This window comes from Dendrobates tinctorius, unplaced genomic scaffold (assembly GCF_039654945.1).
Source record: "Dendrobates tinctorius isolate UK_male_01 unplaced genomic scaffold, ASM3965494v1 ptg000019l, whole genome shotgun sequence".
NCBI lineage: Eukaryota > Metazoa > Chordata > Amphibia > Anura > Dendrobatidae > Dendrobates > Dendrobates tinctorius.
This window is the reverse complement of record NW_027361687.1, coordinates 17,503,419-17,575,507: the sequence shown is the minus strand read 5'-3', so window position 1 is coordinate 17,575,507 and position 72,089 is coordinate 17,503,419.

The following is a 72,089-nucleotide window of genomic DNA, read 5'->3' as shown; positions in this document are numbered from 1 at the left end:
CATTAGATGATGTCATAATCATTTTGTTGATGTCATAATGATTTGATGATGTCATAATCATTGTATGATGTCATAATCATTGGATGATGTCATCATCATTTTGTTGATGTCATAATCATTTGATGATGTCATAATCATTTGATGATGTCATAATCATTTTGTTGATGTCATAATCATTTTGTTGATGTCATAATCATTTTGTTGATGTCATAATGATTTGATGATGTCAAAATCATTGGATGATGTCATAATCATTTTGTTGATGTCATAATCATTTGATGTCATAATCATTGGATGATGTCATAATCATTTTGTTGATGTCATAATCATTTGATGATGTCATAATCATTTGATATCATAATCATTGGATGATGTCATAATCATTTTGCTGATGTCATAATCATTTGATGATGTCATAATCATTAGATGATGTCATAATCATTTTGTTGATGTCATAATCATTTGATGATGTCATAATCATTAGATGATGTCATAATCATTTTGTGATGTCATAATCATTTGATGATGTCATAATCATTTGATGTCATAATCATTGGATGATGTCATAATCATTTTGTTGATGTCATAATCATTTGATAATGTCATAATCATTAGATGATGTCATAATCATTTTGTTGATGTCATAATCATTTTGTTGATGTCATAATCATTTGATGATGTCATAATCATTTTGGTGATGTCATAATCATTTGATGATGTCATAATCATTAGATGATGTCATAATCATTTTGTTGATGCCATAATGATTTGATGATGTCATAATCATTGGATGATGTCATAATCATTTTGTTGATGTCATAATCATTTTGTTGATGTCATAATCATTTGATGATGTCATAATCATTTTGGTGATGTCATAATCATTTGATGATGTCATAATCATTAGATGATGTCATAATCATTTTGTTGATGCCATAATGATTTGATGATGTCATAATCATTTGATGATGTCATAATCATTTCGTTGATGTCATAATCATTTTGTTGATGTCATAATGATTTGATGATGTCAAAATCATTGGATGATGTCATAATCATTTTGTTGATGTCATAATCATTTGATGTCATAATCATTGGATGATGTCATAATCATTTTGTTGATGTCATAATCATTTGATGATGTCATAATCATTTGATGTCATAATCATTGGATGATGTCATAATCATTTTGTTGATGTCATAATCATTTGATGATGTCATAATCATTAGATGATGTCATAATCATTTTGTTGATGTCATAATGATTTGATGATGTCATAATCATTGGATGATGTCATAATCATTTGATGATGTCATAATCATTAGATGATGTCATAATCATTTTGTTGATGTCATAATCATTTGATGATGTCATAATCATTAGATGATGTCATAATCATTTTGTTGATGTCATAATCATTTGATGATGTCATAATCATTTGATGTCATAATCATCGGATGATGTCATAATCATTTTGTTGATGTCATAATCATTTGATAATGTCATAATCATTAGATGATGTCATAATCATTTTGTTGATGTCATAATCATTGGATGATGTCATAATCATTTTGTTGATGTCATAATCATTTGATGATGTCATAATCATTAGATGATGTCATAATCATTTTGTTGATGTCATAATCATTTGATGATGTCATAATCATTAGATGATGTCATAATCATTTTGTTGATGTCATAATCATTTGATGATGTCATAATCATTTGATGTCATAATCATCGGATGATGTCATAATCATTTTGTTGATGTCATAATCATTTGATAATGTCATAATCATTAGATGATATCATAATCATTTTGTTGATGTCATAATCATTTTGTTGATGTCATAATCATTTGATGATGTCATAATCATTTTGGTGATGTCATAATCATTTGATGATGTCATAATCATTGGATGATGTCATAATCATTTTGTTGATGTCATAATCATTTGATGATGTCATAATCATTAGATGATGTCATAATCATTTTGTTGATGTCATAATGATTTGATGATGTCATAATCATTGGATGATGTCATAATCATTGGATGATGTCATCATCTTTTTATTGATGTCATAATCATTTGATGATGTCATAATCATTTGATGTCATAATCATTTGATGATGTCATAATCATTTTGTTGATGTCATAATCATTTTGTTGATGTCATAATGATTTGATGATGTCAAAATCATTGGATGATGTCATAATCATTTTGTTGATGTCATAATCATTTGATGTCATAATCATTGGATGATGTCATAATCATTTTGTTGATGTCATAATCATTTGATGATGTCATAATCATTTGATGTCATAATCATTGGATGATGTCATAATCATTTTGTTGATGTCATAATCATTTGATGATGTCATAATCATTAGATGATGTCATAATCATTTTGTTGATGTCATAATGATTTGATGATGTCATAATCATTGTATGATGTCATAATCATTGGATGATGTCATCATCATTTTGTTGATGTCATAATCATTTGATGATGTCATAATCATTTGATGATGTCATAATCATTTTGTTGATGTCATAATCATTTTGTTGATGTCATAATCATTTTGTTGATGTCATAATGATTTGATGATGTCAAAATCATTGGATGATGTCATAATCATTTTGTTGATGTCATAATCATTTGATGTCATAATCATTGGATGATGTCATAATCATTTTGTTGATGTCATAATCATTTGATGATGTCATAATCATTTGATATCATAATCATTGGATGATGTCATAATCATTTTGCTGATGTCATAATCATTTGATGATGTCATAATCATTAGATGATGTCATAATCATTTTGTTGATGTCATAATCATTTGATGATGTCATAATCATTAGATGATGTCATAATCATTTTGTGATGTCATAATCATTTGATGATGTCATAATCATTTGATGTCATAATCATTGGATGATGTCATAATCATTTTGTTGATGTCATAATCATTTGATAATGTCATAATCATTAGATGATGTCATAATCATTTTGTTGATGTCATAATCATTTTGTTGATGTCATAATCATTTGATGATGTCATAATCATTTTGGTGATGTCATAATCATTTGATGATGTCATAATCATTAGATGATGTCATAATCATTTTGTTGATGCCATAATGATTTGATGATGTCATAATCATTGGATGATGTCATAATCATTTTGTTGATGTCATAATGATTTGATGATGTCATAATCATTGGATGATGTCATAATCATTGGATGATGTCATCATAATTTTGTTGATTTCATAATCATTTGATGATGTCATAATCATTTGATGTCATAATCATTGGATGATGTCATAATCATTTTGTTGATGTCATAATGATTTGATGATGTCAAAATCATTGGATGATGTCATAATCATTTTGTTGATGTCATAATCATTTGATGTCATAATCATTGGATGATGTCATAATCATTTTGTTGATGTCATAATCATTTGATGATGTCATAATCATTTGATGTCATAATCATTGGATGATGTCATAATCATTTTGTTGATGTCATAATCATTTGATATCATAATCATTAGATGATGTCATAATCATTTTGTTGATGTCATAATCATTTGATGATGTCATAATCATTAGATGATGTCATAATCATTTTGTTGATGTCATAATCATTTGATGATGTCATAATCATTAGATGATGTCATAATCATTTTGTTGATGTCATAATGATTTGATGATGTCATAATCATTGGATGATGTCATAATCATTGGATGATGTCATAATCATTTTGTTGATGTCATAATCATTAGATGATGTCATAATCATTTTGTGATGTCATAATCATTTTGTGATGTCATAATCATTAGATGATGTCATAATCATTTTGTTGATGTCATAATGATTTGATGATGTCATAATCATTTGATGATGTCATAATCATTGGATGATGTCATAATCATTGGATGATGTCATCATAATTTTGTTGATGTCATAATCATTTGATGTCATAATCATTTCATGTCATAATCATTTGATGATGTCATAATCATTTTGTTGATGTCATAATCATTTTGTTGATGTCATAATGATTTGATGATGTCATAATCATTGGATGATGTCATAATCATTTTGTTGATGTCATAATCATTTGATGTCATAATCATTGGATGATGTCATAATCATTTTGTTGATGTCATAATCATTTGATGATGTCATAATCATTTGATGTCATAATCATTGGATGATGTCATAATCATTTTGTTGATGTCATAATCATTTGATAATGTCATAATCATTAGATGATGTCATAATCATTTTGTTGATGTCATAATCATTTTGTTGATGTCATAATCATTTGATGATGTCATAATCATTTTGGTGATGTCATAATCATTTGATGATGTCATAATCATTTGATGTCATAATCATTGGATGATGTCATAATCATTTTGTTGATGTCATAATCATTTGATGATGTCATAATCATTAGATGATGTCATAATCATTTGATGATGTCATAATCATTTTGTTGATGTCATAATCATTTTGTTGATGTCATAATCATTTGATGATGCCATTATCATTTTGTTGATGTCATAATCATTTTATGATGTCATAATCATTTTGTTGATGTCATAATGATTTGATGATGTCATAATCATTTGATGTCATAATCATTGGATGATGTCATAATCATTTTGTTGATGTCATAATCATTTGATGATGCCATAATCATTTTGTTGATGTCGTAATCATTTGATGATGTCATAATCATTTGATGTCATAATCATTGGATGATGTCATAATCATTTTGTTGATGTCATAATCATTTGATGATGTCATAATCATTAGATGATGTCATAATCATTTTGTTGATGTCATAATGATTTGATGATGTCATAATCATTTGATGTCATAATCATTGGATGATGTCATAATCATTTTGTTGATGTCATAATCATTTGATGATGTCATAAACATTTGATGTCATAATCATTGGATGATGTCATAATCATTTTGTTGATGTCATAATCATTGGATGATGTCATAATCATTTTGTTGATGTCATAATCATTTGATGATGTCATAATCATTAGATGATGTCATAATCATTTTGTTGATGTCATAATCATTTGATGATGTCATAATAATTAGATGATGTCATAATCATTTTGTTGATGTCATAATCATTTGATGATGTCATAATCATTTGATGTCATAATCATCGGATGATGTCATAATCATTTTGTTGATGTCATAATCATTTGATAATGTCATAATCATTAGATGATGTCATAATCATTTTGTTGATGTCATAACCATTTTTTTGATGTCATAATCATTTGATGATGTCATAATCATTTGATGTCATAATCATTGGATGATGTCATAATCATTTTGTTGATGTCATAATCATTTGATGATGCCATAATCATTTTGTTGATGTCATAATGATTTGATGATGTCATAATCATTGGATGATGTCATAATCATTGGATGATGTCATCATCATTTTGTTGATGTCATAATCATTTGATGATGTCATAATCATTAGATGATGTCATAATCATTTTGTGATGTCATAATCATTTGATGATGTCATAATCATTTGATGTCATAATCATTGGATGATGTCATAATCATTTTGTTGATGTCATAATCATTTGATAATGTCATAATCATTAGATGATGTCATAATCATTTTGTTGATGTCATAATCATTTTGTTGATGTCATAATCATTTGATGATGTCATAATCATTTTGGTGATGTCATAATCATTTGATGATGTCATAATCATTAGATGATGTCATAATCATTTTGTTGATGCCATAATGATTTGATGATGTCATAATCATTGGATGATGTCATAATCATTTTGTTGATGTCATAATGATTTGATGATGTCATAATCATTGGATGATGTCATAATCATTGGATGATGTCATCATAATTTTGTTGATTTCATAATCATTTGATGATGTCATAATCATTTGATGTCATAATCATTGGATGATGTCATAATCATTTTGTTGATGTCATAATGATTTGATGATGTCAAAATCATTGGATGATGTCATAATCATTTTGTTGATGTCATAATCATTTGATGTCATAATCATTGGATGATGTCATAATCATTTTGTTGATGTCATAATCATTTGATGATGTCATAATCATTTGATGTCATAATCATTGGATGATGTCATAATCATTTTGTTGATGTCATAATCATTTGATGATGTCATAATCATTAGATGATGTCATAATCATTTTGTTGATGTCATAATCATTTGATGATGTCATAATCATTAGATGATGTCATAATCATTTTGTTGATGTCATAATCATTTGATGATGTCATAATCATTAGATGATGTCATAATCATTTTGTTGATGTCATAATGATTTGATGATGTCATAATCATTGGATGATGTCATAATCATTGGATGATGTCATAATCATTTTGTTGATGTCATAATCATTTGATGATGTCATAATCATTAGATGATGTCATAATCATTTTGTGATGTCATAATCATTTGATGATGTCATAATCATTAGATGATGTCATAATCATTTTGTTGATGTCATAATGATTTGATGATGTCATAATCATTGGATGATGTCATAATCATTGGATGATGTCATCATAATTTTGTTGATGTCATAATCATTTGATGTCATAATCATTTCATGTCATAATCATTTGATGATGTCATAATCATTTTGTTGATGTCATAATCATTTTGTTGATGTCATAATGATTTGATGATGTCATAATCATTGGATGATGTCATAATCATTTTGTTGATGTCATAATCATTTGATGTCATAATCATTGGATGATGTCATAATCATTTTGTTGATGTCATAATCATTTGATGATGTCATAATCATTTGATGTCATAATCATTGGATGATGTCATAATCATTTTGTTGATGTCATAATCATTTGATAATGTCATAATCATTAGATGATGTCATAATCATTTTGTTGATGTCATAATCATTTTGTTGATGTCATAATCATTTGATGATGTCATAATCATTTTGGTGATGTCATAATCATTTGATGATGTGATAATCATTTGATGTCATAATCATTGGATGATGTCATAATCATTTTGTTGATGTCATAATCATTTGATGATGTCATAATCATTAGATGATGTCATAATCATTTGATGATGTCATAATCATTTTGTTGATGTCATAATCATTTTGTTGATGTCATAATCATTTGATGATGCCATTATCATTTTGTTGATGTCATAATCATTTTATGATGTCATAATCATTTTGTTGATGTCATAATGATTTGATGATGTCATAATCATTTGATGTCATAATCATTGGATGATGTCATAATCATTTTGTTGATGTCATAATCATTTGATGATGCCATAATCATTTTGTTGATGTCGTAATCATTTGATGATGTCATAATCATTTGATGTCATAATCATTGGATGATGTCATAATCATTTTGTTGATGTCATAATCATTTGATGATGTCATAATCATTAGATGATGTCATAATCATTTTGTTGATGTCATAATGATTTGATGATGTCATAATCATTTGATGTCATAATCATTGGATGATGTCATAATCATTTTGTTGATGTCATAATCATTTGATGATGTCATAAACATTTGATGTCATAATCATTGGATGATGTCATAATCATTTTGTTGATGTCATAATCATTGGATGATGTCATAATCATTTTGTTGATGTCATAATCATTTGATGATGTCATAATCATTAGATGATGTCATAATCATTTTGTTGATGTCATAATCATTTGATGATGTCATAATCATTAGATGATGTCATAATCATTTTGTTGATGTCATAATCATTTGATGATGTCATAATCATTTGATGTCATAATCATCGGATGATGTCATAATCATTTTGTTGATGTCATAATCATTTGATAATGTCATAATCATTAGATGATGTCATAATCATTTTGTTGATGTCATAACCATTTTTTTGATGTCATAATCATTTGATGATGTCATAATCATTTGATGTCATAATCATTGGATGATGTCATAATCATTTTGTTGATGTCATAATCATTTGATGATGCCATAATCATTTTGTTGATGTCATAATGATTTGATGATGTCATAATCATTGGATGATGTCATAATCATTGGATGATGTCATCATCATTTTGTTGATGTCATAATCATTTGATGATGTCATAATCATTTGATGTCATAATCATTTGATGATGTCATAATAATTTTGTTGATGTCATAATCATTTTGTTGATGTCATAATGATTTGATGATGTCAAAATCATTGGATGATGTCATAATCATTTTGTTGATGTCATAATCATTTTTTTGATGTCATAATCATTTGATGATGTCATAATCATTTGATGTCATAATCATTTCATGTCATAATCTTTTGATGATGTCATAATCATTTTGTTGATGTCATAATCATTTTGTTGATGTCATAATGATTTGATGATGTCATAATCATTGGATGATGTCATAATCATTTTGTTGATGTCATAATCATTTGATGTCATAATCATTGGATGATGTCATAATCATTTTGTTGATGTCATAATCATTTGATGATGTCATAATCATTTGATGTCATAATCATTGGATGATGTCATAATCATTTTGTTGATGTCATAATCATTTGATAATGTCATAATCATTAGATGATGTCATAATCATTTTGTTGATGTCATAATCATTTTGTTGATGTCATAATCATTTGATGATGTCATAATCATTTTGGTGATGTCATAATCATTTGATGATGTCATAATCATTTGATGTCATAATCATTGGATGATGTCATAATCATTTTGTTGATGTCATAATCATTTGATGATGTCATAATCATTAGATGATGTCATAATCATTTGATGATGTCATAATCATTTTGTTGATGTCATAATCATTTGATGATGCCATTATCATTTTGTTGATGTCATAATCATTTTATGATGTCATAATCATTTTGTTGATGTCATAATGATTTGATGATGTCATAATCATTTGATGTCATAATCATTGGATGATGTCATAATCATTTTGTTGATGTCATAATCATTTGATGATGCCATAATCATTTTGTTGATGTCGTAATCATTTGATGATGTCATAATCATTTGATGTCATAATCATTGGATGATGTCATAATCATTTTGTTGATGTCATAATCATTTGATGATGTCATAATCATTAGATGATGTCATAATCATTTTGTTGATGTCATAATGATTTGATGATGTCATAATCATTTGATGTCATAATCATTGGATGATGTCATAATCATTTTGTTGATGTCATAATCATTTGATGATGTCATAAACATTTGATGTCATAATCATTGGATGATGTCATAATCATTTTGTTGATGTCATAATCATTGGATGATGTCATAATCATTTTGTTGATGTCATAATCATTTGATGATGTCATAATCATTAGATGATGTCATAATCATTTTGTTGATGTCATAATCATTTGATGATGTCATAATCATTAGATGATGTCATAATCATTTTGTTGATGTCATAATCATTTGATGATGTCATAATCATTTGATGTCATAATCATCGGATGATGTCATAATCATTTTGTTGATGTCATAATCATTTGATAATGTCATAATCATTAGATGATGTCATAATCATTTTGTTGATGTCATAACCATTTTTTTGATGTCATAATCATTTGATGATGTCATAATCATTTGATGTCATAATCATTGGATGATGTCATAATCATTTTGTTGATGTCATAATCATTTGATGATGCCATAATCATTTTGTTGATGTCATAATGATTTGATGATGTCATAATCATTGGATGATGTCATAATCATTGGATGATGTCATCATCATTTTGTTGATGTCATAATCATTTGATGATGTCATAATCATTTGATGTCATAATCATTTGATGATGTCATAATAATTTTGTTGATGTCATAATCATTTTGTTGATGTCATAATGATTTGATGATGTCAAAATCATTGGATGATGTCATAATCATTTTGTTGATGTCATAATCATTTTTTTGATGTCATAATCATTTGATGATGTCATAATCATTTGATGTCATAATCATTGGATGATGTCATAATCATTTTGTTGATGTCATAATCATTTGATGATGTCATAATCATTTTGTTGATGTCATAATGATTTGATGATGTCATAATCATTGGATGATGTCATAATCATTGGATGATGTCATCATCATTTTGTTGATGTCATAATCATTTGATGATGTCATAATCATTTGATGTCATAATCATTTGATGATGTCATAATAATTTTGTTGATGTCATAATCATTTTGTTGATGTCATAATGATTTGATGATGTCAAAATCATTGGATGATGTCATAATCATTTTGTTGATGTCATAATCATTTGATGTCATAATCATTGGATGATGTCATAATCATTTTGTTGATGTCATAATCATTTGATGATGTCATAATCATTTGATGTCATAATCATTTGATGATGTCATAATCATTTTGTTGATGTCATAATCATTTTGTTGATGTCATAATGATTTGATGATGTCAAAATCATTGGATGATGTCATAATCATTTTGTTGATGTCATAATCATTTGATGTCATAATCATTGGATGATGTCATAATCATTTTGTTGATGTCATAATCATTTGTTGATGTCATAATCATTAGATGATGTCATAATCATTTAGTTGATGTCATAATCATTTGATGATGTCATAATCATTATATGATGTCATAATCATTTTGTGATGTCATAATCATTTGATGATGTCATAATCATTAGATGATGTCATAATCATTTTGTTGATGTCATAATGATTTGATGATGTCATAATCATTGGATGATGTCATCATCATTTTGTTGATGTCATAATCATTTGATGTCATAATCATTTGATGATGTCATAATCATTTTGTTGATGTCATAATCATTTTGTTGATGTCATAATGATTTGATGATGTCAAAATCATTGGATGATGTCATAATCATTTTGTTGATGTCATAATCATTTGATGTCATAATCATTGGATGATGTCATAATCATTTTGTTGATGTCATAATCATTTGATGATGTCATAATCATTTGATGTCATAATCATTGGATGATGTCATAATCATTTTGTTGATGTCATAATCATTTGATAATGTCATAATCATTAGATGATGTCATAATCATTTTGTTGATGTCATAATCATTTTGTTGATGTCATAATCATTTGATGATGTCATAATCATTTTGGTGATGTCATAATCATTTGATGATGTCATAATCATTTGATGTCATAATCATTGGATGATGTCATAATCATTTTGTTGATGTCATAATCATTTGATGATGTCATAATCATTTGTTGTCATAATCATTGGATGATGTCATAATCATTTTGTTGATGTCATAATCATTTGATGATGTCATAAACATTTGATGTCATAATCATTGGATGATGTCATAATCATTTTGTTGATGTCATAATCATTTGATGATGTCATAATCATTTTACGTCATAATCATTGGATGATGTCATAATCATTTTGTTGATGTCATAATCATTTGATGATGTCATAATCATTAGATGATGTCATAATCATTTTGTTGATGTCATAATGATTTGATGATGTCATAATCATTGGATGATGTCATCATCATTTTGTTGATGTCATCATCATTTTGTTGATGTCATAATCATTTGATGATGTCATAATCATTTGATGTCATAATCATTTGATGATGTCATAATCATTTTGTTGATGTCATAATCATTTTGTTGATGTCATAATGATTTGATGATGTCATAATCATTTTGTTGATGTCATAATCATTGGATGATGTCATAATCATTTTGTTGATGTCATAATCATTTTGTTGATGTCATAATCATTTGATGATGTCATAATCATTTGATGTCATAATCATTGGATGATGTCATAATCATTTTGTTGATGTCATAATCATTTGTTGATGTCATAATCATTAGATGATGTCATAATCATTTTGTTGATGTCATAATCATTTGATGATGTCATAATCATTAGATGATGTCATAATCATTTTGTGATGTCATAATCATTTGATGATGTCATAATCATTAGATGATGTCATAATCATTTTGTTGATGTCATAATGATTTGATGATGTCATAATCATTGGATGATGTCATCATCATTTTGTTGATGTCATAATCATTTGATGATGTCATAATCATTTGATGTCATAATCATTTGATGATGTCATAATCATTTTGTTGATGTCATAATCATTTTGTTGATGTCATAATGATTTGATGATGTCAAAATCATTGGATGATGTCATAATCATTTTGTTGATGTCATAATCATTTGATGTCATAATCATTGGATGATGTCATAATCATTTTGTTGATGTCATAATCATTTGATGATGTCATAATCATTTGATGTCATAATCATTGGATGATGTCATAATCATTTTGTTGATGTCATAATCATTTGATAATGTCATAATCATTAGATGATGTCATAATCATTTTGTTGATGTCATAATCATTTTGTTGATGTCATAATCATTTGATGATGTCATAATCATTTTGGTGATGTCATAATCATTTGATGATGTCATAATCATTTGATGTCATAATCATTGGATGATGTCATAATCATTTTGTTGATGTCATAATCATTTGATGATGTCATAATCATTAGATGATGTCATAATCATTTGATGATGTCATAATCATTTTGTTGATGTCATAATCATTTTGTTGATGTCATAATCATTTGATGATGCCATTATCATTTTGTTGATGTCATAATCATTTTGTTGATGTCATAATGATTTGATGATGTCATAATCATTTCATGTCATAATCATTGGATGATGTCATAATCATTTTGTTGATGTCATAATCATTTGATGATGCCATAATCATTTTGTTGATATCGTAATCATTTGATGATGTCATAATCATTTGATGTCATAATCATTGGATGATGTCATAATCATTTTGTTGATGTCATAATCATTTGATGATGTCATAATCATTAGATGATGTCATAATCATTTTGTTGATGTCATAATGATTTGATGATGTCATAATCATTTGATGTCATAATCATTGGATGATGTCATAATCATTTTGTTGATGTCATAATCATTTGATGATGTCATAAACATTTGATGTCATAATCATTGGATGATGTCATAATCATTTTGTTGATGTCATAATCATTGGATGATGTCATAATCATTTTGTTGATGTCATAATCATTTTGTTGATGTCATAATCATTAGATGATGTCATAATCATTTTGTTGATGTCATAATCATTTGATGATGTCATAATCATTAGATGATGTCATAATCATTTTGTTGATGTCATAATCATTTGATGATGTCATAATCATTTGATGTCATAATCATCGGATGATGTCATAATCATTTTGTTGATGTCATAATCATTTGATAATGTCATAATCATTAGATGATGTCATAATCATTTTTTTGATGTCATAATCATTTGATGATGTCATAATCATTTTGTTGATGTCATAATCATTTGATGATGTCATAATCATTTGATGTCATAATCATTGGATGATGTCATAATCATTTTGTTGATGTCATAATCATTTGATGATGTCATAATCATTTTGTTGATGTCATAATGATTTGATGATGTCATAATCATTGAATGATGTCATAATCATTTGATGATGTCATAATCATTTGATGTCATAATCATTTGATGATGTCATAATCATTTTGTTGATGTCATAATCATTTTGTTGATGTCATAATGATTTGATGATGTCAAAATCATTGGATGATGTCATAATCATTTTGTTGATGTCATAATCATTTGATGTCATAATCATTGGATGATGTCATAATCATTTTGTTGATGTCATAATCATTTGATGATGTCATAATCATTTGATGTCATAATCATTGGATGATGTCATAATCATTTTGTTGATGTCATAATCATTTGATGATGTCATAATCATTAGATGATGTCATAATCATTTTGTTGATGTCATAATCATTTGATGATGTCATAATCATTAGATGATGTCATAATCATTTTGTGATGTCATAATCATTTGATGATGTCATAATCATTAGATGATGTCATAATCTTTTGTTGATGTCATAATGATTTGATGATGTCATAATCATTGGATGATGTCATAATCATTGGATGATGTCATCATCATTTTGTTGATGTCATAATCATTTGATGATGTCATAATCATTTGATGTCATAATCATTTGATGATGTCATAATCATTTTGTTGATGTCATAATCATTTTGTTGATGTCATAATGATTTGATGATGTCAAATTCATTGGATGATGTCATAATCATTTTGTTGATGTCATAATCATTTGATGTCATAATCATTGGATGATGTCATAATCATTTGATGTCATAATCATTGGATGATGTCATAATCATTTTGTTGATGTCATAATCATTTGATGATGTCATAATCATTTGATGTCATAATCATTGGATGATGTCATAATCATTTTGTTGATGTCATAATCATTTGATGATGTCATAATCATTAGATGATGTCATAATCATTTTGTTGATGTCATAATCATTGGATGATGTCATAATCATTGGATGATGTCATAATCATTGGATGATGTCATCATCATTTTGTTGATGTCATAATCATTTGATGATGTCATAATCATTTGATGTCATAATCATTGGATGATGTCATAATCATTTTGTTGATGTCTTAAAGATTTGATGATGTCAAAATCATTGGATGATGTCATAATCATTTTGTTGATGTCATAATCATTTGATGTCATAATCATTGGATGATGTCATAATCATTTTGTTGATGTCATAATCATTTGATAATGTCATAATCATTAGATGATGTCATAATCATTTTGTTGATGTCATAATCATTTTGTTGATGTCATAATCATTTGATGATGTCATAATCATTTTGGTGATGTCATAATCATTTGATGATGTCATAATCATTTGATGTCATAATCATTGGATGATGTCATAATCATTTTGTTGATGTCATAATCATTTGATGATGTCATAATCATTAGATGATGTCATAATAATTTTGTTGATGTCATAATGATTTGATGATGTCATAATCATTGGATGATGTCATAATCATTGGATGATGTCATAATCATTTTGTTGATGTCATAATCATTTGATGATGTCATAATCATTAGATGATGTCATAATCATTTTGTAATGTCATAATCATTTGATGATGTCATAATCATTAGATGATGTCATAATCATTTTGTTGATGTCATAATGATTTGATGATGTCATAATCATTGGATGATGTCATAATCATTGGATGATGTCATCATCATTTTGTTGATGTCATAATCATTTGATGATGTCATAATCATTTGATGATGTCATAATCATTTGATGATGTCATAATCATTTTGTTGATGTCATAATCATTTTGTTGATGGCATAATGATTTGATGATGTCAAAATCATTGGATGATGTCATAATCATTTTGTTGATGTCATAATCATTTGATGATGTCATAATCATTTGATGTCATAATCATCGGATGATGTCATAATCATTTTGTTGATGTCATAATCATTTGATAATGTCATGATCATTAGATGATGTCATAATCATTTTGTTGATGTCATAATCATTTTTTTGATGTCATAATCATTTGATGATGTCATAATCATTTTGTTGATGTCATAATCATTTGATGATGTCATAATCATTTGATGTCATAATCATTGGATGATGTCATAATCATTTTGTTGATGTCATAATCATTTGATGATGTCATAATCATTAGATGATGTCATAATCATTTTGTTGATGTCATAATGATTTGATGATGTCATAATCATTGGATGATGTCATAATCATTGGATGATGTCATCATCATTTTGTTGATGTCATACTCATTTGATGATGTCATAATCATTTGATGTCATAATCATTTGATGATGTCATAATCATTTTGCTGATGTCATAATCATTTTGTTGATGTCATAATCATTTGATGTCATAATCATTGGATGATGTCATAATCATTTTGTTGATGTCATAATCATTTGATGATGTCATAATCATTTGAAGTCATAATCATTGGATGATGTCATAATCATTTTGTTGATGTCATAATCATTTGATGATGTCATAATCATTAGTTGATGTCATAATCATTTTGTTGATGTCATAATCATTTGATGATGTCATAATCATTAGATGATGTCATAATCATTTTGTGATGTCATAATCATTTGATGATGTCATAATCATTTGATGTCATAATCATTGGATGATGTCATAATCATTTTGTTGATGTCATATTCATTTGATAATGTCATAATCATTAGATGATGTCATAATCATTTTGTTGATGTCATAATCATTTTGTTGATGTCATAATCATTTGATGATGCCATAATCATTTTGTTGATGTCGTAATCATTTGATGATGTCATAATCATTTGATGTCATAATCATTGGATGATGTCATAATCATTTTGTTGATGTCATAATCATTTGATGATGTCATAATCATTAGATGATGTCATAATCATTTTGTTGATGTCATAGTGATTTGATGATGTCATAATCATTTGATGTCATAATCATTGGATGATGTCATAATCATTTTGTTGATGTCATAATCATTTGATGATGTCATAAACATTTGATGTCATAATCATTGGATGATGTCACAATCATTTTGTTGATGTCATAATCATTGGATGATGTCATAATCATTTTGTTGATGTCATAATCATTTGATGATGTCATAATCATTAGATGATGTCATAATCATTTTGTTGATGTCATAATCATTTGATGATGTCATAATCATTTTGTTGATGTCATAATCATTTGATGTCATAATCATTGGATGATGTCATAATCATTTGATGATGTCATAATCATTTGATGTCATAATCATTGGATGATGTCATAATCATTTTGTTGATGTCATAATCATTTGATGATGTCATAATCATTAGATGATGTCATAATCATTTTGTTGATGTCATAATGACTTGATGATGTCATAATCATTGGATGATGTCATAATCATTGGATGATGTCATAATCATTTTGTTGATGTCATAATCATTGGATGATGTCATAATCATTTTGTTGATGTCATAATCATTTGATGATGTCATAATCACTTGATGTCATAATCATTGGATGATGTCATAATCATTTTGTTGATGTCATAATCATTAGATGATGTCATAATCATTTTGTTGATGTCATAATCATTTGATGATATCATAATCATTAGATGATGTCATAATCATTTTGTGATGTCATAATCATTTGATGATGTCATAATCATTTGATGTCATAATCATTGGATGATGTCATAATCATTTTGTTGATGTCATAATCATTTGATAATGTCATAATCATTAGATGATGTCATAATCATTTTGTTGATGTCATAATCATTAGATGATGTCGTAATCATTTTGTTGATGTCATAATGATTTGATGATGTCATAATCATTGGATGATGTCATCATCATTTTGTTGATGTCATAATCATTTGATGATGTCATAATCATTTGATGTCATAATCATTTGATGATGTCATAATCATTTTGTTGATGTCATAATCATTTTGTTGATGTCATAATGATTTGATGATGTCAAAATCATTGGATGATGTCATATTCATTTTGTTGATGTCATAATCATTTGATGTCATAATCATTGGATGATGTCATAATCATTTTGTTGATGTCATAATCATTTGATGATGTCATAATCATTTGATGTCATAATCATTGGATGATGTCATAATCATTTTGTTGATGTCATAATCATTTGATGATGTCATAATCATTTGATGTCATAATCATTGGATGATGTCATAATCATTTGATGATGTCATAATCATTAGATGATGTCATAATCATTTTGTTGATGTCATAATCATTTGATGATGTCATAATCATTAGATGATGTCATAATCATTTTGTTGATGTCATAATCATTTTGTTGATGTCATAATCATTTGATAATGTCATAATCATTAGATGATGTCATAATCATTTTGTTAATGTCATAATCATTGGATGATGTCATAATCATTTTGTTGATGTCATAATCATTTAATGATGTCATAATCATTAGATGATGTCATAATCATTTTGTTGATGTCATAATCATTTGATGATGTCATAATCATTAGATGATGTCATAATCATTTTGTTGATGTCATAATCATTTTTTGATGTCATAATCATTTGATGATGTCATAATCATTTTGTTGATGTCATAATCATTTGATGATGTCATAATCATTTGATGTCATAATCATTGGATGATGTCATAATCATTTTGTTGATGTCATAATCATTTGATGATGTCATAATCATTTTGTTGATGTCATAATGATTTGATGATGTCATAATCATTGGATGATGTCATAATCATTGGATGATGTCATCATCATTTTATTGATGTCATAATCATTTGATGATGTCATAATCATTTGATGTCATAATCATTTGATGATGTCATAATCATTTTGTTGATGTCATAATCATTTTGTTGATGTCATAATGATTTGATGATGTCAAAATCATTGGATGATGTCATAATCATTTTGTTGATGTCATAATCATTTGATGTCATAATCATTGGATGATGTCATAATCATTTTGTTGATGTCATAATCATTTGATGATGTCATAATCATTTGATGTCATAATCATTGGATGATGTCATAATCATTTTGTTGATGTCATAATCATTTGATGATGTCATAATCATTAGATGATGTCATAATCATTTTGTTGATGTCATAATGATTTGATGATGTCATAATCATTGGATGATGTCATAATCATTTGATGATGTCATAATCATTAGATGATGTCATAATCATTTTGTTGATGTCATAATCATTTGATGATGTCATAATCATTAGATGATGTCATAATCATTTTGTTGATGTCATAATCATTTGATGATGTCATAATCATTTGATGTCATAATCATCGGATGATGTCATAATCATTTTGTTGATGTCATAATCATTTGATAATGTCATAATCATTAGATGATGTCATAATCATTTTGTTGATGTCATAATCATTGGATGATGTCATAATCATTTTGTTGATGTCATAATCATTTGATGATGTCATAATCATTAGATGATGTCATAATCATTTTGTTGATGTCATAATCATTTGATGATGTCATAATCATTAGATGATGTCATAATCATTTTGTTGATGTCATAATCATTTGATGATGTCATAATCATTTGATGTCATAATCATCGGATGATGTCATAATCATTTTGTTGATGTCATAATCATTTGATAATGTCATAATCATTAGATGATGTCATAATCATTTTGTTGATGTCATAATCATTTTTTTGATGTCATAATCATTTGATGATGTCATAATCATTTTGTTGATGTCATAATCATTTGATGATGTCATAATCATTTGATGTCATAATCATTGGATGATGTCATAATCATTTTGTTGATGTCATAATCATTTGATGATGTCATAATCATTTTGTTGATGTCATAATGATTTGATGATGTCATAATCATTGGATGATGTCATAATCATTGGATGATGTCATCATCATTTTATTGATGTCATAATCATTTGATGATGTCATAATCATTTGATGTCATAATCATTTGATGATGTCATAATCATTTTGTTGATGTCATAATCATTTTGTTGATGTCATAATGATTTGATGATGTCAAAATCATTGGATGATGTCATAATCATTTTGTTGATGTCATAATCATTTGATGTCATAATCAATGGATGATGTCATAATCATTTTGTTGATGTCATAATCATTTGATGATGTCATAATCATTTGATGTCATAATCATTGGATGATGTCATAATCATTTTGTTGATGTCATAATCATTTGATGATGTCATAATCATTAGATGATGTCATAATCATTTTGTTGATGTCATAATGATTTGATGATGTCATAATCATTTGATGTCATAATCATTGGATGATGTCATAATCATTTTGTTGATGTCATAATCATTTGATGATGTCATAAACATTTGATGTCATAATCATTGGATGATGTCATAATCATTTTGTTGATGTCATAATCATTGGATGATGTCATAATCATTTTGTTGATGTCATAATCATTTTGTTGATGTCATAATCATTAGATGATGTCATAATCATTTTGTTGATGTCATAATCATTTGATGATGTCATAATCATTAGATGATGTCATAATCATTTTGTTGATGTCATAATCATTTGATGATGTCATAATCATTTGATGTCATAATCATCGGATGATGTCATAATCATTTTGTTGATGTCATAATCATTTGAAAATGTCATAATCATTAGATGATGTCATAATCATTTTTTTGATGTCATAATCATTTGATGATGTCATAATCATTTTGTTGATGTCATAATCATTTGATGATGTCATAATCATTTGATGTCATAATCATTGGATGATGTCATAATCATTTTGTTGATGTCATAATCATTTGATGATGTCATAATCATTTTGTTGATGTCATAATGATTTGATGATGTCATAATCATTGAATGATGTCATAATCATTTGATGATGTCATAATCATTTGATGTCATAATCATTTGATGATGTCATAATCATTTTGTTGATGTCATAATCATTTTGTTGATGTCATAATGATTTGATGATGTCAAAATCATTGGATGATGTCATAATCATTTTGTTGATGTCATAATCATTTGATGTCATAATCATTGGATGATGTCATAATCATTTTGTTGATGTCATAATCATTTGATGATGTCATAATCATTTGATGTCATAATCATTGGATGATGTCATAATCATTTTGTTGATGTCATAATCATTTGATGATGTCATAATCATTAGATGATGTCATAATCATTTTGTTGATGTCATAATCATTTGATGATGTCATAATCATTAGATGATGTCATAATCATTTTGTGATGTCATAATCATTTGATGATGTCATAATCATTAGATGATGTCATAATCTTTTGTTGATGTCATAATGATTTGATGATGTCATAATCATTGGATGATGTCATAATCATTGGATGATGTCATCATCATTTTGTTGATGTCATAATCATTTGATGATGTCATAATCATTTGATGTCATAATCATTTGATGATGTCATAATCATTTTGTTGATGTCATAATCATTTTGTTGATGTCATAATGATTTGATGATGTCAAATTCATTGGATGATGTCATAATCATTTTGTTGATGTCATAATCATTTGATGTCATAATCATTGGATGATGTCATAATCATTTGATGTCATAATCATTGGATGATGTCATAATCATTTTGTTGATGTCATAATCATTTGATGATGTCATAATCATTTGATGTCATAATCATTGGATGATGTCATAATCATTTTGTTGATGTCATAATCATTTGATGATGTCATAATCATTAGATGATGTCATAATCATTTTGTTGATGTCATAATCATTGGATGATGTCATAATCATTGGATGATGTAATAATCATTGGATGATGTCATCATCATTTTGTTGATGTCATAATCATTTGATGATGTCATAATCATTTGATGTCATAATCATTGGATGATGTCATAATCATTTTGTTGATGTCTTAATGATTTGATGATGTCAAAATCATTGGATGATGTCATAATCATTTTGTTGATGTCATAATCATTTGATGTCATAATCATTGGATGATGTCATAATCATTTTGTTGATGTCATAATCATTTGATAATGTCATAATCATTAGATGATGTCATAATCATTTTGTTGATGTCATAATCATTTTGTTGATGTCATAATCATTTGATGATGTCATAATCATTTTGGTGATGTCATAATCATTTGATGATGTCATAATCATTTGATGTCATAATCATTGGATGATGTCATAATCATTTTGTTGATGTCATAATCATTTGATGATGTCATAATCATTAGATGATGTCATAATCATTTTGTTGATGTCATAATGATTTGATGATGTCATAATCATTGGATGATGTCATAATCATTGGATGATGTCATAATCATTTTGTTGATGTCATAATCATTTGATGATGTCATAATCATTAGATGATGTCATAATCATTTTGTAATGTCATAATCATTTGATGATGTCATAATCATTAGATGATGTCATAATCATTTTGTTGATGTCATAATGATTTGATGATGTCATAATCATTGGATGATGTCATAATCATTGGATGATGTCATCATCATTTTGTTGATGTCATAATCATTTGATGATGTCATAATCATTTGATGATGTCATAATCATTTGATGATGTCATAATCATTTTGTTGATGTCATAATCATTTTGTTGATGGCATAATGATTTGATGATGTCAAAATCATTGGATGATGTCATAATCATTTTGTTGATGTCATAATCATTTGATGATGTCATAATCATTTGATGTCATAATCATCGGATGATGTCATAATCATTTTGTTGATGTCATAATCATTTGATAATGTCATGATCATTAGATGATGTCATAATCATTTTGTTGATGTCATAATCATTTTTTTGATGTCATAATCATTTGATGATGTCATAATCATTTTGTTGATGTCATAATCATTTGATGATGTCATAATCATTTGATGTCATAATCATTGGATGATGTCATAATCATTTTGTTGATGTCATAATCATTTGATGATGTCATAATCATTAGATGATGTCATAATCATTTTGTTGATGTCATAATGATTTGATGATGTCATAATCATTGGATGATGTCATAATCATTGGATGATGTCATCATCATTTTGTTGATGTCATACTCATTTGATGATGTCATAATCATTTGATGTCATAATCATTTGATGATGTCATAATCATTTTGCTGATGTCATAATCATTTTGTTGATGTCATAATCATTTGATGTCATAATCATTGGATGATGTCATAATCATTTTGTTGATGTCATAATCATTTGATGATGTCATAATCATTTGAAGTCATAATCATTGGATGATGTCATAATCATTTTGTTGATGTCATAATCATTTGATGATGTCATAATCATTAGTTGATGTCATAATCATTTTGTTGATGTCATAATCATTTGATGATGTCATAATCATTAGATGATGTCATAATCATTTTGTGATGTCATAATCATTTGATGATGTCATAATCATTTGATGTCATAATCATTGGATGATGTCATAATCATTTTGTTGATGTCATATTCATTTGATAATGTCATAATCATTAGATGATGTCATAATCATTTTGTTGATGTCATAATCATTTTGTTGATGTCATAATCATTTGATGATGCCATAATCATTTTGTTGATGTCGTAATCATTTGATGATGTCATAATCATTTGATGTCATAATCATTGGATGATGTCATAATCATTTTGTTGATGTCATAATCATTTGATGATGTCATAATCATTAGATGATGTCATAATCATTTTGTTGATGTCATAGTGATTTGATGATGTCATAATCATTTGATGTCATAATCATTGGATGATGTCATAATCATTTTGTTGATGTCATAATCATTTGATGATGTCATAAACATTTGATGTCATAATCATTGGATGATGTCACAATCATTTTGTTGATGTCATAATCATTGGATGATGTCATAATCATTTTGTTGATGTCATAATCATTTGATGATGTCATAATCATTAGATGATGTCATAATCATTTTGTTGATGTCATAATCATTTGATGATGTCATAATCATTTTGTTGATGTCATAATCATTTGATGTCATAATCATTGGATGATGTCATAATCATTTGATGATGTCATAATCATTTGATGTCATAATCATTGGATGATGTCATAATCATTTTGTTGATGTCATAATCATTTGATGATGTCATAATCATTAGATGATGTCATAATCATTTTGTTGATGTCATAATGACTTGATGATATCATAATCATTGGATGATGTCATAATCATTGGATGATGTCATAATCATTTTGTTGATGTCATAATCATTGGATGATGTCATAATCATTTTGTTGATGTCATAATCATTTGATGATGTCATAATCACTTGATGTCAAAATCATTGGATGATGTCATAATCATTTTGTTGATGTCATAATCATTAGATGATGTCATAATCATTTTGTTGATGTCATAATCATTTGATGATATCATAATCATTAGATGATGTCATAATCATTTTGTGATGTCATAATCATTTGATGATGTCATAATCATTTGATGTCATAATCATTGGATGATGTCATAATCATTTTGTTGATGTCATAATCATTTGATAATGTCATAATCATTAGATGATGTCATAATCATTTTGTTGATGTCATAATCATTAGATGATGTCGTAATCATTTTGTTGATGTCATAATGATTTGATGATGTCATAATCATTGGATGATGTCATCATCATTTTGTTGATGTCATAATCATTTGATGATGTCATAATCATTTGATGTCATAATCATTTGATGATGTCATAATCATTTGATGATGTCATAATCATTTTGTTGATGTCATAATCATTTTGTTGATGTCATAATGATTTGATGATGTCAAAATCATTGGATGATGTCATATTCATTTTGTTGATGTCATAATCATTTGATGTCATAATCATTGGATGATGTCATAATCATTTTGTTGATGTCATAATCATTTGATGATGTCATAATCATTTGATGTCATAATCATTGGATGATGTCATAATCATTTTGTTGATGTCATAATCATTTGATGATGTCATAATCATTTGATGTCATAATCATTGGATGATGTCATAATCATTTGATGATGTCATAATCATTAGATGATGTCATAATCATTTTGTTGATGTCATAATCATTTGATGATGTCATAATCATTAGATGATGTCATAATCATTTTGTTGATGTCATAATCATTTTGTTGATGTCATAATCATTTGATAATGTCATAATCATTAGATGATGTCATAATCATTTTGTTAATGTCATAATCATTGGATGATGTCATAATCATTTTGTTGATGTCATAATCATTTAATGATGTCATAATCATTAGATGATGTCATAATCATTTTGTTGATGTCATAATCATTTGATGATGTCATAATCATTAGATGATGTCATAATCATTTTGTTGATGTCATAATCATTTTTTGATGTCATAATCATTTGATGATGTCATAATCATTTTGTTGATGTCATAATCATTTGATGATGTCATAATCATTTGATGTCATAATCATTGGATGATGTCATAATCATTTTGTTGATGTCATAATCATTTGATGATGTCATAATCATTTTGTTGATGTCATAATGATTTGATGATGTCATAATCATTGGATGATGTCATAATCATTGGATGATGTCATCATCATTTTATTGATGTCATAATCATTTGATGATGTCATAATCATTTGATGTCATAATCATTTGATGATGTCATAATCATTTTGTTGATGTCATAATCATTTTGTTGATGTCATAATGATTTGATGATGTCAAAATCATTGGATGATGTCATAATCATTTTGTTGATGTCATAATCATTTGATGTCATAATCATTGGATGATGTCATAATCATTTTGTTGATGTCATAATCATTTGATGATGTCATAATCATTTGATGTCATAATCATTGGATGATGTCATAATCATTTTGTTGATGTCATAATCATTTGATGATGTCATAATCATTAGATGATGTCATAATCATTTTGTTGATGTCATAATGATTTGATGATGTCATAATCATTGGATGATGTCATAATCATTTGATGATGTCATAATCATTAGATGATGTCATAATCATTTTGTTGATGTCATAATCATTTGATGATGTCATAATCATTAGATGATGTCATAATCATTTTGTTGATGTCATAATCATTTGATGATGTCATAATCATTTGATGTCATAATCATCGGATGATGTCATAATCATTTTGTTGATGTCATAATCATTTGATAATGTCATAATCATTAGATGATGTCATAATCATTTTGTTGATGTCATAATCATTGGATGATGTCATAATCATTTTGTTGATGTCATAATCATTTGATGATGTCATAATCATTAGATGATGTCATAATCATTTTGTTGATGTCATAATCATTTGATGATGTCATAATCATTAGATGATGTCATAATCATTTTGTTGATGTCATAATCATTTGATGATGTCATAATCATTTGATGTCATAATCATCGGATGATGTCATTATCATTTTGTTGATGTCATAATCATTTGATAATGTCATAATCATTAGATGATGTCATAATCATTTTGTTGATGTCATAATCATTTTTTTGATGTCATAATCATTTGATGATGTCATAATCATTTTGTTGATGTCATAATCATTTGATGATGTCATAATCATTTGATGTCATAATCATTGGATGATGTCATAATCATTTTGTTGATGTCATAATCATTTGATGATGTCATAATCATTTTGTTGATGTCATAATGATTTGATGATGTCATAATCATTGGATGATGTCATAATCATTGGATGATGTCATCATCATTTTATTGATGTCATAATCATTTGATGATGTCATAATCATTTGATGTCATAATCATTTGATGATGTCATAATCATTTTGTTGATGTCATAATCATTTTGTTGATGTCATAATGATTTGATGATGTCAAAATCATTGGATGATGTCATAATCATTTTGTTGATGTCATAATCATTTGATGTCATAATCAATGGATGATGTCATAATCATTTTGTTGATGTCATAATCATTTGATGATGTCATAATCATTTGATGTCATAATCATTGGATGATGTCATAATCATTTTGTTGATGTCATAATCATTTGATGATGTCATAATCATTAGATGATGTCATAATCATTTTGTTGATGTCATAATGATTTGATGATGTCATAATCATTGTATGATGTCATAATCATTGGATGATGTCATCATCATTTTGTTGATGTCATAATCATTTGATGATGTCATAATCATTTGATGATGTCATAATCATTTTGTTGATGTCATAATCATTTTGTTGATGCCATAATCATTTTGTTGATGTCATAATGATTTGATGATGTCAAAATCATTGGATGATGTCATAATCATTTTGTTGATGTCATAATCATTTGATGTCATAATCATTGGATGATGTCATAATCATTTTGTTGATGTCATAATCATTTGATGATGTCATAATCATTTGATATCATAATCATTGGATGATGTCATAATCATTTTGCTGATGTCATAATCATTTGATGATGTCATAATCATTAGATGATGTCATAATCATTTTGTTGATGTCATAATCATTTGATGATGTCATAATCATTAGATGATGTCATAATCATTTTGTGATGTCATAATCATTTGATGATGTCATAATCATTTGATGTCATAATCATTGGATGATGTCATAATCATTTTGTTGATGTCATAATCATTTGATAATGTCATAATCATTAGATGATGTCATAATCATTTTGTTGATGTCATAATCATTTTGTTGATGTCATAATCATTTGATGATGTCATAATCATTTTGGTGATGTCATAATCATTTGATGATGTCATAATCATTAGATGATGTCATAATCATTTTGTTGATGCCATAATGATTTGATGATGTCATAATCATTGGATGATGTCATAATCATTTTGTTGATGTCATAATCATTTTGTTGATGTCATAATCATTTGATGATGTCATAATCATTTTGGTGATGTCATAATCATTTGATGATGTCATAATCATTAGATGATGTCATAATCATTTTGTTGATGCCATAATGATTTGATGATGTCATAATCATTTGATGATGTCATAATCATTTCGTTGATGTCATAATCATTTTGTTGATGTCATAATGATTTGATGATGTCAAAATCATTGGATGATGTCATAATCATTTTGTTGATGTCATAATCATTTGATGTCATAATCATTGGATGATGTCATAATCATTTTGTTGATGTCATAATCATTTGATGATGTCATAATCATTTGATGTCATAATCATTGGATGATGTCATAATCATTTTGTTGATGTCATAATCATTTGATGATGTCATAATCATTAGATGATGTCATAATCATTTTGTTGATGTCATAATGATTTGATGATGTCATAATCATTGGATGATGTCATAATCATTTGATGATGTCATAATCATTAGATGATGTCATAATCATTTTGTTGATGTCATAATCATTTGATGATGTCATAATCATTAGATGATGTCATAATCATTTTGTTGATGTCATAATCATTTGATGATGTCATAATCATTTGATGTCATAATCATCGGATGATGTCATAATCATTTTGTTGATGTCATAATCATTTGATAATGTCATAATCATTAGATGATGTCATAATCATTTTGTTGATGTCATAATCATTGGATGATGTCATAATCATTTTGTTGATGTCATAATCATTTGATGATGTCATAATCATTAGATGATGTCATAATCATTTTGTTGATGTCATAATCATTTGATGATGTCATAATCATTAGATGATGTCATAATCATTTTGTTGATGTCATAATCATTTGATGATGTCATAATCATTTGATGTCATAATCATCGGATGATGTCATAATCATTTTGTTGATGTCATAATCATTTGATAATGTCATAATCATTAGATGATGTCATAATCATTTTGTTGATGTCATAATCATTTTGTTGATGTCATAATCATTTGATGATGTCATAATCATTTTGGTGATGTCATAATCATTTGATGATGTCATAATCATTGGATGATGTCATAATCATTTTGTTGATGTCATAATCATTTGATGATGTCATAATCATTAGATGATGTCATAATCATTTTGTTGATGTCATAATGATTTGATGATGTCATAATCATTGGATGATGTCATAATCATTGGATGATGTCATCATCTTTTTATTGATGTCATAATCATTTGATGATGTCATAATCATTTGATGTCATAATCATTTGATGATGTCATAATCATTTTGTTGATGTCATAATCATTTTGTTGATGTCATAATGATTTGATGATGTCAAAATCATTGGATGATGTCATAATCATTTTGTTGATGTCATAATCATTTGATGTCATAATCATTGGATGATGTCATAATCATTTTGTTGATGTCATAATCATTTGATGATGTCATAATCATTTGATGTCATAATCATTGGATGATGTCATAATCATTTTGTTGATGTCATAATCATTAGATGATGTCATAATCATTTTGTTGATGTCATAATGATTTGATGATGTCATAATCATTGTATGATGTCATAATCATTGGATGATGTCATCATCATTTTGTTGATGTCATAATCATTTGATGATGTCATAATCTTTTGATGATGTCATAATCATTTTGTTGATGTCATAATCATTTTGTTGATGTCATAATCATTTTGTTGATGTCATAATGATTTGATGATGTCAAAATCATTGGATGATGTCATAATCATTTTGTTGATGTCATAATCATTTGATGTCATAATCATTGGATGATGTCATAATCATTTTGTTGATGTCATAATCATTTGATGATGTCATAATCATTTGATATCATAATCATTGGATGATGTCATAATCATTTTGCTGATGTCATAATCATTTGATGATGTCATAATCATTAGATGATGTCATAATCATTTTGTTGATGTCATAATCATTTGATGATGTCATAATCATTAGATGATGTCATAATCATTTTGTGATGTCATAATCATTTGATGATGTCATAATCATTTGATGTCATAATCATTGGATGATGTCATAATCATTTTGTTGATGTCATAATCATTTGATAATGTCATAATCATTAGATGATGTCATAATCATTTTGTTGATGTCATAATCATTTTGTTGATGTCATAATCATTTGATGATGTCATAATCATTTTGGTGATGTCATAATCATTTGATGATGTCATAATCATTAGATGATGTCATAATCATTTTGTTGATGCCATAATGATTTGATGATGTCATAATCATTGGATGATGTCATAATCATTTTGTTGATGTCATAATGATTTGATGATGTCATAATCATTGGATGATGTCATAATCATTGGATGATGTCATCATAATTTTGTTGATTTCATAATCATTTGATGATGTCATAATCATTTGATGTCATAATCATTGGATGATGTCATAATCATTTTGTTGATGTCATAATGATTTGATGATGTCAAAATCATTGGATGATGTCATAATCATTTTGTTGATGTCATAATCATTTGATGTCATAATCATTGGATGATGTCATAATCATTTTGTTGATGTCATAATCATTTGATGATGTCATAATCATTTGATGTCATAATCATTGGATGATGTCATAATCATTTTGTTGATGTCATAATCATTTGATATCATAATCATTAGATGATGTCATAATCATTTTGTTGATGTCATAATCATTTGATGATGTCATAATCATTAGATGATGTCATAATCATTTTGTTGATGTCATAATCATTTGATGATGTCATAATCATTAGATGATGTCATAATCATTTTGTTGATGTCATAATGATTTGATGATGTCATAATCATTGGATGATGTCATAATCATTGGATGATGTCATAATCATTTTGTTGATGTCATAATCATTTGATGATGTCATAATCATTAGATGATGTCATAATCATTTTGTGATGTCATAATCATTTGATGATGTCATAATCATTAGATGATGTCATAATCATTTTGTTGATGTCATAATGATTTGATGATGTCATAATCATTGGATGATGTCATAATCATTGGATGATGTCATCATAATTTTGTTGATGTCATAATCATTTGATGTCATAATCATTTCATGTCATAATCATTTGATGATGTCATAATCATTTTGTTGATGTCATAATCATTTTGTTGATGTCATAATGATTTGATGATGTCATAATCATTGGATGATGTCATAATCATTTTGTTGATGTCATAATCATTTGATGTCATAATCATTGGATGATGTCATAATCATTTTGTTGATGTCATAATCATTTGATGATGTCATAATCATTTGATGTCATAATCATTGGATGATGTCATAATCATTTTGTTGATGTCATAATCATTTGATAATGTCATAATCATTAGATGATGTCATAATCATTTTGTTGATGTCATAATCATTTTGTTGATGTCATAATCATTTGATGATGTCATAATCATTTTGGTGATGTCATAATCATTTGATGATGTCATAATCATTTGATGTCATAATCATTGGATGATGTCATAATCATTTTGTTGATGTCATAATCATTTGATGATGTCATAATCATTAGATGATGTCATAATCATTTGATGATGTCATAATCATTTTGTTGATGTCATAATCATTTTGTTGATGTCATAATCATTTGATGATGCCATTATCATTTTGTTGATGTCATAATCATTTTATGATGTCATAATCATTTTGTTGATGTCATAATGATTTGATGATGTCATAATCATTTGATGTCATAATCATTGGATGATGTCATAATCATTTTGTTGATGTCATAATCATTTGATGATGCCATAATCATTTTGTTGATGTCGTAATCATTTGATGATGTCATAATCATTTGATGTCATAATCATTGGATGATGTCATAATCATTTTGTTGATGTCATAATCATTTGATGATGTCATAATCATTAGATGATGTCATAATCATTTTGTTGATGTCATAATCATTTGATGATGTCATAATCATTTGATGTCATAATCATTGGATGATGTCATAATCATTTTGTTGATGTCATAATCATTTGATGATGTCATAAACATTTGATGTCATAATCATTGGATGATGTCATAATCATTTTGTTGATGTCATAATCATTGGATGATGTCATAATCATTTTGTTGATGTCATAATCATTTGATGATGTCATAATCATTAGATGATGTCATAATCATTTTGTTGATGTCATAATCATTTGATGATGTCATAATCATTAGATGATGTCATAATCATTTTGTTGATGTCATAATCATTTGATGATGTCATAATCATTTGATGTCATAATCATCGGATGATGTCATAATCATTTTGTTGATGTCATAATCATTTGATAATGTCATAATCATTAGATGATGTCATAATCATTTTGTTGATGTCATAACCATTTTTTTGATGTCATAATCATTTGATGATGTCATAATCATTTGATGTCATAATCATTGGATGATGTCATAATCATTTTGTTGATGTCATAATCATTTGATGATGCCATAATCATTTTGTTGATGTCATAATGATTTGATGATGTCATAATCATTGGATGATGTCATAATCATTGGATGATGTCATCATCATTTTGTTGATGTCATAATCATTTGATGATGTCATAATCATTTGATGTCATAATCATTTGATGATGTCATAATAATTTTGTTGATGTCATAATCATTTTGTTGATGTCATAATGATTTGATGATGTCAAAATCATTGGATGATGTCATAATCATTTTGTTGATGTCATAATCATTTTTTTGATGTCATAATCATTTGATGATGTCATAATCATTTGATGTCATAATCATTGGATGATGTCATAATCATTTTGTTGATGTCATAATCATTTGATGATGTCATAATCATTTTGTTGATGTCATAATGATTTGATGATGTCATAATCATTGGATGATGTCATAATCATTGGATGATGTCATCATCATTTTGTTGATGTCATAATCATTTGATGATGTCATAATCATTTGATGTCATAATCATTTGATGATGACATAATAATTTTGTTGATGTCATAATCATTTTGTTGATGTCATAATGATTTGATGATGTCAAAATCATTGGATGATGTCATAATCATTTTGTTGATGTCATAATCATTTGATGTCATAATCATTGGATGATGTCATAATCATTTTGTTGATGTCATAATCATTTGATGATGTCATAATCATTTGATGTCATAATCATTGGATGATGTCATAATCATTTTGTTGATGTCATAATCATTTGATGATGTCATAATCATTAGATGATGTCATAATCATTTTGTTGATGCCATAATGATTTGATGATGTCATAATCATTGTATGATGTCATAATCATTGGATGATGTCATCATCATTTTGTTGATGTCATAATCATTTGATGATGTCATAATCATTTGATGTCATAATCATTTGATGATGTCATAATCATTTTGTTGATGTCATAATGATTTGATGATGTCAAAATCATTGGATGATGTCATAATCATTTTGTTGATGTCATAATCATTTGATGTCATAATCATTGGATGATGTCATAATCATTTTGTTGATGTCATAATCATTTGATGATGTCATAATCATTTGATATCATAATCATTGGATGATGTCATAATCATTTTGTTGATGTCATAATCATTTGATGATGTCATAATCATTAGATGATGTCATAATCATTTTGTTGATGTCATAATCATTTGATGATGTCATAATCATTAGATGATGTCATAATCATTTTGTGATGTCATAATCATTTGATGATGTCATAATCATTTGATGTCATAATCATTGGATGATGTCATAATCATTTTGTTGATGTCATAATCATTTGATAATGTCATAATCATTAGATGATGTCATAATCATTTTGTTGATGTCATAATCATTTTGTTGATGTCATAATCATTTGATGATGTCATAATCATTTTGGTGATGTCATAATCATTTGATGATGTCATAATCATTTGATGTCATAATCATTTGATGATGTCATTATCGTTTTGTTGATGTCATAATCATTTGATGATGTCATAATCATTAGATGATGTCATAATCATTTTGTTGATGTCATAATGATTTGATGATGTCATAATCATTGGATGATGTCATAATCATTGGATGATGTCATAATCATTTTGTTGATGTCATAATCATTTGATGATGTCATAATCATTAGATGATGTCATAATCATTTTGTGATGTCATAATCATTTGATGATGTCATAATCATTAGATGATGTCATAATCATTTTGTTGATGTCATAATGATTTGATGATGTCATAATCATTGGATGATGTCATAATCATTGGATGATGTCATCATAATTTTGTTGATGTCATAATCATTTGATGTCATAATCATTTCATGTCATAATCATTTGATGATGTCATAATCATTTTGTTGATGTCATAATCATTTTGTTGATGTCATAATGATTTGATGATGTCATAATCATTGGATGATGTCATAATCATTTTGTTGATGTCATAATCATTTGATGTCATAATCATTGGATGATGTCATAATCATTTTGCTGATGTCATAATCATTTGATGATGTCATAATCATTAGATGATGTCATAATCATTTTGTTGATGTCATAATCATTTGATGATGTCATAATCATTAGATGATGTCATAATCATTTTGTGATGTCATAATCATTTGATGATGTCATAATCATTTGATGTCATAATCATTGGATGATGTCATAATCATTTTGTTGATGTCATAATCATTTGATAATGTCATAATCATTAGATGATGTCATAATCATTTTGTTGATGTCATAATCATTTTGTTGATGTCATAATCATTTGATGATGTCATAATCATTTTGGTGATGTCATAATCATTTGATGATGTCATAATCATTAGATGATGTCATAATCATTTTGTTGATGCCATAATGATTTGATGATGTCATAATCATTGGATGATGTCATAATCATTTTGTTGATGTCATAATGATTTGATGATGTCATAATCATTGGATGATGTCATAATCATTGGATGATGTCATCATAATTTTGTTGATTTCATAATCATTTGATGATGTCATAATCATTTGATGTCATAATCATTGGATGATGTCATAATCATTTTGTTGATGTCATAATGATTTGATGATGTCAAAATCATTGGATGATGTCATAATCATTTTGTTGATGTCATAATCATTTGATGTCATAATCATTGGATGATGTCATAATCATTTTGTTGATGTCATAATCATTTGATGATGTCATAATCATTTGATGTCATAATCATTGGATGATGTCATAATCATTTTGTTGATGTCATAATCATTTGATATCATAATCATTAGATGATGTCATAATCATTTTGTTGATGTCATAATCATTTGATGATGTCATAATCATTAGATGATGTCATAATCATTTTGTTGATGTCATAATCATTTGATGATGTCATAATCATTAGATGATGTCATAATCATTTTGTTGATGTCATAATGATTTGATGATGTCATAATCATTGGATGATGTCATAATCATTGGATGAAGTCATAATCATTTTGTTGATGTCATAATCATTTGATGATGTCATAATCATTAGATGATGTCATAATCATTTTGTGATGTCATAATCATTTGATGATGTCATAATCATTAGATGATGTCATAATCATTTTGTTGATGTCATAATGATTTGATGATGTCATAATCATTGGATGATGTCATAATCATTGGATGATGTCATCATAATTTTGTTGATGTCATAATCATTTGATGTCATAATCATTTCATGTCATAATCATTTGATGATGTCATAATCATTTTGTTGATGTCATAATCATTTTGTTGATGTCATAATGATTTGATGATGTCATAATCATTGGATGATGTCATAATCATTTTGTTGATGTCATAATCATTTGATGTCATAATCATTGGATGATGTCATAATCATTTTGTTGATGTCATAATCATTTGATGATGTCATAATCATTTGATGTCATAATCATTGGATGATGTCATAATCATTTTGTTGATGTCATAATCATTTGATAATGTCATAATCATTAGATGATGTCATAATCATTTTGTTGATGTCATAATCATTTTGTTGATGTCATAATCATTTGATGATGTCATAATCATTTTGGTGATGTCATAATCATTTGATGATGTCATAATCATTTGATGTCATAATCATTGGATGATGTCATAATCATTTTGTTGATGTCATAATCATTTGATGATGTCATAATCATTAGATGATGTCATAATCATTTGATGATGTCATAATCATTTTGTTGATGTCATAATCATTTTGTTGATGTCATAATCATTTGATGATGCCATTATCATTTTGTTGATGTCATAATCATTTTATGATGTCATAATCATTTTGTTGATGTCATAATGATTTGATGATGTCATAATCATTTGATGTCATAATCATTGGATGATGTCATAATCATTTTGTTGATGTCATAATCATTTGATGATGCCATAATCATTTTGTTGATGTCGTAATCATTTGATGATGTCATAATCATTTGATGTCATAATCATTGGATGATGTCATAATCATTTTGTTGATGTCATAATCATTTGATGATGTCATAATCATTAGATGATGTCATAATCATTTTGTTGATGTCATAATCATTTGATGATGTCATAATCATTTGATGTCATAATCATTGGATGATGTCATAATCATTTTGTTGATGTCATAATCATTTGATGATGTCATAAACATTTGATGTCATAATCATTGGATGATGTCATAATCATTTTGTTGATGTCATAATCATTGGATGATGTCATAATCATTTTGTTGATGTCATAATCATTTGATGATGTCATAATCATTAGATGATGTCATAATCATTTTGTTGATGTCATAATCATTTGATGATGTCATAATCATTAGATGATGTCATAATCATTTTGTTGATGTCATAATCATTTGATGATGTCATAATCATTTGATGTCATAATCATCGGATGATGTCATAATCATTTTGTTGATGTCATAATCATTTGATAATGTCATAATCATTAGATGATGTCATAATCATTTTGTTGATGTCATAACCATTTTTTTGATGTCATAATCATTTGATGATGTCATAATCATTTGATGTCATAATCATTGGATGATGTCATAATCATTTTGTTGATGTCATAATCATTTGATGATGCCATAATCATTTTGTTGATGTCATAATGATTTGATGATGTCATAATCATTGGATGATGTCATAATCATTGGATGATGTCATCATCATTTTGTTGATGTCATAATCATTTGATGATGTCATAATCATTTGATGTCATAATCATTTGATGATGTCATAATAATTTTGTTGATGTCATAATCATTTTGTTGATGTCATAATGATTTGATGATGTCAAAATCATTGGATGATGTCATAATCATTTTGTTGATGTCATAATCATTTTTTTGATGTCATAATCATTTGATGATGTCATAATCATTTGATGTCATAATCATTGGATGATGTCATAATCATTTTGTTGATGTCATAATCATTTGATGATGTCATAATCATTTTGTTGATGTCATAATGATTTGATGATGTCATAATCATTGGATGATGTCATAATCATTGGATGATGTCATCATCATTTTGTTGATGTCATAATCATTTGATGATGTCATAATCATTTGATGTCATAATCATTTGATGATGACATAATAATTTTGTTGATGTCATAATCATTTTGTTGATGTCATAATGATTTGATGATGTCAAAATCATTGGATGATGTCATAATCATTTTGTTGATGTCATAATCATTTGATGTCATAATCATTGGATGATGTCATAATCATTTTGTTGATGTCATAATCATTTGATGATGTCATAATCATTTGATGTCATAATCATTGGATGATGTCATAATCATTTTGTTGATGTCATAATCATTTGATGATGTCATAATCATTAGATGATGTCATAATCATTTTGTTGATGCCATAATGATTTGATGATGTCATAATCATTGTATGATGTCATAATCATTGGATGATGTCATCATCATTTTGTTGATGTCATAATCATTTGATGATGTCATAATCATTTGATGTCATAATCATTTGATGATGTCATAATCATTTTGTTGATGTCATAATGATTTGATGATGTCAAAATCATTGGATGATGTCATAATCATTTTGTTGATGTCATAATCATTTGATGTCATAATCATTGGATGATGTCATAATCATTTTGTTGATGTCATAATCATTTGATGATGTCATAATCATTTGATATCATAATCATTGGATGATGTCATAATCATTTTGTTGATGTCATAATCATTTGATGATGTCATAATCATTAGATGATGTCATAATCATTTTGTTGATGTCATAATCATTTGATGATGTCATAATCATTAGATGATGTCATAATCATTTTGTGATGTCATAATCATTTGATGATGTCATAATCATTTGATGTCATAATCATTGGATGATGTCATAATCATTTTGTTGATGTCATAATCATTTGATAATGTCATAATCATTAGATGATGTCATAATCATTTTGTTGATGTCATAATCATTTTGTTGATGTCATAATCATTTGATGATGTCATAATCATTTTGGTGATGTCATAATCATTTGATGATGTCATAATCATTTGATGTCATAATCATTTGATGATGTCATTATCGTTTTGTTGATGTCATAATCATTTGATGATGTCATAATCATTAGATGATGTCATAATCATTTTGTTGATGTCATAATGATTTGATGATGTCATAATCATTGGATGATGTCATAATCATTGGATGATGTCATAATCATTTTGTTGATGTCATAATCATTTGATGATGTCATAATCATTAGATGATGTCATAATCATTTTGTGATGTCATAATCATTTGATGATGTCATAATCATTAGATGATGTCATAATCATTTTGTTGATGTCATAATGATTTGATGATGTCATAATCATTGGATGATGTCATAATCATTGGATGATGTCATCATAATTTTGTTGATGTCATAATCATTTGATGTCATAATCATTTCATGTCATAATCATTTGATGATGTCATAATCATTTTGTTGATGTCATAATCATTTTGTTGATGTCATAATGATTTGATGATGTCATAATCATTGGATGATGTCATAATCATTTTGTTGATGTCATAATCATTTGATGTCATAATCATTGGATGATGTCATAATCATTTTGTTGATGTCATAATCATTTGATGATGTCATAATCATTTGATGTCATAATCATTGGATGATGTCATAATCATTTTGTTGATGTCATAATCATTTGATAATGTCATAATCATTAGATGATGTCATAATCATTTTGTTGATGTCATAATCATTTTGTTGATGTCATAATCATTTGATGATGTCATAATCATTTTGGTGATGTCATAATCATTTGATGATGTCATAATCATTTGATGTCATAATCATTGGATGATGTCATAATCATTTTGTTGATGTCATAATCATTTGATGATGTCATAATCATTAGATGATGTCATAATCATTTGATGATGTCATAATCATTTTGTTGATGTCATAATCATTTTGTTGATGTCATAATCATTTGATGATGCCATTATCATTTTGTTGATGTCATAATCATTTTATGATGTCATAATCATTTTGTTGATGTCATAATGATTTGATGATGTCATAATCATTTGATGTCATAATCATTGGATGATGTCATAATCATTTTGTTGATGTCATAATCATTTGATGATGCCATAATCATTTTGTTGATGTCGTAATCATTTGATGATGTCATAATCATTTGATGTCATAATCATTGGATGATGTCATAATCATTTTGTTGATGTCATAATCATTTGATGATGTCATAATCATTAGATGATGTCATAATCATTTTGTTGATGTCATAATCATTTGATGATGTCATAATCATTTGATGTCATAATCATTGGATGATGTCATAATCATTTTGTTGATGTCATAATCATTTGATGATGTCATAAACATTTGATGTCATAATCATTGGATGATGTCATAATCATTTTGTTGATGTCATAATCATTGGATGATGTCATAATCATTTTGTTGATGTCATAATCATTTGATGATGTCATAATCATTAGATGATGTCATAATCATTTTGTTGATGTCATAATCATTTGATGATGTCATAATCATTAGATGATGTCATAATCATTTTGTTGATGTCATAATCATTTGATGATGTCATAATCATTTGATGTCATAATCATCGGATGATGTCATAATCATTTTGTTGATGTCATAATCATTTGATAATGTCATAATCATTAGATGATGTCATAATCATTTTGTTGATGTCATAACCATTTTTTTGATGTCATAATCATTTGATGATGTCATAATCATTTGATGTCATAATCATTGGATGATGTCATAATCATTTTGTTGATGTCATAATCATTTGATGATGCCATAATCATTTTGTTGATGTCATAATGATTTGATGATGTCATAATCATTGGATGATGTCATAATCATTGGATGATGTCATCATCATTTTGTTGATGTCATAATCATTTGATGATGTCATAATCATTTGATGTCATAATCATTTGATGATGTCATAATAATTTTGTTGATGTCATAATCATTTTGTTGATGTCATAATGATTTGATGATGTCAAAATCATTGGATGATGTCATAATCATTTTGTTGATGTCATAATCATTTTTTTGATGTCATAATCATTTGATGATGTCATAATCATTTGATGTCATAATCATTGGATGATGTCATAATCATTTTGTTGATGTCATAATCATTTGATGATGTCATAATCATTTTGTTGATGTCATAATGATTTGATGATGTCATAATCATTGGATGATGTCATAATCATTGGATGATGTCATCATCATTTTGTTGATGTCATAATCATTTGATGATGTCATAATCATTTGATGTCATAATCATTTGATGATGACATAATAATTTTGTTGATGTCATAATCATTTTGTTGATGTCATAATGATTTGATGATGTCAAAATCATTGGATGATGTCATAATCATTTTGTTGATGTCATAATCATTTGATGTCATAATCATTGGATGATGTCATAATCATTTTGTTGATGTCATAATCATTTGATGATGTCATAATCATTTGATGTCATAATCATTGGATGATGTCATAATCATTTTGTTGATGTCATAATCATTTGATGATGTCATAATCATTAGATGATGTCATAATCATTTTGTTGATGCCATAATGATTTGATGATGTCATAATCATTGTATGATGTCATAATCATTGGATGATGTCATCATCATTTTGTTGATGTCATAATCATTTGATGATGTCATAATCATTTGATGTCATAATCATTTGATGATGTCATAATCATTTTGTTGATGTCATAATGATTTGATGATGTCAAAATCATTGGATGATGTCATAATCATTTTGTTGATGTCATAATCATTTGATGTCATAATCATTGGATGATGTCATAATCATTTTGTTGATGTCATAATCATTTGATGATGTCATAATCATTTGATATCATAATCATTGGATGATGTCATAATCATTTTGTTGATGTCATAATCATTTGATGATGTCATAATCATTAGATGATGTCATAATCATTTTGTTGATGTCATAATCATTTGATGATGTCATAATCATTAGATGATGTCATAATCATTTTGTGATGTCATAATCATTTGATGATGTCATAATCATTTGATGTCATAATCATTGGATGATGTCATAATCATTTTGTTGATGTCATAATCATTTGATAATGTCATAATCATTAGATGATGTCATAATCATTTTGTTGATGTCATAATCATTTTGTTGATGTCATAATCATTTGATTATGTCATAATCATTTTGGTGATGTCATAATCATTTGATGATGTCATAATCATTTGATGTCATAATCATTTGATGATGTCATTATCGTTTTGTTGATGTCATAATCATTTGATGATGTCATAATCATTAGATGATGTCATAATCATTTTGTTGATGTCATAATGATTTGATGATGTCATAATCATTCGATGATGTCATAATCATTGGATGATGTCATAATCATTTTGTTGATGTCATAATCATTTGATGATGTCATAATCATTAGATGATGTCATAATCATTTTGTGATGTCATAATCATTTGATGATGTCATAATCATTAGATGATGTCATAATCATTTTGTTGATGTCATAATGATTTGATGATGTCATAATCATTGGATGATGTCATAATCATTGGATGATGTCATCATAATTTTGTTGATGTCATAATCATTTGATGATGTCATAATCATTGGATGATGTCATAATCATTTTGTTGATGTCATAATGATTTGATGATGTCAAAATCATTGGATGATGTCATAATCATTTTGTTGATGTCATAATCATTTGATGTCATAATCATTGGATGATGTCATAATCATTTTGTTGATGTCATAATCATTTGATGATGTCATAATCATTAGATGATGTCATAATCATTTTGTTGATGTCATAATCATTTGATGATGTCATAATCATTAGATGATGTCATAATCATTTTGTGATGTCATAATCATTTGATGATGTCATAATCATTTGATGTCATAATCATTGGATGATGTCATAATCATTTTGTTGATGTCATAATCATTTTGTTGATGTCATAATCATTTTGTTGATGTCATAATCATTTGATGATGTCATAATCATTTTGGTGATGTCATAATCATTTGATGATGTCATAATCATTGGATGATGTCATAATCATTTTGTTGATGTCATAATCATTTGATGATGTCATAATCATTAGATGATGTCATAATCATTTTGTTGATGTCATAATGATTTGATGATGTCATAATCATTGGATGATGAAATAATCATTGGATGATGTCATAATCATTTTGTTGATGTCATAATCATTTGATGATGTCATAATCATTAGATGATGTCATAATCATTTTGTGATGTCATAATCATTTGATGATGTCATAATCATTTTGTTGATGTCATAATGATTTGATGATGTCATAATCATTGGATGATGTCATAATCATTTGATGATGTCATAATCATTTGATGTCATAATCATTTGATGATGTCATAATCATTTTGTTGATGTCATAATCATTTTGTTGATGTCATAATGATTTGATGATGTCAAAATCATTGGATGATGTCATAATCATTTTGTTGATGTCATAATCATTTGATGTCATAATCATTGGATGATGTCATAATCATTTTGTTGATGTCATAATCATTTGATGATGTCATAATCATTTGATGTCATAATCATTGGATGATGTCATAATCATTTTGTTGATGTCATAATCATTTGATGATGTCATAATCATTAGATGATGTCATAATCATTTTGTTGATGTCATAATCATTTGATGATGTCATAATCATTAGATGATGTCATAATCATTTTGTTGATGTCATAATCATTTGATGATGTCATAATCATTAGATGATGTCATAATCATTTTGTTGATGTCATAATGATTTGATGATGTCATAATCATTGGATGATGTCATAATCATTGGATGATGTCATAATCATTTTGTTGATGTCATAATCATTTGATGATGTCATAATCATTAGATGATGTCATAATCATTTTGTGATGTCATAATCATTTGATGATGTCATAATCATTAGATGATGTCATAATCATTTTGTTGATGTCATAATGATTTGATGATGTCATAATCATTGGATGATGTCATAATCATTGGATGATGTCATCATAATTTTGTTGATGTCATAATCATTTGATGTCATAATCATTTCATGTCATAATCATTTGATGATGTCATAATCATTTTGTTGATGTCATAATCATTTTGTTGATGTCATAATGATTTGATGATGTCATAATCATTGGATGATGTCATAATCATTTTGTTGATGTCATAATCATTTGATGTCATAATCATTGGATGATGTCATAATCATTTTGTTGATGTCATAATCATTTGATGTCATAATCATTGGATGATGTCATAATCATTTTGTTGATGTCATAATCATTTGATGATGTCATAATCATTTGATGTCATAATCATTGGATGATGTCATAATCATTTTGTTGATGTCATAATCATTTGATAATGTCATAATCATTAGATGATGTCATAATCATTTTGTTGATGTCATAATCATTTTGTTGATGTCATAATCATTTGATGATGTCATAATCATTTTGGTGATGTCATAATCATTTGATGATGTCATAATCATTTGATGTCATAATCATTGGATGATGTCATAATCATTTTGTTGATGTCATAATCATTTGATGATGTCATAATCATTAGATGATGTCATAATCATTTGATGATGTCATAATCATTTTGTTGATGTCATAATCATTTTGTTGATGTCATAATCATTTGATGATGCCATTATCATTTTGTTGATGTCATAATAATTTTATGATGTCATAATCATTTTGTTGATGTCATAATGATTTGATGATGTCATAATCATTTGATGTCATAATCATTGGATGATGTCATAATCATTTTGTTGATGTCATAATCATTTGATGATGCCATAATCATTTTGTTGATGTCGTAATCATTTGATGATGTCATAATCATTTGATGTCATAATCATTGGATGATGTCATAATCATTTTGTTGATGTCATAATCATTTGATGATGTCATAATCATTAGATGATGTCATAATGATTTGATGATGTCATAATCATTTGATGTCATAATCATTGGATGATGTCATAATCATTTTGTTGATGTCATAATCATTTGATGATGTCATAAACATTTGATGTCATAATCATTGGATGATGTCATAATCATTTTGTTGATGTCATAATCATTGGATGATGTCATAATCATTTTGTTGATGTCATAATCATTTGATGATGTCATAATCATTTTGTTGATGTCATAATCATTTGATGATGTCATAATCATTAGATGATGTCATAATCATTTTGTTGATGTCATAATCATTTGATGATGTCATAATCATTTGATGTCATAATCATCGGATGATGTCATAATCATTTTGTTGATGTCATAATCATTTGATAATGTCATAATCATTAGATGATGTCATAATCATTTTGTTGATGTCATAACCATTTTTTTTATGTCATAATCATTTGATGATGTCATAATCATTTGATGTCATAATCATTGGATGATGTCATAATCATTTTGTTGATGTCATAATCATTTGATGATGCCATAATCATTTTGTTGATGTCATAATGATTTGATGATGTCATAATCATTGGATGATGTCATAATCATTGGATGGTGTCATCATCATTTTGTTGATGTCATAATCATTTGATGATGTCATAATCATTTGATGTCATAATCATTTGATGATGTCATAATAATTTTGTTGATGTCATAATCATTTTGTTGATGTCATAATGATTTGATGATGTCAAAATCATTGGATGATGTCATAATCATTTTGTTGATGTCATAATCATTTTTTGATGTCATAATCATTTGATGATGTCATAATCATTTGATGTCATAATCATTGGATGATGTCATAATCATTTTGTTGATGTCATAATCATTTGATGATGTCATAATCATTTTGTTGATGTCATAATGATTTGATGATGTCATAATCATTGGATGATGTCATAATCATTGGATGATGTCATCATCATTTTGTTGATGTCATAATCATTTGATGATGTCATAATCATTTGATGTCATAATCATTTGATGATGTCATAATAATTTTGTTGATGTCATAATCATTTTGTTGATGTCATAATGATTTGATGATGTCAAAATCATTGGATGATGTCATAATCATTTTGTTGATGTCATAATCATTTGATGTCATAATCATTGGATGATGTCATAATCATTTTGTTGATGTCATAATCATTTGATGATGTCATAATCATTTGATGTCATAATCATTGGATGATGTCATAATCATTTTGTTGATGTCATAATCATTTGATGATGTCATAATCATTAGATGATGTCATAATCATTTTGTTGATGTCATAATGATTTGATGATGTCATAATCATTGTATGATGTCATAATCATTGGATGATGTCATCATCATTTTGTTGATGTCATAATCATTTGATGATGTCATAATCATTTGATGTCATAATCATTTGATGATGTCATAATCATTTTGTTGATGTCATAATGATTTGATGATGTCAAAATCATTGGATGATGTCATAATCATTTTGTTGATGTCATAATCATTTGATGTCATAATCATTGGATGATGTCATAATCATTTTGTTGATGTCATAATCATTTGATGATGTCATAATCATTTGATATCATAATCATTGGATGATGTCATAATCATTTTGTTGATGTCATAATCATTTGATGATGTCATAATCATTAGATGATGTCATAATCATTTTGTTGATGTCATAATCATTTGATGATGTCATAATCATTAGATGATGTCATAATCATTTTGTGATGTCATAATCATTTGATGATGTCATAATCATTTGATGTCATAATCATTGGATGATGTCATAATCATTTTGTTGATGTCATAATCATTTGATAATGTCATAATCATTAGATGATGTCATAATCATTTTGTTGATGTCATAATCATTTTGTTGATGTCATAATCATTTGATGATGTCATAATCATTTTGGTGATGTCATAATCATTTGATGATGTCATAATCATTTGATGTCATAATCATTTGATGATGTCATTATCATTTTGTTGATGTCATAATCATTTGATGATGTCATAATCATTAGATGATGTCATAATCATTTTGTTGATGTCATAATGATTTGATGATGTCATAATCATTCGATGATGTCATAATCATTGGATGATGTCATAATCATTTTGTTGATGTCATAATCATTTGATGATGTCATAATCATTAGATGATGTCATAATCATTTTGTTGATGTCATAATGATTTGATGATGTCATAATTATTGGATGATGTCATAATCATTGGATGATGTCATCATAATTTTGTTGATGTCATAATCATTTGATGATGTCATAATCATTGGATGATGTCATAATCATTTTGTTGATGTCATAATGATTTGATGATGTCAAAATCATTGGATGATGTCATAATCATTTTGTTGATGTCATAATCATTTGATGTCATAATCATTGGATGATGTCATAATCATTTTGTTGATGTCATAATCATTTGATGATGTCATAATCATTAGATGATGTCATAATCATTTTGTTGATGTCATAATCATTTGATGATGTCATAATCATTAGATGATGTCATAATCATTTTGTGATGTCATAATCATTTGATGATGTCATAATCATTTGATGTCATAATCATTGGATGATGTCATAATCATTTTGTTGATGTCATAATCATTTGATAATGTCATAATCATTAGATGATGTCATAATCATTTTGTTGATGTCATAATCATTTTGTTGATGTCATAATCATTTGATGATGTCATAATCATTTTGGTGATGTCATAATCATTTGATGATGTCATAATCATTGGATGATGTCATAATCATTTTGTTGATGTCATAATCATTTGATGATGTCATAATCATTAGATGATGTCATAATCATTTTGTTGATGTCATAATGATTTGATGATGTCATAATCATTGGATGATGAAATAATCATTGGATGATGTCATAATCATTTTGTTGATGTCATAATCATTTGATGATGTCATAATCATTAGATGATGTCATAATCATTTTGTGATGTCATAATCATTTGATGATGTCATAATCATTTTGTTGATGTCATAATTATTTGATGATGTCATAATCATTGGATGATGTCATAATCATTTGATGATGTCATAATCATTTGATGTCATAATCATTTGATGATGTCATAATCATTTTGTTGATGTCATAATCATTTTGTTGATGTCATAATGATTTGATGATGTCAAAATCATTGGATGATGTCATAATCATTTTGTTGATGTCATAATCATTTGATGATGTCATAATCATTTGATGTCATAATCATCGGATGATGTCATAATCATTTTGTTGATGTCATAATCATTTGACGATGTCATAATCATTAGATGATGTCATAATCATTTTGTTGATGTCATAATGATTTGATGATGTCATAATCATTTGATGTCATAATCATTGGATGATGTCATAATCATTTTGTTGATGTCATAAACATTTGATGATGTCATAAACATTTGATGTCATAATCATTGGATGATGTCATAATCATTTTGTTGATGTCATAATCATTTGATGATGTCATAATCATTTGACGTCATAATCATTGGATGATGTCATAATAATTTTGTTGATGTCATAATCATTTGATGATGTCATAATCATTAGATGATGTCATAATCATTTTGTTGATGTCATAATGATTTGATGATGTCATAATCATTGGATGATGTCATGATCATTGGATGATGTCATCATCATTTTGTTGATGTCATCATCATTTGATGATGTCATAATCATTTGATGTCATAATTATTTGATGATGTCATAATCATTTTGTTGATGTCATAATCATTTTGTTGATGTCATAATGATTTGATGATGTCAAAATCATTGGATGATGTCATAATCATTTTGTTGATGTCATAATCATTGGATGATGTCATAATCATTTTGTTGATGTCATAATCATTTTGTTGATGTCATAATCATTTGATGATGTCATAATCATTTGATGTCATAATCATTGGATGATGTCATAATCATTTTGTTGATGTCATAATCATTTGTTGATGTCATAATCATTAGATGATGTCATAATCATTTTGTTGATGTCATAATCATTTGATGATGTCATAATCATTAGATGATGTCATAATCATTTTGTGATGTCATAATCATTTGATGATGTCATAATCATTAGATGATGTCATAATCATTTTGTTGATGTCATAATGATTTGATGATGTCATAATCATTGGATGATGTCATCATCATTTTGTTGATGTCATAATCATTTGATGATGTCATAATCATTTGATGTCATAATCATTTGATGATGTCATAATCATTTTGTTGATGTCATAATGATTTGATGATGTCAAAATCATTGGATGATGTCATAATCATTTTGTTGATGTCATAATCATTTGATGTCATAATCATTGGATGATGTCATAATCATTTTGTTGATGTCATAATCATTTGATGATGTCATAATCATTTGAAGTCATAATCATTGGATGATGTCATAATCATTTTGTTGATGTCATAATCATTTGATAATGTCATAATCATTAGATGATGTCATAATCATTTTGTTGATGTCATAATCATTTTGTTGATGTCATAATCATTTGATGATGTCATAATCATTTTGGTGATGTCATAATCATTTGATGATGTCATAATCATTTGATGTCATAATCATTGGATGATGTCATAATCATTTTGTTGATGTCATAATCATTTGATGATGTCATAATCATTTGATGTCATAATCATTTGATGATGTCATAATCATTTTGTTGATGTCATAATCATTTTGTTGATGTCATAATGATTTGATGATGTCAAAATCATTGGATGATGTCATAATCATTTTATTGATGTCATAATCATTTGATGATGTCATAATCATTTGATGTCATAATCATCGGATGATGTCATAATCATTTTGTTGATGTCATAATCATTTGACGATGTCATAATCATTAGATGATGTCATAATCATTTTGTTGATGTCATAATGATTTGATGATGTCATAATCATTTGATGTCATAATCATTGGATGATGTCATAATCATTTTGTTGATGTCATAATCATTTGATGATGTCATAAACATTTGATGTCATAATCATTGGATGATGTCATAATCATTTTGTTGATGTCATAATCATTTGATGATGTCATAATCATTTGACGTCATAATCATTGGATGATGTCATAATCATTTTGTTGATGTCATAATCATTTGATGATGTCATAATCATTAGATGATGTCATAATCATTTTGTTGATGTCATAATGATTTGATGATGTCATAATCATTGGATGATGTCATAATCATTGGATGATGTCATCATCATTTTGTTGATGTCATAATCATTTGATGATGTCATAATCATTTGATGTCATAATCATTTGATGATGTCATAATCATTTTGTTGATGTCATAATCATTTTGTTGATGTCATAATGATTTGATGATGTCATAATCATTGGATGATGTCATAATCATTGGATGATGTCATCATAATTTTGTTGATGTCATAATCATTTGATGATGTCATAATCATTGGATGATGTCATAATAATTTTGTTGATGTCATAATGATTTGATGATGTCAAAATCATTGGATGATGTCATAATCATTTTGTTGATGTCATAATCATTTGATGTCATAATCATTGGATGATGTCATAATCATTTTGTTGATGTCATAATCATTTGATGATGTCATAATCATTAGATGATGTCATAATCATTTTGTTGATGTCATAATCATTTGATGATGTCATAATCATTAGATGATGTCATAATCATTTTGTGATGTCATAATCATTTGATGATGTCATAATCATTTGATGTCATAATCATTGGATGATGTCATAATCATTTTGTTGATGTCATAATCATTTGATAATGTCATAATCATTAGATGATGTCATAATCATTTTGTTGATGTCATAATCATTTTGTTGATGTCATAATCATTTGATGATGTCATAATCATTTTGGTGATGTCATAATCATTTGATGATGTCATAATCATTTGATGTCATAATCATTGGATGATGTCATAATCATTTTGTTGATGTCATAATCATTTGATGATGTCATAATCATTAGATGATGTCATAATCATTTTGTTGATGTCATAATGATTTGATGATGTCATAATCATTGGATGATGAAATAATCATTGGATGATGTCATAATCATTTTGTTGATGTCATAATCATTTGATGATGTCATAATCATTTGATGATGTCATAATCATTTTGTTGATGTCATAATGATTTGATGATGTCATAATCATTGGATGATGTCATAATCATTTGATGATGTCATAATCATTTGATGTCATAATCATTTGATGATGTCATAATCATTTTGTTGATGTCATAATCATTTTGTTGATGTCATAATGATTTGATGATGTCAAAATCATTGGATGATGTCATAATCATTTTGTTGATGTCATAATCTTTTGATGATGTCATAATCATTTGATGTCATAATCATCGGATGATGTCATAATCATTTTGTTGATGTCATAATCATTTGACGATGTCATAATCATTAGATGATGTCATAATCATTTTGTTGATGTCATAATGATTTGATGATGTCATAATCATTTGATGTCATAATCATTGGATGATGTCATAATCATTTTGTTGATGTCATAAACATTTGATGATGTCATAAACATTTGATGTCATAATCATTGGATGATGTCATAATCATTTTGTTGATGTCATAATCATTTGATGATGTCATAATCATTTGACGTCATAATCATTGGATGATGTCATAATCATTTTGTTGATGTCATAATCATTTGATGATGTCATAATCATTAGATGATGTCATAATCATTTTGTTGATGTCATAATGATTTGATGATGTCATAATCATTGGATGATGTCATAATCATTGGATGATGTCATCATCATTTTGTTGATGTCATAATCATTTGATGATGTCATAATCATTTGATGTCATAATCATTTGATGATGTCATAATCATTTTGTTGATGTCATAATCATTTTGTTGATGTCATAATGATTTGATGATGTCAAAATCATTGGATGATGTCATAATCATTTTGTTGATGTCATAATCATTGGATGATGTCATAATCATTTTGTTGATGTCATAATCATTTTGTTGATGTCATAATAATTTGATGATGTCATAATCATTTGATGTCATAATCATTGGATGATGTCATAATCATTTTGTTGATGTCATAATCATTTGTTGATGTCATAATCATTAGATGATGTCATAATCATTTTGTTGATGTCATAATCATTTGATGATGTCATAATCATTAGATGATGTCATAATCATTTTGTGATGTCATAATCATTTGATGATGTCATAATCATTAGATGATGTCATAATCATTTTGTTGATGTCATAATCATTGGATGATGTCATCATCATTTTGTTGATGTCATAATCATTTGATGATGTCATAATCATTTGATGTCATAATCATTTGATGATGTCATAATCATTTTGTTGATGTCATAATCATTTTGTTGATGTCATAATGATTTGATGATGTCAAAATCATTGGATGATGTCATAATCATTTTGTTGATGTCATAATCATTTGATGTCATAATCATTGGATGATGTCATAATCATTTTGTTGATGTCATAATCATTTGATGATGTCATAATCATTTGAAGTCATAATCATTGGATGATGTCATAATCATTTTGTTGATGTCATAATCATTTGATAATGTCATAATCATTAGATGATGTCATAATCATTTTGTTGATGTCATAATCATTTTGTTGATGTCATAATCATTTGATGATGTCATAATCATTTTGGTGATGTCATAATCATTTGATGATGTCATAATCATTTGATGTCATAATCATTGGATGATGTCATAATCATTTTGTTGATGTCATAATCATTTGATGATGTCATAATCATTTGAAGTCATAATCATTTGATGATGTCATAATCATTTTGTTGATGTCATAATCATTTTGTTGATGTCATAATGATTTGATGATGTCAAAATCATTGGATGATGTCATAATCATTTTATTGATGTCATAATCATTTGATGATGTCATAATCATTTGATGTCATAATCATCGGATGATGTCATAATCATTTTGTTGATGTCATAATCATTTGACGATGTCATAATCATTAGATGATGTCATAATCATTTTGTTGATGTCATAATGATTTGATGATGTCATAATCATTTGATGTCATAATCAATGGATGATGTCATAATCATTTTGTTGATGTCATAATCATTTGATGATGTCATAAACATTTGATGTCATAATCATTGGATGATGTCATAATCATTTTGTTGATGTCATAATCATTTGATGATGTCATAATCATTAGATGATGTCATAATCATTTTGTTGATGTCATAATGATTTGATGATGTCATAATCATTGGATGATGTCATAATCATTGGATGATGTCATCATTTTGTTGATGTCATAATCATTTGATGATGTCATAATCATTTGATGTCATAATCATTTGATGATGTCATAATCATTTTGTTGATGTCATAATCATTTTGTTGATGTCATAATGATTTGATGATGTCATAATCATTTTGTTGATGTCATAATCATTGGATGATGTCATAATCATTTTGTTGATGTCATAATCATTTTGTTGATGTCATAATCATTTGATGATGTCATAATCATTTGATGTCATAATCATTGGATGATGTCATAATCATTTTGTTGATGTCATAATCATTTTGTTGATGTCATAATCATTTGACGATGTCATAATCATTAGATGATGTCATAATCATTTTGTTGATGTCATAATGATTTGATGATGTCATAATCATTTGATGTCATAATCAATGGATGATGTCATAATCATTTTGTTGATGTCATAATCATTTGATGATGTCATAAACATTTGATGTCATAATCATTGGATGATGTCATAATCATTTTGTTGATGTCATAATCATTTGATGATGTCATAATCATTAGATGATGTCATAATCATTTTGTTGATGTCATAATGATTTGATGATGTCATAATCATTGGATGATGTCATAATCATTGGATGATGTCATCATTTTGTTGATGTCATAATCATTTGATGATGTCATAATCATTTGATGTCATAATCATTTGATGATGTCATAATCATTTTGTTGATGTCATAATCATTTTGTTGATGTCATAATGATTTGATGATGTCATAATCATTTTGTTGATGTCATAATCATTGGATGATGTCATAATCATTTTGTTGATGTCATAATCATTTGATGATGTCATAATCATTTGATGTCATAATCATTGGATGATGTCATAATCATTTTGTTGATGTCATAATCATTTGTTGATGTCATAATCATTAGATGATGTCATAATCATTTTGTTGATGTCATAATCATTTGATGATGTCATAATCATTAGATGATGTCATAATCATTTTGTGATGTCATAATCATTTGATGATGTCATAATCATTAGATGATGTCATAATCATTTTGTTGATGTCATAATGATTTGATGATGTCATAATCATTGGATGATGTCATCATCATTTTGTTGATGTCATAATCATTTGATGATGTCATAATCATTTGATGTCATAATCATTTGATGATGTCATAATCATTTTGTTGATGTCATAATCATTTTGTTGATGTCATAATGATTTGATGATGTCAAAATCATTGGATGATGTCATAATCATTTTGTTGATGTCATAATCATTTGATGTCATAATCATTGGATGATGTCATAATCATTTTGTTGATGTCATAATCATTTGATGATGTCATAATCATTTGATGTCATAATCATTGGATGATGTCATAATCATTTTGTTGATGTCATAATCATTTGATAATGTCATAATCATTAGATGATGTCATAATCATTTTGTTGATGTCATAATCATTTTGTTGATGTCATAATCATTTGATGATGTCATAATCATTTTGGTGATGTCATAATCATTTGATGATGTCATAATCATTTGATGTCATAATCATTGGATGATGTCATAATCATTTTGTTGATGTCATAATCATTTGATGATGTCATAATCATTAGATGATGTCATAATCATTTGATGATGTCATAATCATTTTGTTGATGTCATAATCATTTTGTTGATGTCATAATCATTTGATGATGCCATTGTAATTTTGTTGATGTCATAATCATTTTATGATGTCATAATCATTTTGTTGATGTCATAATGATTTGATGATGTCATAATCATTTCATGTCATAATCATTGGATGATGTCATAATCATTTTGTTGATGTCATAATCATTTGATGATGCCATAATCATTTTGTTGATGTCGTAATCATTTGATGATGTCATAAACATTTGATGTCATAATCATTGGATGATGTCATAATCATTTTGTTGATGTCATAATCATTGGATGATGTCATAATCATTTTGTTGATGTCATAATCATTTTGTTGATGTCATAATCATTAGATGATGTCATAATCATTTTGTTGATGTCATAATCATTTGATGATGTCATAATCATTAGATGATGTCATAATCATTTTGTTGATGTCATAATCATTTGATGATGTCATAATCATTTGATGTCATAATCATCGGATGATGTCATAATCATTTTGTTGATGTCATAATCATTTGATAATGTCATAATCATTAGATGATGTCATAATCATTTTGTTGATGTCATAATCATTTTTTTGATGTCATAATCATTTGATGATGTCATAATCATTTTGTTGATGTCATAATCATTTGATGATGTCATAATCATTTGATGTCATAATCATTGGATGATGTCATAATCATTTTGTTGATGTCATAATCATTTGATGATGTCATAATCATTTTGTTGATGTCATAATGATTTGATGATGTCATAATCATTGGATGATGTCTTAATCATTGGATGATGTCATCATCATTTTGTTGATGTCATAATCATTTGATGATGTCATAATCATTTGATGTCATAATCTTTTGATGATGTCATAATCATTTTGTTGATGTCATAATCATTTTGTTGATGTCATAATGATTTGATGATGTCAAAATCATTGGATGATGTCATAATCATTTTGTTGATGTCATAATCATTTGATGTCATAATCATTGGATGATGTCATAATCATTTTGTTGATGTCATAATCATTTGATGATGTCATAATCATTTGATGTCATAATCATTGGATGATGTCATAATCATTTTGTTGATGTCATAATCATTTGATGATGTTATAATCATTAGATGATGTCATAATCATTTTGTTGATGTCATAATCATTTGATGATGTCATAATCATTAGATGATGTCATAATCATTTTGTGATGTCATAATCATTTGATGATGTCATAATCATTAGATGATGTATTAATCTTTTGTTGATGTCATAATGATTTGATGATGTCATAATCATTGGATGATGTCATAATCATTGGATGATGTCATCATCATTTTGTTGATGTCATAATCATTTGATGATGTCATAATCATTTGATGTCATAATCATTTGATGATGTCATAATCATTTTGTTGATGTCATAATCATTTTGTTGATGTCATAATGATTTGATGATGTCAAATTCATTGGATGATGTCATAATCATTTTGTTGATGTCATAATCATTTGATGTCATAATCATTGGATGATGTCATAATCATTTGATGTCATAATCATTGGATGATGTCATAATCATTTTGTTGATGTCATAATCATTTGTTGATGTCATAATCATTTGATGTCATAATCATTGGATGATGTCATAATCATTTTGTTGATGTCATAATCATTTGATGATGTCATAATCATTAGATGATGTCATAATCATTTTGTTGATGTCATAATGATTTGATGATGTCATAATCATTGGATGATGTCATAATCATTGGATGATGTCATCATCATTTTGTTGATGTCATAATCATTTGATGATGTCATAATCATTTGATGTCATAATCATTGGATGATGTCATAATCATTTTGTTGATGTCTTAATGATTTGATGATGTCAAAATCATTGGATGATGTCATAATCATTTTGTTGATGTCATAATCATTTGATGTCATAATCATTGTATGATGTCATAATCATTTTGTTGATGTCATAATCATTTGATGATGTCATAATCATTTGATGTCATAATCATTGGATGATGTCATAATCATTTTGTTGATGTCATAATCATTTGATGATGTCATAATCATTAGATGATGTCATAATCATTTTGTTGATGTCATAATCATTTGATGATGTCATAATCATTAGATGATGTCATAATCATTTTGTGATGTCATAATCATTTGATGATGTCATAATCATTTGATGTCATAATCATTGGATGATGTCATAATCATTTTGTTGATGTCATAATCATTTGATAATGTCATAATCATTAGATGATGTCATAATCATTTTGTTGATGTCATAATCATTTTGTTGATGTCATAATCATTTGATGATGTCATAATCATTTTGGTGATGTCATAATCATTTGATGATGTCATAATCATTTGATGTCATAATCATTGGATGATGTCATAATCATTTTGTTGATGTCATAATCATTTGATGATGTCATAATCATTAGATGATGTCATAATCATTTTGTTGATGTCATAATGATTTGATGATGTCATAATCATTGGATGATGTCATAATCATTTTGTTGATGTCATAATCATTTGATGATGTCATAATCATTAGATGATGTCATAATCATTTTGTAATGTCATAATCATTTGATGATGTCATAATCATTAGATGATGTCATAATCATTTTGTTGATGTCATAATGATTTGATGATGTCATACTCATTGGATGATGTCATAATCATTGGATGATGTCATCATCATTTTGTAATGTCATAATCATTTGATGATGTCATAATCATTTTGGTGATGTCATAATCATTTGATGATGTCATAATCATTTGATGTCATAATCATTTGATGATGTCATAATCATTTTGTTGATGTCGTAATCATTTTGTTGATGGCATAATGATTTGATGATGTCAAAATCATTGGATGATGTCATAATCATTTTGTTGATGTCATAATCATTTGATGATGTCATAATCATTTGATGTCATAATCATCGGATGATGTCATAATCATTTTGTTGATGTCATAATCATTTGATAATGTCATGATCATTAGATGATGTCATAATCATTTTGTTGATGTCATAATCATTTTTTTGATGTCATAATCATTTGATGATGTCATAATCATTTTGTTGATGTCATAATCATTTGATGATGTCATAATCATTTGATGTCATAATCATTGGATGATGTCATAATCATTTTGTTGATGTCATAATCATTTGATGATGTCATAATCATTAGATGATGTCATAATCATTTTGTTGATGTCATAATGATTTGATGATGTCATAATCATTGGATGATGTCATAATCATTGGATGATGTCATCATCATTTTGTTGATGTCATAATCATTTGATGATGTCATAATCATTTGATGTCATAATCATTTGATGATGTCATAATCATTTTGTTGATGTCATAATCATTTTGTTGATGTCATAATGATTTGATGATGTCAAAATCATTGGATGATGTCATAATCATTTTGTTGATGTCATAATCATTTGATGTCATAATCATTGGATGATGTCATAATCATTTTGTTGATGTCATAATCATTTGATGATGTCATAATCATTTGAAGTCATAATCATTGGATGATGTCATAATCATTTTGTTGATGTCATAATCATTTGATGATGTCATAATCATTAGTTGATGTCATAATCATTTTGTTGATGTCATAATCATTTGATGATGTCATAATCATTAGATGATGTCATAATCATTTTGTGATGTCATAATCATTTGATGATGTCATAATCATTTGATGTCATAATCATTGGATGATGTCATAATCATTTTGTTGATGTCATATTCATTTGATAATGTCATAATCATTAGATGATGTCATAATCATTTTGTTGATGTCATAATCATTTTGTTGATGTCATAATCATTTGATGATGTCATAATCATTTTGGTGATGTCATAATCATTTGATGATGTCATAATCATTTGATGTCATAATCATTGGATGATGTCATAATCATTTTGTTGATGTCATAATCATTTGATGATGTCATAATGATTAGATGATGTCATAATCATTTTGTTGATGTCATAATGATTTGATGATGTCATAATCATTGGATGATGTCATAATCATTGGATGATGTCATAATCATTTTGTTGATGTCATAATCATTTGATGATGTCATAATCATTAGATGATGTCATAATCATTTTGTTGATGTCATAATGATTTGATGATGTCATAATCATTTGATGTCATAATCATTGGATGATGTCATAATCATTTTGTTGATGTCATAATCATTGGATGATGTCATAATCATTTTGTTGATGTCATAATCATTTGATGATGTCATAATCATTAGATGATGTCATAATCATTTTGTTGATGTCATAATCATTTGATGATGTCATAATCATTAGATGATGTCATAATCATTTTGTTGATGTCATAATCATTTGATGATGTCATAATCATTTGATGATGTCATAATCATTTGATGTCATAATCATCGGATGATGTCATAATCATTTTGTTGATGTCATAATCATTTGATAATGTCATAATCATTAGATGATGTCATAATCATTTTGTTGATGTCATAATCATTTTGTTGATGTCATAATGATTTGATGATGTCATAATCATTGGATGATGTCATAATCATTGGATGATGTCATCATCATTTTGTTGATGTCATAATCATTTGATGATGTCATAATCATTTGATGTCATAATCATTTGATGATGTCATAATCATTTTGTTGATGTCATAATCATTTTGTTGATGTCATAATGATTTGATGATGTCAAAATCATTGGATGATGTCATAATCATTTTGTTGATGTCATAATGATTTGATGATGTCATAATCATTGGATGATGTCATAATCATTGGATGATGTCATAATCATTTGATGTCATAATCATTGGATGATGTCATAATCATTTTGTTGATGTCATAATCATTTGATGATGTCATAATCATTAGATGATGTCATAATCATTTTGTTGATGTCATAATGACTTGATGATGTCATAATCATTGGATGATGTCATAATCATTGGATGATGTCATAATCATTTTGTTGATGTCATAATCATTGGATGATGTCATAATCATTTTGTTGATGTCATAATCATTTGATGATGTCATAATCACTTGATGTCATAATCATTGGATGATGTCATAATCATTTTGTTGATGTCATAATCATTAGATGATGTCATAATCATTTTGTTGATGTCATAATCATTTGATGATATCATAATCATTAGATGATGTCATAATCATTTTGTGATGTCATAATCATTTGATGATGTCATAATCATTTGATGTCATAATCATTGGATGATGTCATAATCATTTTGTTGATGTCATAATCATTTGATAATGTCATAATCATTTGATGATGTCATAATCATTTTGTTGATGTCATAATGATTTGATGATGTCATAATCATTGGATGATGTCATAATCATTTGATGATGTCATAATCATTGGATGATGTCATAATCATTTGATGATGTCATAATCATTGGATGATGTCATAATCATTGGATGATGTCATCATCATTTTATTGATGTCATAATCATTTGATGATGTCATAATCATTTGATGTCATAATCATTTGATGATGTCATAATCATTTTGTTGATGTCATAATCATTTTGTTGATGTCATAATGATTTGATGATGTCAAAATCATTGGATGATGTCATAATCATTTTGTTGATGTCATAATCATTTGATGTCATAATCATTGGATGATGTCATAATCATTTTGTTGATGTCATAATCATTTGATGATGTCATAATCATTTGATGTCATAATCATTGGATGATGTCATAATCATTTTGTTGATGTCATAATCATTTGATGATGTCATAATCATTAGATGATGTCATAATCATTTTGTTGATGTCATAATGATTTGATGATGTCATAATCATTGGATGATGTCATAATCATTTGATGATGTCATAATCATTAGATGATGTCATAATCATTTTGTTGATGTCATAATCATTTGATGATGTCATAATCATTAGATGATGTCATAATCATTTTGTTGATGTCATAATCATTTGATGATGTCATAATCATTTGATGTCATAATCATCGGATGATGTCATAATCATTTTGTTGATGTCATAATCATTTGATAATGTCATAATCATTAGATGATGTCATAATCATTTTGTTGATGTCATAATCATTGGATGATGTCATAATCATTTTGTTGATGTCATAATCATTTGATGATGTCATAATCATTAGATGATGTCATAATCATTTTGTTGATGTCATAATCATTTGATGATGTCATAATCATTTGATGTCATAATCATCGGATGATGTCATAATCATTTTGTTGATGTCATAATCATTTGATAATGTCATAATCATTAGATGATGTCATAATCATTTTGTTGATGTCATAATCATTTTTTTGATGTCATAATCATTTGATGATGTCATAATCATTTTGTTGATGTCATAATCATTTGATGATGTCATAATCATTTGATGTCATAATCATTGGATGATGTCATAATCATTTGGTTGATGTCATAATCATTTGATGATGTCATAATCATTTTGTTGATGTCATAATGATTTGATGATGTCATAATCATTGGATGATGTCATCATCATTTTGTTGATGTCATAATCATTTGATGATGTCATAATCATTTGATGTCATAATCATTTGATGATGTCATAATCATTTTGTTGATGTCATAATCATTTTGTTGATGTCATAATGATTTGATGATGTCAAAATCATTGGATGATGTCATAATCATTTTGTTGATGTCATAATCATTTGATGTCATAATCACTGGATGATGTCATAATCATTTGATGATGTCATAATCATTTGATGTCATAATCATTGGATGATGTCATAATCATTTTGTTGATGTCATAATCATTTGATGATGTCATAATCATTAGATGATGTCATAATCATTTTGTTGATGTCATAATGACTTGATGATGTCATAATCATTGGATGATGTCATAATCATTGGATGATGTCATAATCATTTTGTTGATGTCATAATCATTTTGTTGATGTCATAATCATTGGATGATGTCATAATCATTTTGTTGATGTCATAATCATTTGATGATGGCATAATCATTTGATGTCATAATCATTGGATTATGTCATAATCATTTTGTTGATGTCATAATCATTAGATGATGTCATAATCATTTTGTTGATGTCATAATCATTTGATGATATCATAATCATTAGATGATGTCATAATCATTTTGTGATGTCATAATCATTTGATGATGTCATAATCATTTGATGTCATAATCATTGGATGATGTCATAATCATTTTGTTGATGTCATAATCATTTGATAATGTCATAATCATTAGATGATGTCATAATCATTTTGTTGATGTCATAATCATTTTGTTGATGTCATAATCATTTGATGATGTCATAATCATTTTGGTGATGTCATAATCATTTGATGATGTAATAATCATTTGATGTCATAATCATTGGATGATGTCATAATCATTTTGGTGATGTCATAATCATTTGATGATGTCATAATCATTTTGTTGATGTCATAATCATTTTGTTGATGTCATAATGATTTGATGAGGTCAAAATCATTGGATGATGTAATAATCATTTTGTTGATGTCATAATCATTTGATGTCATAATCATTGGATGATGTCATAATCATTTTGTTGATGTCATAATCATTTGATGATGTCATAATCATTTGATGTCATAATCATTGGATGATGTCATAATCATTTTGTTGATGTCATAATCATTTGATGATGTCATAATCATTAGATGATGTCATAATCATTTTGTTGATGTCATAATGATTTGATGATGTCATAATCATTGGATTATGTCATAATCATTGGATGATGTCATAATCATTTTGTTGATGTCATAATCATTGGATGATGTCATAATCATTTTGTTGATGTCATAATCATTTGATGATGTCATAATCATTAGATGATGTCATAATCATTTTGTTGATGTCATAATCATTTGATGATGTCATAATCATTAGATGATGTCATAATCATTTTGTGATGTCATAATCATTTGATGTCATAATCATTGGATGATGTCATAATCATTTTGTTGATGTCATAATCATTTGATAATGTCATAATCATTAGATGATGTCATAATCATTTTGTTGATGTCATAATCATTTGATGATGTCATAATCATTTTGGTGATGTCATAATCATTTGATGATGTCATAATCATTTGATGTCATAATCATTGGATGATGTCATAATCATTTTGTTGATGTCATAATCATTAGATGATGTCATAATCATTTTGTTGATGTCATATTGATTTGATGATGTCATAATCATTTGATGTCATATTCATTGGATGATGTCATAATAATTTTGTTGATGTCATAATCATTTGATGATGTCATAATCATTTGATGTGATAATCATTGGATGATGTCATAATCATTTTGTTGATGTCATAATCATTTGATGATGTCATAATCATTTTGTTGATGTCATAATCATTTTGTTGATGTCATAATGATTTGATGATGTCATAATCATTGGATGATGTCATAATCATTTTGTTGATGTCATAATCATTTGATGATGCCATAATCATTTTGTTGATATCATAATCATTGGATGATGTCATAATCATTTGATGTCATAATCATTGGATGATGTCATAATCATCAGATGATGTCATAATCATTTTGTTGATGTCATAATCATTTGATGATGTCATAAACATTTTGTTGATGTCATAATCATTTGATGATGTCAATCATTTTGTTGATGTCATAATGATTTGATGATGTCATAATCATTTGATGTCATATTCATTGGATGATGTCATAATAATTTTGTTGATGTCATAATCATTTGATGATGTCATAATCATTTTGTTGATGTCATAATCATTTGATGATGTCATAATCATTTTGGTGGTGTCATAATCATTTGATGATGTCATAATCATTTGATGTCATAATCATTGGATGATGTCATAATCATTTTGTTGATGTCATAATCATTTGATGATGTCATAATCATTAGATGATGTCATAATCATTTTGTTGATGTCATAATGATTTGATGATGTCATAATCATTGGATGATGTCATAATCATTGGATGATGTCATAATTAATTTGTTGATGTCATAATCATTTTGCTGATGTCATAATGATTTGATGATGTCATAATCATTTGATGTCATAATCATTGGATGATGTCATAATCATTTTGTTGATGTCATAATCATTTGATGATGCCATTATCATTTTGTTGATGTCATAATCATTTTATGATGTCATAATCATTTTGTTGATGTCATAATGATTTGATGATGTCGTAATCATTTTATGATGTCATAATCATTTTGTTGATGTCATAATGATTTGATGATGTCGTAATCATTTGATGATGTCATAATCATTGGATGATGTCATAATCATTTTGTTGATGTCATAATCATTTTGTTGATGTCATAATCATTTTGTTGATGTCATAATCATTTGATGATGCCATAATCATTTTGTTGATGTCGTAATCATTTGATGATGTCATAATCATTTGATGTCATAATCATTGGATGATGTAATAGTCATTTTGTTGATGTCATAATCATTTGATGATGCCATAATCATTTTGTTGATGTCGTAATCATTTGATGATGCCATAATCATTTTGTTGATGTCATAATCATTTTATGATGTCATAATCATTTTGTTGATGTCATAATCATTTTGTTGATGTCATAATGATTTGATGATGTCATAATCATTGGATGATATCATAATCATTTGATGACATAATCATTGGATGATGTCATAATCATTTTGTTGATGTCATAATCATTTGATGATGTCATAATCATTAGATGATGCCATAATCATTTGATGATGTCATAATCATTAGATGATGTCATAATCATTTTGTTGATGTCATAATCATTTGATGATGTCATAATCATTAGATGATGTCATAATCATTTTGTTGATGTCATAATCATTTGATGATGTCATAATCATTTGATGTCATAATCATCGGATGATGTCATAATCATTTTGTTGATGTCATAATCATTTGATAATGTCATAATCATTAGATGATGTCATAATCATTTTGTTGATGTCATAATCATTGGATGATGTCATAATCATTTTGTTGATGTCATAATCATTTGATGATGTCATAATCATTAGATGATGTCATAATCATTTTGTTGATGTCATAATCATTTGATGATGTCATAATCATTAGATGATGTCATAATCATTTTGTTGATGTCATAATCATTTGATGATGTCATAATCATTTGATGTCATAATCATTGGATGATGTCATAATAATTTTGTTGATGTCATAATCATTTGATGATGTCATAATCATTTGATGTGATAATCATTGGATGATGTCATAATCATTTGATGATGTCATAATCATTTTGTTGATGTCATAATCATTTTGGTGATGTCAGAATCATTTGATGATGTCATAATCATTTGATGTCATAATCATTGGATGATGTCATAATCATTTTGTTGATGTCATAATCATTTGATGATGTCATAATCATTAGATGATGTCATAATCATTTTGTTGATGTCATAATGATTTGATGATGTCATAATCATTGGATGATGTCATAATCATTTTGTTGATGTCATAATCATTTGATGATGTCATAATCATTTTGATGATGTCATAATCATTTTGTTGATGTCATAATCATTTGATGATGCCATTATCATTTTGTTGATGTCATAATCATTTTATGATGTCATAATCATTTTGTTGATGTCATAATGATTTGATGATGTCATAATCATTTGATGTCATAATCATTGGATGATGTCATAATCATTTTGTTGATGTCATTATCATTTGATGATGCCATAATCATTTTGTTGATGTCGTAATCATTTGATGATGTCATAATCATTTGATGTCATAATCATTGGATGATGTCATAATCATTTTGTTGATGTCATAATCATTGGATGATGTCATAATCATTTTGTTGATGTCATAATCATTTGATGATGCCATAATCATTTTGTTGATGTCGTAATCATTTGATGATGCCATAATCATTTTGTTGATGTCATAATCATTTTATGATGTCATAATCATTTTGTTGATGTCATAATCATTTTTTTGATGTCATAATGATTTGATGATGTCATAATCATTGGATGATGTCATAATCATTGGATGATGTCATCATCATTTTATTGATGTCATAATCATTTGATGATGTCATAATCATTTGATGTCATAATCATTGGATGATGTCATAATCATTTTGTTGATGTCATAATCATTTGATGATGTCATAATCATTAGATGATGTCATAATTATTTTGTTGATGTCATAATCATTTGATGATGTCATAATCATTTTGTTGATGTCATAATCATTTGATGATGTCATAATCATTTTGTTGATGTCATAATCATTTGATGATATCATAATCATTTGATGATGTCATAATCATTTTGTTGATGTCATAATCATTTGATGATGTCATAATCACTTGATGTCATAATCATTGGATGATGTCATAATCATTTTGTTGATGTCATAATCATTAGATGATGTCATAATCATTTTGTTGATGTCATAATCATTTGATGATATCATAATCATTAGATGATGTCATAATCATTTGATGATGTCATAATCATTTGATGTCATAATCATTGGATGATGTCATAATCATTTTGTTGATGTCATAATCATTTGATAATGTCATAATCATTTGATGATGTCATAATCATTTTGTTGATGTCATAATGATTTGATGATGTCATAATCATTGGATGATGTCATAATCATTGGATGATGTCATCATCATTTTATTGATGTCATAATCATTTGATAATGTCATAATCATTTGATGTCATAATCATTTGATGATGTCATAATCATTTTGTTGATGTCATAATCATTTTGTTGATGTCATAATGATTTGATGATGTCAAAATCATTGGATGATGTCATAATCATTTTGTTGATGTCATAATCATTTGATGTCATAATCATTGGATGATGTCATAATCATTTTGTTGATGTCATAATCATTTGATGATGTCATAATCATTTGATGTCATAATCATTGGATGATGTCATAATCATTTTGTTGATGTCATAATCATTTGATGATGTCATAATCATTAGATGATGTCATAATCATTTTGTTGATGTCATAATGATTTGATGATGTCATAATCATTGGATGATGTCATAATCATTTGATGATGTCATAATCATTAGATGATGTCATAATCATTTTGTTGATGTCATAATCATTTGATGATGTCATAATCATTAGATGATGTCATAATCATTTTGTTGATGTCATAATCATTTGATGATGTCATAATCATTTGATGTCATAATCATCGGATGATGTCATAATCATTTTGTTGATGTCATAATAATTTGATAATGTCATAATCATTAGATGATGTCATAATCATTTTGTTGATGTCATAATCATTGGATGATGTCATAATCATTTTGTTGATGTCATAATCATTTGATGATGTCATAATCATTAGATGATGTCATAATCATTTTGTTGATGTCATAATCATTTGATGATGTCATAATCATTAGATGATGTCATAATCATTTTGTTGATGTCATAATCATTTGATGATGTCATAATCATTTGATGTCATAATCATCGGATGATGTCATAATCATTTTGTTGATGTCATAATCATTTTATAATGTCATAATCATTAGATGATGTCATAATCATTTTGTTGATGTCATAATCATTTTTTTGATGTCATAATCATTTGATGATGTCATAATCATTTTGTTGATGTCATAATCATTTGATGATGTCATAATCATTTGATGTTATAATCATTGGATGATGTCATAATCATTTTGTTGATGTCATAATCATTTGATGATGTCATAATCATTTTGTTGATGTCATAATGATTTGATGATGTCATAATCATTGGATGATGTCATCATCATTTTGTTGATGTCATAATCATTTGATGATGTCATAATCATTTGAAGTCATAATCATTTGATGATGTCATAATCATTTTGTTGATGTCATAATCATTTTGTTGATGTCATAATGATTTGATGATGTCAAAATCATTGGATGATGTCATAATCATTTTGTTGATGTCATAATCATTTGATGTCATAATCACTGGATGATGTCATAATCATTTGATGATGTCATAATCATTTGATGTCATAATCATTGGATGATGTCATAATCATTTTGTTGATGTCATAATCATTTGATGATGTCATAATCATTAGATGATGTCATAATCATTTTGTTGATGTCATAATGACTTGATGATGTCATAATCATTGGATGATGTCATAATCATTGGATGATGTCATAATCATTTTGTTGATGTCATAATCATTTTGTTGATGTCATAATCATTGGATGATGTCATAATCATTTTGTTGATGTCATAATCATTTGATGATGGCATAATCATTTGATGTCATAATCATTGGATTATGTCATAATCATTTTGTTGATGTCATAATCATTAGATGATGTCATAATCATTTTGTTGATGTCATAATCATTTGATGATATCATAATCATTAGATGATGTCATAATCATTTTGTGATGTCATAATCATTTGATGATGTCATATTCATTTGATGTCATAATCATTGGATGATGTCATAATCATTTTGTTGATGTCATAATCATTTGATAATGTCATAATCATTAGATGATGTCACAATCATTTTGTTGATGTCATAATCATTTTGTTGATGTCATAATCATTTGATGATGTCATAATCATTTTGGTGATGTCATAATCATTTGATGATGTCATAATCATTTGATGTCATAATCATTGGATGATGTCATAATCATTTTGGTGATGTCATAATCATTTGATGATGTCATAATCATTTTGTTGATGTCATAATCATTTTGTTGATGTCATAATGATTTGATGAGGTTAAAATCATTGGATGATGTAATAATCATTTTGTTGATGTCATAATCATTTGATGTCATAATCATTGGATGATGTCATAATCATTTTGTTGATGTCATAATCATTTGATGATGTCATAATCATTTGATGTCATAATCATTGGATGATGTCATAATCATTTTGTTGATGTCATAATCATTTGATGATGTCATAATCATTAGATGATGTCATAATCATTTTGTTGATGTCATAATGATTTGATGATGTCATAATCATTGGATTATGTCATAATCATTGGATGATGTCATAATCATTTTGTTGATGTCATAATCATTGGATGATGTCATAATCATTTTGTTGATGTCATAATCATTTGATGATGTCATAATCATTTTGTTGATGTCATAATCATTTGATGATGTCATAATCATTAGATGATGTCATAATCATTTTGTGATGTCATAATCATTTGATGTCATAATCATTGGATGATGTCATAATCATTTTGTTGATGTCATAATCATTTGATAATGTCATAATCATTAGATGATGTCATAATCATTTTGTTGATGTCATAATCATTTGATGATGTCATAATCATTTTGGTGATGTCATAATCATTTGATGATGTCATAATCATTTGATGTCATAATCATTGGATGATGTCATAATCATTTTGTTGATGTCATAATCATTAGATGATGTCATAATCATTTTGTTGATGTCATAATCATTTTGTTGATGTCATATTGATTTGATGATGTCATAATCATTTGATGTCATATTCATTGGATGATGTCATAATAATTTTGTTGATGTCATAATCATTTGATGATGTCATAATCATTTGATGTGATAATCATTGGATGATGTCATAATCATTTTGTTGATGTCATAATCATTTGATGATGTCATAATCATTTTGTTGATGTCATAATCATTTTGTTGATGTCATAATGATTTGATGATGTCATAATCATTGGATGATGTCATAATCATTTTGTTGATGTCATAATCATTTGATGATGCCATAATCATTTTGTTGATATCATAATCATTGGATGATGTCATAATCATTTGATGTCATAATCATTGGATGATGTCATAATCATTTTGTTGATGTCATAATCATCAGATGATGTCATAATCATTTTGTTGATGTCATAATCATTTGATGATGTCATAAACATTTTGTTGATGTCATAATCATTTGATGATGTCAATCATTTTGTTGATGTCATAATGATTTGATGATGTCATAATCATTTGATGTCATATTCATTGGATGATGTCATAATAATTTTGTTGATGTCATAATCATTTGATGATGTCATAATCATTTTGTTGATGTCATAATCATTTGATGATGTCATAATCATTTTGGTGGTGTCATAATCATTTGATGATGTCTTAATCATTTGATGTCATAATCATTGGATTATGTCATAATCATTTTGTTGATGTCATAATCATTTGATGATGTCATAATCATTAGATGATGTCATAATCATTTTGTTGATGTCATAATGATTTGATGATGTCATAATCATTGGATGATGTCATAATCATTGGATGATGTCATAATTAATTTGTTGATGTCATAATCATTTTGCTGATGTCATAATCATTTGATGATGTCATAATCATTTGATGTCATAATCATTGGATGATGTCATAATCATTTTGTTGATGTCATAATCATTTGATGATGCCATTATCATTTTGTTGATGTCATAATCATTTTATGATGTCATAATCATTTTGTTGATGTCATAATGATTTGATGATGTCATAATCATTTGATGTCATAATCATTGGATGATGTCATAATCATTTTGTTGATGTCATAATCATTTTGTTGATGTCATAATCATTTGATGATGCCATAATCATTTTGTTGATGTCGTAATCATTTGATGATGTCATAATCATTTGATGTCATAATCATTGGATGATGTAATAGTCATTTTGTTGATGTCATAATCATTTGATGATGTCATAATCATTTTGTTGATGTCATAATCATTTGATGATGCCATAATCATTTTGTTGATGTCGTAATCATTTGATGATGCCATAATCATTTTGTTGATGTCATAATGATTTGATGATGTCATAATCATTGGATGATGTCATAATCATTTGATGACATAATCATTGGATGATGTCATAATCATTTTGTTGATGTCTTAATCATTTGATGATGTCATAATCATTAGATGATGTAATAATCATTTTGTTGATGTCATAATCATTTTGTTGATGTCATATTGATTTGATGATGTCATAATCATTTGATGTCATAATCATTGGATGATGTCATAATAATTTTGTTGATGTCATAATCATTTGATGATGTCATAATCATTTGATGTGATAATCATTGGATGATGTCATAATCATTTGATGATGTCATAATCATTTTGTTGATGTCATAATCATTTGATGATGTCACAATCATTTTGGTGATGTCATAATCATTTGATGATGTCATAATCATTTGATGTCATAATCATTGGATGATGTCATAATCATTTTGTTGATGTCATAATCATTAGATGATGTCATAATCATTTTGTTGATGTCATAATCATTTTGTTGATGTCATATTGATTTGATGATGTCATAATCATTTGATGTCATAATCATTGGAAGATGTCATAATAATTTTGTTGATGTCATAATCATTTGATGATGTCATAATCATTTGATGTGATAATCATTGGATGATGTCATAATCATTTGATGATGTCATAATCATTTTGTTGATGTCATAATCATTTTGGTGATGTCAGAATCATTTGATGATGTCATAATCATTTGATGTCATAATCATTGGATGATGTCATAATCATTTTGTTGATGTCATAATCATTTGATGATGTCATAATCTTTAGATGATGTCATAATCATTTTGTTGATGTCATAATGATTTGATGATGTCATAATCATTGGATGATGTCATAATCATTTTGTTGATGTCATAATCATTTGATGATGTCATAATCATTTTGATGATGTCATAATCATTTTGTTGATGTCATAATCATTTGATGATGCCATTATCATTTTGTTGATGTCATAATCATTTTATGATGTCATAATCATTTTGTTGATGTCATAATGATTTGATGATGTCATAATCATTTGATGTCATAATCATTGGATGATGTCATAATCATTTTGTTGATGTCATTATCATTTGATGATGCCATAATCATTTTGTTGATGTCGTAATCATTTGATGATGTCATAATCATTTGATGTCATAATCATTGGATGATGTCATAATCATTTTGTTGATGTCATAATCATTGGATGATGTCATAATCATTTTGTTGATGTCATAATCATTTGATGATGCCATAATCATTTTGTTGATGTCGTAATCATTTGATGATGCCATAATCATTTTGTTGA